We start from the raw sequence: 63,413 nt of genomic DNA on the forward strand, positions 1-63,413 counted from the left end.
TCTCCACCCCCACCCTACCTTCTTCATTAAAAAAACAATTTTTTCCTTGCTACCATCAGTTCCACAGAAGAGTCACTGACCCCAAAATGTTATCTCTGATTTCTATCCACAGATGCTACCATACCTGCTGAGCCTTTTGAACAATTTTTGTTTTTGTTGGGAGAAATGCAGCATCACTGTGAGCTCACTTTAACAGCAGAAGTATTGCTGATTTATATTGCTGCAGATAACGCAGGAGCAAATAGGGAAGGAAAACGTGGACATTTCGTGAAAATAATCCCTCTCAGTTGCTAATATAAAAAGTGGTCAGCATGGTGTCACCTGCAATAAGGGTGTTTTGGATTTCATCGCGTTCTTGTCAAAATTCTCATTTTTCTGAATTGTTTGTTTTTCTCATTTTCTACTGAAAATTTTAACGTTGCAATATCGCAAAGTTTCTTACCTGTGATATTTACATTTGTGTTTTAACCTTGCAAAATAAAAGACATTATGTGTGGAGATTGAACAGATGGCATATTTCATTGCACTTTAGTGAGCAAAGCTGATAGTTTACCATGTTTACTTTCATGCCAGAGTGACCATAGAATTCTGAACAATATTTTCCACTTGAAGAATACTCTGCACCTATTGCTGAGACTAAAAATATTTAATGGTGAAGAAGAAAGTATTTTCATTTTTATAAAATTATAGAAGAAAACTTTACTTTGCTCTTTTTAAGCGTGAGTGGATATTTTGGAAAGAGTTTTGACTCTTAAAGGGCAGAAGTTAACATTCTTAAGCATCTGGTGAAAAGAATCAGTTGAATAAAAGAGGTAATGATAAAAGCAAAGTATTCTGGCTGTCAAAAATACTCCAGCAGTATTGAAGAGAGTGACAGAGGAAGTGAATTGTCTACTTTGCTTTTAAATCTTAGGCCAGCCAGATTTAGATAAATGATCCTTTCATGGTTCTGTATTTTCAGTAACCCATCACTTCAAACTATTCCCAATTCTCCTATTGTAGCAGAAATTCTTGATAATCAAATTCTATGCCCCAAATCTTTGTCTCCAGATAATCAGAGAATAGACATAGAACTGAATATATACAACAGGAGTCTGTGATAGTTCTGACCCAGGACCTACATCAGAATTGCCTGAGAAGTTTAAAGTTGTGATAGAAAATTCTCCTGCTTTTTAGGACATGGCAAGCTCTCCAATTCTCCTAATCTTGAGTTGAAGATCTGCAACTGTCACGGGATCCATTACTTCTTCATGAAAAGACTCGATTCCTCTGTGGAATTTTACCTGATTATATTATATTGTATAAGATTAAGCTTAACAACAATGATGCTATTAACTCGTTAGTGTCATGGGATCCGTCTACTTCTTCATGAAAAGACTCGATTCTTCTGTGGAATTTTACCTGATTATATTATATTGTAGCAACAATGATGCTATTAACTCTTCATTGTATTTTAGCCTAGCAACAATTAAGTATAACTATGACTACGTGGCAGCTGCTCTTTACCAGCTACTTATCAGCTACTTATTGTTTCCTCAGCTAATTAAGTGTTTAACGCGACCTTTAAACAATGCTGACCGAGGCACAGTTTGAGATTCCAGTTCTTTAAACAAATGATGTAATTGCTTAACTTAGACTGTAAAGGATAAAAAGCAGAGCTAAAACAGACAGAACTCACTCTTGTCTTGAAACACAGACAATGAGTCACCTAACCATCTCGGCTTAACTGCAGATCCACTGAACCACCAGGCTTGCAGAAAAGACACATTTGTGCAAAATATAGACCGATCGGATGAAACATACGGACGGCTAAGAGCTTGCTGAAATACGCCTGCCTAAAAGATTCTCGGTTGAGGCACTGCATTCTAGCCTGAAAAAGATACAATCTGAACCAACTAGCTGAAACACACTAGTCTAAGAAGATCCCATTTGGGACACTCAGGTATTAAGCTCTGCTTTTATCCTAGGTATCTTTTAAGAACATTCAAAAAGGCTGTAACGATTGTGATTAACTGAAAACATCCGATTGTGAGTATTCAACTTATTATAGTGATAAATTTCTATTATATTTTACACCACACACTTCGTATTCGCCGAACCTTTATTTGATAAGATATGTTTACCTTAGTGTTGGTATGTTAAGTCTAGAACTTAGCTGAGAAGGCATTAGGATTGACTTGAAGTGAATCCCTCTCACTCCTAGGTGAAAGGATAAACTGAAGGGACCTAGAGACCTGCGATAAACCCAGCCGAGTTTGTAGCTATCAGGACCATACAGTCAATAGGGACCACTGGTAAACTTGACAGGTAACGGCCTCAGGTATATGCCCGAGGTACTGTAGTTTAATCCGGTAGTAACCCATACCTATTGAGGATATCCACCTGAATAACATAACACAACACTTAACTAGATAGTGACCCAGAAAATGGACCTATTCTAACATCTGAAACTTGTATCTCTTTTCACTCCAAAAGAGAGACTGAACCTTGCCACTTATTTCACTCACCCTGTCATCCATTCACTAGCCCTCATTCAAAGACAAGACCTTTAAACTTGTCTGAATACGGCAGCTAGTGATGCTAAAATAGGACTGTGTCTTTTCTCATTGTGCATTCTTTTCACAACTGGGATTCAAAGATTCTTGAAGGTATTTGCAATTGAGTTGAGTCAGGAGGATTTTTGCATGCAACAGCATTTGAGTAACATTGCTGCTGCTACTCAAATTATTCATGCCAATGTTTTTGTACAGAATTAAATGCAACACCTACAAAAAGTTAGTCATCTAAAGGCACAGATGTCAGCTATTTGACCTTTGGATACGAGGAGCAACTTTTGTTTTTTACAGAGTGATTTATTATTGAAATGAACTGCCAGAGAAAGTGGTGGTTGCAAGTAATAATTACAACATTTAAAACATTTGGATAAACATTTGAATCAGAAAGGTTTGGAAGAAAAAAGCCAAGAAAAGGCAGATGGGACTGGTTTAATTTGGGAACATGGTCGACATGGACTGAAGGGTCTGCTAACATGCTGCATGACTCTATGAATCTTCCAAATCTCCAAGAAGCAATCAATCAATCTCTCATTCATTGTAAACCATGCGAGTTGAATTCCTTCAAGCATGCGTTGAATTTTCACATGCAATCGTTGATCTTATTTGCCGTCCACAGAGAAGGTGGAAGTAAATCTCTAGGGCTTTCACTATGGTAATTGTTTTCATTTCTGGAATCAACGACACTCAAATATTAGTATGCTAACATTTTGAGGGGTATTTAAGTAAAAGTGGAGAATAAAAGGGTGAGTTTATTTTTTGAACTAGTTTATGCAGAACTCTACCTTTTTTAAAGACATGAATATTTATTTATGGAATTCCTGAACAACTCTAGTAATTTTACATGACAAATTGTCTTTTATAAATGATGTAGATCAGTACAAGAAGACAATTGAAAATATGTACAGAGTGTAAGTTAGTAGCAGAGAGCATGAAATAAGTTAGCATCTTCATAGATCTTTCGTTTAATTTGGAGTCAAATATTCCCTGAAATTACTTGTCACTGTGGTAATTGGATAAGTAAGAATAACAGCTACTTGCTTAAATTCATTAAGGTAGAGGTTGTGACTTTGATGCAAGTGTGGCATAATTGTGGGATAAAGTTTGAATTGGCATCTTCAAACTGTTGAAATTGAGATGATTATTATTGACCAACTGGCAATGCATTGAAGCCTATCATGTGAGGTAAGATGTCATACACTTTGGTAGAAAGAACACCGAAAGACAGTACATAATAGAGTCTACAATTCTAAAGGGGGTGGAGGAGCTGAGGGACCTACATAATTGTGCCTACATCATTGAAGATAGCAAGACAGGTGGAAAAAGTAATAAATAAAGCATAGTGTTTTCAGCTTTATTAATATAGTACAAGAACACTGAGGTCATGTTGAACATATACAAGGCACTGTGTACAATTGCGAGTGCTACGTTATAGGAAATATGAAAATACATTGAAGAGAGTACAGAAACAATTTATTAGAATGATTCCAGGAATGAGAAATTTAAGTTATGAGGATAGGATCAATAAGTTTGTACTGTTCTCCCTTGAGAAAAGAAGGCCAAGAGGCGATACAGAGGTTTTCAAAATCACAAGCACACCGAACAGAGTAGATTAGATGAAGGTTTCTGCTTTTAGAAGAAGCAAGAACAAGAGAACATAGATTTTAAGTGATGTGAAAACAAAGCAACGTAATGAGAGAACTTTTTCACACAGCAAGTTGCAACACAACCGTCTGATCCTGCACGGACTCCAGACTACATTCAGGCCTGAATAGGACAACTACAATCTACAGTAAATCCAAAGCCTCGAGAAATGGTTCTCCCTCTGGATCCTTCACTCCATATTCATAGCCATGCACCGCATCCTACTGTCCCTGCAGTCAGCCCTGCCCCAGCCACACTCTCCCAGATCTGCAAAGGAATTCTGCTGTTCTTCACCCTGAGAAGAATCCGCACCCTCAACAAGCACTTTTCTTCAGCTTACATCGAGGAATACAAGTACACTAAACTCTCATGTATTTACCTCCAAACTCAGGATTCCTCAATCATTCTAAAACTTTCTCCTGGCTTCTGGAACCGTATGGACACCATTAGCCATGCGGCTGCTGCAGCCACCACCACTACCACGGCAAACAATGACGTTGCTTCCATCACCCCCTCCCCCCACCCCCGTCGCTCCACAAACATCAGCCACAGCCAACTATACCACCACTGCAATCGCCACCAGGACCACCACCTCTGCGATAGTTGCCAAAACAACTGCCTCTGCGATTGCTACCAGAACCACCACTGCCGAAACCACCGTGAACATTACTCATCATGTCACTTCTGTCCTGCTAGGTGCTGCCACCTCAGCCACTTCTGCCCCCACCGATATCACTCACCAGAACACCACTGACAAACACGCAGCCACTCCTGAAGGCATCGCCAATGTCACATGGAACGTCACTTCTGCCCACGCAAATGCCACCGAATGCACTGCATCCGCTCCCACAGACCCCAAGTTGTGCATCACTTCCTTTGGTGATATCACACACAATATCATGATCACATGCAGTCCAGAGACGGACTCCACCCCCACTCCCAACTCCAGCCCCTTACCAGGACCTAGCCCCCACCCCGTTTTGTGTTTACCATCTTCCCAACCTCCTGCTCACTTAAGATGAATGATCAGTCCTCCATAAAGGCCTCAGCTTCATTCCACTGTGCTCCCAGATCAACGAATTTGACACACGTTGTGACATCAATTTTTTTCTTCCACCAACTCCACCTCTATGCATACTTTTTTCCATCAGGACTCCCTCCCACCCTCCGAAGACCCCTTCTCCCGGCTCCAACATACTCCATCTACTTGAACTCGCCGTGCTGGTCTGTTACCCACCCTTGATCTCTTCATCTCCAAATGCCATCGTGGCATTGCCTGCCTCAAACTCTCACCCTCACAAGACACAGCCCTCCACTCCCTCCACTCCAACTCCAACCTCACCATCAAATCAGTGGATAAGAGGGGTGCAGTGATAGTCTGGTGCACTGACCTGCACACCACTGAAGCTAGGCACCAACTCACAGATATCTCCTCTTACTCCCCCCTCGAGCACGCCCTCATCTCCCAGACCATCCACAACCTCATCACTGTAAGGTTCTCCTCTTGGGATTCTTACACGCTTGATGCAATTGCAACACACCAACTTCTGTGAAAAGCTGCAATTTATTTCAGCAAGTACAAGCTTTTGAAGGATCACTTAACACTCTTCACAATGCTTGTGAAGCGTGTCAAGCGAGGCTCTCTGAACAAGGGATCGTCCTCCTTTTATACAAGATTTTACATCACAGTCAGTCATGCACGCAAGACACAACCTGCCATTCCCCCATAGTCACATGCGACCCAAAAACAATGTATGATTAGGATATTCCTTAAAACAGTGCGTGATTAGGTTATTCCTTAAATTAGTGTATGATTATGTTATTCCTTAAACTACAGCCTTTACAGAGTACGTTTAGGTTGTCACATCTTCCCTGCAAGATATAAAGACACACACATACCCACGGATATCCAATATCTTATATGACAGCAGAACAAATTAACCCTTTAACATCTCATTCCCTCCTTTTATCATTCCATGATAACCAACTAATGGAGTTGAAAATGGTGCTACCAGCATTTGATAAGGTTCCCCACAGTAGGCTATTATACAAAATGCGGAGGAATGGGATTGTGGGAGATATAGCAGTTTGGATCAGTAATTGGCTTGCTGAAAGAAAACAGAGGGTTGTAGTTGACGGAACATGTTCATCTTGGTGCCAAGTTACTAGCGGCATACCGCAAGGTTCGGTGTTGGGTCCACTGCTGTTTGTCATTTTTATAAATGACCTGGACGAGGACTTAGAAGGGTGGGTTAGTAAATTTGCGGACGACACTAAGGTTGGTGGAGTTGTGGATAGTGACGAAGGATGTAGCAGGTTGCAGAGAGACATAGATGGGATGCAGAGCTGGGCTGAGAGGTGGCAAATGGAGTTTAATGTGGCCAAGTGTGAGGTGATACACTTTGGATGGAGTAATCGGAATGGAAAGTATTGGGCTAATGATAAGATTCTTGGGAGTGCAGATGAGCAGATAGATCTCGGTGTCCATGTACACAGATCCTTTAAAGTTGCCACCAAGATTGACAGGATTGTTAAGAGGGCATACAGTGTTTTGGCCTTTATTAATAGAGGGATTGAGGTTATGCTGCAGCTGTATAAAGCTCTGGAACATTTGGAGTATTGTGTACAGTTCTGGCCACCGCATTATAAGGAGGATGTGGAAGCTTTGCAAAGGGTGCAGAGGACATTTACTAGGATGTTGCCTGGTACTGAAGGAATGTCTTATGAGGAAAGGCTGAGGGCCTTGAGGCTGTTCTCGTTAGAGAGAAGAAGGTTGAGAGGTGACTTAATAGAGACATACATGATAATCAGAGGGTTAGATAGAGTGGACAGGGAGAGCCTTTTACCAAGTATGGGGATGGCAAACACGAGGGGACACAACTTTAAAGTGAGGGGAGATAGGTATAAGACAGAAGTCAGAGGTAGTTTCTTTACTCAGAGAGTAGTAAGGGTATGGAATGCTTTGCCTGCAATAGTAGTAGATTGCCAAGTTTAAGTGCATTTAAGTTGCCATTAGACAAGCATATGGACGTACATGGAATAGTGTAGGTGGGATGGGCTTCAGATTAGTATGACAGGGTGGCACAACATCTAGGGCCGAAGGGCCTGTACTGTGCTGTAATGTTCTATGTTCTATGTCCTAATCTGACAGCCAGTATTTAAGCAAGTATTCACACACAACATACAATGCTTATAACAACAAGAATGACTAGTCCATGCAGAATAGAATCCAGAGCGTTATCAATTCTAGAAGGAGTGAAAGTAGACAAGTGCTTGGGCCGGATGAGATTTATCCGAGAATTCTCTGGGAAGCTAGGGAGAAGATAGTGGAGCCTTTGGCTTTGATATTTGAGTCATCATTGACTACAGGTTTAGTACCAGAGGACTGGAGGATTGCAAATGTTGTGCCCTTGTTCAAGAATGGCAATAGAAATGACCCAGTGAGCCTTGCGTCTATTGTAGGAAAAGTTTTGGAAACGATTATAAGAGGTAGGATTCATAATCATCTAGCAAGCAACAACTTGATTTCAGTTAGTCAACATGGTTTCGTCAAGGGCAGGTCATGTCTCACAAACCTCATTGAGTTTTTTGAGAAGGTGACCAAGCATGTAGATGAGGGTGGGACAATTGACATGGTGTACATGGACTTCAGTAAAACCTTTGATAAGGTTTCACATGGTAGGCTGTTGGAGAAAATGCAGAGGTATGGGATTGAGGGTGATTTAGCAGTTAGGATTGGAAACTGGCTTTCTGGAAGAAGGCAGCGAATGGTGGTCGATGCAAAATATTCAGCCCAGAGTCTGGTTACTAGTGGTGTGCCACAAGGATCTGTTTTAGGACTATTGCTGTTTGTCATGTTTATAAATGACTTAGTCGCAGGCATAGGTGGATGGATTAGTAAATTTGCATATGACACTAAAGTCGGTGGAGTAGTGGACAGTGTGGAAGAATGTTGCAGGTTGCAGGGGGACTTGGATAAACTGCAGAATTAGGCTGAGAGGTGGCAAATGGAGTTCAATGTAGCTAAATGTGAGGTGATTCACTTTGGGACGAATAACAGGAAGGCAGAATACTGGGACAATGGAAAGATTCTTGGTAATGTGGAGGTGCAGAGGGATCTTGGAGTCCATGTACACAGATCCCTGAAAGTTGCCACGCAAGTTGATAGTTGAAAAAGTGTGGTGCTGGAAAAAAAAAGCAGGCCAGGCAGCATCCGAGGAGCAGGAGAATCGTCGTTTCGGGCATAAGATCTTCCTGATTCCTAAAGAAGGGCTTATGCCCGAAACGTCGATTCTCCTGCTCCTCGGATGCTGCCTGGCCTGCTATGTTTTCCAGCACCACACTTTTTCAACTCTGGTCTCCACAATCTGCAGTCCTCACTTTCTCCATGCAGGTTGATAGTGTTGTTAAGGAGGCATACGGTGTATTAGGTTTTATTGGTAGAGGAATTGAGTTCCAGAGCCATAGTGTCATGCTGCAACTATACAAAAACACAATCCAGTCTGTCCTTACGCATCACTCCAGGGAGAAATCTGAATTCATGGGCAAGGACAGTTAAATACTTAACAAAACTGACAAGACTTCCATTATTGCAGAGATGTTTCAGATGGAGGATACCAGGGCATTTGTGCATAAAGTGCTGCAGCTGCAGCAGTAGGGTAGGTGAACAGGAGTCAGTTCAGTTGTGTACAGTGGAAGGGCAGGCCAGGCCTCTAAGAGATGCAGGGAACAGTGCTATTCCTGCAAGGTCATTGGGGTACAGTGCAATGAAATGTGATCCCAAGGCAGAGTGTATATATGTGGGGTTAGGTGTAGCCATCAGTTTGCTTTTCGCCATCTTCGTATTCTCCTTTGCAAATTCTAACTGGAGAGTCTGAGGATTTTCGGGATCAAATTGAATGCCATTTAATGCATCCTTTGCTGCTTCTGCCTCTGCTGTAAAATGTAACAAAGCCAACTGGCTGTTTTGATGATAGCTTGATCAGTGAATCTTCAATCCCTTACATGGTCAAAAGAGAATGTAAAGCTCATTTGGTTTAATATCCAGAAGAAGGCTACTGACAAAAAGCATACGGACCTCCTCCTCACTGTTGTTAGCTTTTCAGCTCCCCAGTCATGAGCACGAACAGTGATGGAATCTGTTGTGACCCCCTACTCTGGGCAGGCGGTGCTGGTGCTGGGAGACTAGAATGGATGCGATATGTTCCGGGGTCAATTGTCTAACAGAAGCGCTGGGCAAGGTTCCCAGAAATGTGACCTGGCATGCTTACACAATGGGTAACATTTCCAGGGGGCAGGGTAAGTGGAGTGGGACTTGGATCAGGTTATGGAGGGATGGGCGGTGGTCCAAAGGCATGCTTTACCTGTGAATGGAGAAAGTTTAGAGACAATTTTAGCTGCTGAAAGTATCTTTGCATTTCCTCTCTTTCCCTCCTTGCCAAGGTGGGTATCAGTATGAAGACAGTCAATAAGTATTGGTAACAAAGCATCAGGTATACACACTTGGCAAACTGGAGTAATCCAGAGGCCTTTTGATGCAGAGTGCGAACACACATGCACCTTCCATACTTGTTTTTCTGGGTCAGGAACATCCTCTTGTGAACGCTACACCATGACAATGTCTGGTATGCTCGTTGTTTTCAAGGCAGATGATTGAATCAGCAGGTGCTAAATCATCGAGGACACAATAAAATTGCGAGTGGTTTCCGCACCTTTGTAACCTCGATCAGCTCTGGCATTGCCAGTGCTAATGTCTGAATTGTCCATTACATGGGAGACACATTTGATTCTGGCCAATTGCTTGGGGAGGAGGATGGAATTGAGGAGATTTTGGACATATAGTGAGCTCTGAATAGGTGTCCCTGAGGAGGTCAGATATCCACATTGTGACCACAGCTGGTCATCGCTGTCATCATTTTGAAACATTATTGGCAGACCAGACATGTCAGGAGGTACCTCGCTTTTATTCCCATTTGATAGTGTGGCTTGGTGTTTCAAATCTGATTCCTTATTTTGCCTTTCCTATCTCAATCTTTCCTGTTCTTCTCTGCTCATTTTATAATTTCCACACTGACTCTTCAGCACCTCTCAAGACTTAGGATTTCCCTCATGATCACACACTCTAATCCTTTTTTGACCTATGTTATTCTCCCAGCTGGCCTGTTTAGATTTATTCATTATTTCCACAGCAGTCTTTCTCCACATGGATATTAAAGTTTTCCATTTAGTCCCCGTATTACATTTCCAAATTGCTTCCTCTGCTTTTAAACAGATCTATATCCCACCATCATTTTTGTGGGTCATCCCAGCATAACCGACGCAAAGGGGTTCTGATACCCGACATATCCAATGTCTGTCCTTTTTTTAAAAAATGTCTCAACTTCCTAACTTCTCTCTATACACTAGTTCAGTCTCCACACCCACTTCAGGATCCAAACCTTTGCATGGGACATTTCCCCTCTTAACAACTGGTCTAAGGCAGGGGGTTCGAGACAGACACAGTAGTTATCCTTTATCTTATATACTATGTTCCAGAGCCTCAAATCCCACTATTAGAGGACTCTAACCTCCCAATTCCAGGGGAACTCTAACCTCCCTTTCCGATAATTTATAGTTCTGAGGCCTCTACCCATCAAATTCCAGGTGGACTCTAAACTCCCTTTCAAAGAACTTATAGTTCTGAGAACTCTAACCTGTGAATGCCATAGGAACTCTAACTTCCCCGGGATGATTTTGTCAGCGTACAAGTGCATAAGTTATCTCAGAGATTCCATCATTTCAGAGTACTGGTGATGAGGGTCAACTGAGTGATAAGTTAGTGAGAGAAATCAAGGTAAATATTACTTAGTGGGCCCATCCATCTCATATTACTGGCACGCAGGTAATCACTTACACAGTCCACCTAGAAGCTCTGTATATGTTGACATCCCACTCCCATTACCAAATGTTAGGCTCCTAATTGCGATTCTTGCATGCTTGATGCAATTGCAACATGCCAACTTCTGTGAACAGTCACGGTTTATTTCAGCAAGTGTAAGCTTTTGGAGGATCACTTAACACACTTGGTGATGCTTCCAGAGCGTGTCAAGCTGAACAACTGATCCATCCTCCCTTAATACAGGGTTTTACATCACAGTCACAAGACACAACCCCCTGCCACTCCCTCATAGTCACTTGTCACCCAAGAACAATGTAAAATGATTGTTTCTGGAAAGAACCTAATGTGTGATTAAGGTATCCTTTAAAACAGTGTTCGATAAGGTTTTTCTTAAACTACAGCCTTTGCAGCGTATGATTAAATTGTCACATCATGCCTGCAAGACTGAAAAACACCCCCACGCCCCCAGACATCCAATTTCTCATATGTCAGCAGAACAAATTAACCCTTTAACATCGCAATCACCTCCAGGGATCTCCCATCCACAGCCTCTGACCTCACAGTCTGGGAACCCTGCACTGCCCAGTTCTACATCTTACCCAAAAGTCACAAACCTGACTGTTCTGGTTGACCCATCTCTACCCCATTAACCTCCGGAAACAATGCAACTTCCCCTACCATTTCTGCCAGCTACAGTCAGATCCCACCACAAAGAGATATATTTCCCTCCCCACCCCTTTCAGCATTCCACAGGGACGATTCCCTCCTCGATTCCCTCATTAGGTCCACTTTCCCTCACCAACCTACCTTCCACTCCTGGCACTTGCCTTTCCATCGCAAGAGGTATAAAATCTGCACCCATACTTCCCCTCTCACCTCCATTCAAGGCCCCAAAGGATCCTTCCACATCCGGCAGAGATTTTCCTGCAAACCCAAACACCTCATCAACTGTGTCCATTACTCTCGATGTTGTCTCCTCTACATTGGGGAGACAGGACACCAACTTGCAGAAAATTTCAGAAAACATCTCTGGTACACATGCTTTAAACAGCTCCACCTCCTTGTGGCCTTCAATGCCCCCTCCCGCCAAGGACATGCAATCCTGGGCCTCCTCCATTGCCAAACTCTAGCTACCCGATAACTGGAAGAGGAACACCTCATCTTCTGCTTTGAGACCCTCCAAATGTCAATTTCATCATGTTGATTTCATCATGTTCCTCTCCTCTCCTCTCCTCCATCTACCACCTTCATCTACCTATTGCAATTCTAGCTACTTTTCCCCCCAGCCCCACCCCCTCCCATTTAACTCTCAGCCTACTTGGGCCCCACCCTGGACATCCACTCAAATCATTGACTCTCCTGCTCCTCGGCTGCTGCCTGACCAGCTGTGCTTTTTCAGTGCCACATTGGTTGACTCTGATCTTCGGCAACTGCTGTCATCACTATGTCCTACTAGAGTATGGAATGTACAACCCAGAAATGTGGTGGAGGTGTGTTCAATTGATAATGATGTGCAGGTATATGGGGAAAAAGCAAATAAATAATAGTGTTGGATAAGATAATCAAACAGTTGCAGGTATGATGAGCCAATTGGTGCCTCTTTGCATTCTAATGATTCTGTGAAAACCAGCAATTACATTATGTCCTGGATTTCATTCAATTAGTCATTTTACAATCTGATTGAATGGAATTTGAGTAATTAAAATTTCTGAACTAATATTTTGTGTGGGGTAAAGATGTTGATATTGATTGTACCTATTTGTCTCTTCAATATTGTTTCTCTCTCCTTTAATCTGATATCATTCTTCTCCTCTGAGGTCACTTCCTCCCAGGGTGACTGTACAAAATCAAGAATGTTTCTGATTCCTGCTAACAACCTTTGGGAGAGTGTAATGATGCAGAAGTTATGTTGCAGCTTACAATGCCCTGGTTAGACCTCACTTGGAGTATGAGAGTAGATCAAGGCACCAAACCTAGGAAGGGTACAAAAAGAAAAATTGTTGGTAAAACTCAGCAGGTGTAACAGCAGTATGAAGGGTTGCTGGATTTGAAATGTGAACTCTGCTTTCTTCTCACAGATGCTACCAGACCTGCTGAGTGCCAGCAATTTCTATTTTTGTTTCAGAACTCCAACATATACAGTTGTTTTCTTTATCTTAGAAAGGATATATTGGCCCTGGATGAATACAATACAGGTTTAGAAGAATTTAGAAGGATTTTAGACATTAGTTTATGATGAGAGGTTATACAAATTAGGCCTGTTTTCTCTAGATTTTAGATGGTTAAGGCATGACCTGATTGAAGTATTCAACATTAGATTAAATTCCCTACAGTACGAAAGCAGGCCCTTTGGCCCAACCGACCACACCGACCCTCCGAAGAGTAACCCACCCACATCCAATCCCCTATTCATGCACCTATCAGTATGGCCAATTCACCTGACCTGCACATCTTTGGATTGTGGGAGGAAACCGGAGCACCTGTAGGAAACCCACGCAGACACAGGGAGAATGTGCAAACTGCACGCAGATAGTCGCCCAAGGCTGGAATTGAACCCGTGTCCCTGGTGCTGCGAAGCAGCAGTGCTAACTACTGAGCCACAGAAAAAGACTAGATGGACAATGATAAACTATATAATTGGAGTTCTATAACTCGGAGGCACAGCCCAAAAATTAGGAACAGACCATTCAGAAGAGAGAGAGAGCCTAAAGAGAGAGCTCAGAAGAGCCAAGAGGCCTAAAGAGAGAGCTCAGAAGAGCCAGAAGGCGACATGAGAAGTTGTTGGTGGATAGGATCAGGATGAACTTTAAGGCTTTCTATAGGTAAATAAGGAATAAAAGAATGACAAGAGTAAGATTAGGGCCAATCAAGGATAGTAGGGGGAAGTCAGAGGAGATAGGGGAAGCACTAAATTAATATTTTCCAACAATATTCACTCTAGAAAATGACAATGTTGTCGAGGAGATTACTGAGATACAGGCCACTAGACTAGGTGTGATTGAGGTTCACAAGGAAGAGGTATTAGAAATCCTGCAGAGTTTGAAAATAGATAAGGCCCCTGCGTCGGATGGGATTTATCCTAGGATACACGGGAAGCCAGGGAGGAGATTTCTGAGCCTTTGGCATTGATCTTTAAATCGTCATTGTCTACAGGAATAGTGCCAGAAGACTGGAGGATAGCAAATGTGGTTCCCCTGTTCAAGAAGGGGACTAGAGACAATCCTGGTAATTATAGACTAGTGAGCCTTACTTCAGTTGTTGGTAAAGTGTTGGAAAAGATTATAAGAGATAGGTTTTATAAACATCTAGAAAAGAATAATTTGATTATGGATAGTCTGCACAATTTTGTGAAGGGTTGGTCGTGCCTCACAAACCTTATTGAGTTCTTTGAGAAGGTGACCAAATAGGTAGATGAGTGTAAACAGGTTGATGTGGTGCATATGGATTTCAGCAAGGCGTTCAATAAGGTTCCCCACAGTAGGCTATTGTACAAAATGCGGAGGATTGGGATTGTGGGAGATATAGCAGTTTGGGTCAGTAATTGGTGGTTGATGGGAAATGTTCATCCTGGAGTTCAGTTCCCAGTGATGTACCGCAAGGGTTGGTGTTGGGTCCATTGTTGTTTGTCATTTTCATAAATGACCTGGATGAGGGCGTAGAAGGTTAGTAAATTTGCAGACGACACTAAGGTCAGTGGAGTTGTGGATAGTGACGAAGGATGTTGTAGGTTACAGAGAGACCTAGATAAGCTGCAGAGCTGGGCTGAAAGGTGGCAAATGGAGTTTAATGCAGCCAAGTGTGAGATGATTCACTTTGGTCAGAGTAACCGGAATGCAAAGTACTGGGCTAATGGTAAGATTCTTGGTACTGTAGATGAGCAGAGAAATCTTGGTGTCCAGGTACACAGATCCTTGAGAGTTGCCACTCAGGTTGACAGGGTTGTTAAGAAGGTATACAGTGTTTTAGCTTTTATTAATAGAGGGATTGAGTTCTGGAACCATGAGGTTATGCTACAGCTGTACAAAACTCTGGTATGGCCACACTTGGAGTATTGTGTACAGTTCTGGCATATTAAGAAGGATGTGGAAGCTTTGGAAAGAGTGCAGAGGAGATTTACTAGGATATTGCCTGGTATGGAGGGAAGGTCTTATGAAGAAAGGCTGAGGGCCTTGAGGCTGTTTTTGTTAAAGAGAAGAAGGTTGAGAGATGACTTAATAGAGACATATAAGATAATCAGAGGGTTAGATCGGGTGGACAGGGAGAGTCTTTTTCCAAGTATGGGGATGACAAACACGTGGGACACAACTTTAAAGTGAGGGGAGATAGGTATAAGACAGAAGTCAGAGGTAGTTTCTTTACTCAGAGAATAGTAAGGGTATGGAATGCTTTGGACAAGCATTTGGACGTACATGGAATAGTGGAGGTTAGATGGGCTTCAGATTGGTATGACAGATCGGCGCAACATTGAGGGCCGAACAGCCTGTACTGTGCTGTAATGTTCTATGTTCTAAGAACTGCTAGGAAGTACTTCTACAGACATAGGGGTGGTAGAGGTTTGGAACTCTCTTCCACAAATTGCTGTTGATGCTAAATCTGAGATTGATAATTTATTGTTAAGCAAGGATATGGGACAAAGGCAGGTATATGTAGTTCGGCCACAGATCACCATTCTCATTGAATGGTGGAACATGCTTGAAAGGTTTTAGATTAGATTACTTACAGCATGGAAGCAGGCCCTTAGGCCCAACAAGTCCATACCAACCTGCTGAAGCACAACCCACCCAGACCCATTCCCCTACATTTACTCCTTCACCTAACACTACAGGCAATTTAGCTTGGCCAGTTCACCTAACCCGCACATTTTTGGACTGTGAGAGGAAACCGGAGCACCTGGAGGAAACACACAGATACAGAGAGAATGTGCAAACTCCACACAGCGTGTCGACTGAGGCGGGAATTAACCCGGGTCTCTGGCGCTGTAAGGCAACAGTGCTAAACACAGTGGCACCGTGCCACCCACAGGTTGAATAGCCTATACCCATTCCTATGTTCACATATTATCCTTGTGTAGAAAAATTGTTTCCTATGATGCAAAAGGCCATAAGAAATATGAGCAAAAGTTAGTCAATCAGCTCATTAGTCTGCTCTGCCACTCATTGAGATCATGGCTGATCTGAAAATCCTCAATTCCATTTTCCTATCTCCATAAACCTAGATTTCCTGAATAAGTAGAAATCTGTCCATTTAAGCCTTAAATATACTTAACAACCCAGCCTTGACAGTCATCTGAGGTAAAAGAATACCAGAGATTCATTAACCTCTGAGAAAAGCCATCCTCACTGTTGTCTTAAGTGGGTAACTTCTCAGTCTGAAATTATGCCACCTGGCTCTAGTCACTCCAATAAGGGGATACAACCTTTCTGCATCTACGCTTTTAAGCCCCCTAAGAATCTTGTACTTCAATTATGTTACCTCTCATTCTTCTAAACTCCAATGAGTAGAAACCCAACCTGATTGATCTTCCCTCATAAGATCCATCCACAATTGTGATCAACTTTGTGAACTTTCTTTGGACTGCCGCCAATGGCAGTACATCTTTCCTAAGATAAGGGGACTAAAACTGTTCATGATATCCCAGCTGTGGTCTGAATCATGCCTATATAAATTTAGCATACTCTATACCTTTATATCTTTATGTTCCAGTCATTTTGAAATAAGCATTCCATTTGCCTTCCTTATTACCTGCTGAACTTGGATCCATGCACCAGCACCCCCAATCCCTCTTTGCTGCAACTTTCTACAGTCTTACTCCATTAATTAATATTTAGCTCTTAAATTATTCTACCAATGCACATAACCTCATGTCATATTCCATCTGCCAAGTTTTTGCCCTTTCACTTGTCTATATCTGTATTGTTGGGATGAAAGTACCAGATGTGTTATTTAACAATTGATCAAAATTAATACAAGAAGACACAAGCACTTTAATGTGAGGCAAATTTATTAGCTTAATCTGCTTACCATATATTAGAGACATATGCAAACTCATGAGTGAATCTATTAGCTTAAACTATATAAGTGACAAGTGAGTCACAATCTGCCTTCTACTTGTTGGGGACTTTGGCAATAGTGACATCTGGATCTCTACTTCAGATTCCATGACACCAGTCTCGCGAACCCCAGCTTGATGGTTGAAAAGTTTAATGAGTGAGGCAAAGTCCCTGATAGTAATATTATTGTGAATCTCAGAACACTTGCTGAACCGTCATTTTGTAATACTTTCAGTACTTTTTCAGATATTCTGTTGTGCAAAAAAAAACAGATTTTCTGGTGGCTCAATGTTAGTTGCATAAAATAATAATTCTCACTGATTATTGAGCCAATGCAGTTACTTTCCAGACACAATAGGCAATTTTTTACATCAGCCTATTTTTCCACTTTGCGCATTGCCATTAATCCTTAATGATTAACTCTTAATGATCTAGTTTGAAGATATAACTTTTGAGCCCAATATCTCATAGCAGACGTTGTGTTATCCTCACCACTTGCCTTCCCATCTGTTTTCATGTGATCCAGTTCGTATATTACCCATCATCGCCATGGCCTCTCATTAAGATGTCTGATGTACAGTAGCTCAACTTTTAAAAAGTACAAATGTATTACATCAAGTTGTTCCTGATCCTGCTTGTTACTTCTTCAAAGAATTGTGACAAATTTGTCAGGTACCTTTGCTCCTTCATGAGCCAAGATGACAGTGATGTTGTTATGATTTTCTAAATACTCTGTTTTTACATCAATTGTAATAGACTTCAACATTTCCCCATTTTTATTGTCTCCCTCCCTAACTGAATAAATATTGGCAGAGTTTGAGCAAAACTCTTGTTTTGTAAGCCTATATTTCCTGCTGTTGAAATCTTCCTCACCATCCTAATTAGTTTAAAGCCCACTCTAGTCCCGGACACCAATTCCCGATTAACTGAAGTGAGATCCAACCCGCCGATACAGCTCCCTTCTACCCAGTATGTTGCTAGTGCCTCATGAACTGAAATACATTCCGCCCACACTAATCTTTAAGCCACACATTTAACGCCTTGTTGATTCCTTGCTAATTTGCCTGTTGCTCAAATGATAAACCAAATTTATCGTCTTGAAGGTTTGACATTTAGTTTAGCTTCTAACTGTTCAAACTCTTTCAGCAGAACCTTTTTTCCACTCTATCAATGTCATTAATTCCAACATGCACGACAATAATTAGATCCCTCCTCTCCCACTCTAAGTTCCTCTTCAGTCCCGAGAAGATATTATATTACATGAATATGTGTCTGACATTGACTACAATTGAAAATTATGTACACTTTCACCTTTCATAGATTGGCAGGAGATTTTATGGTCAGGAACGGAACTCCTGGAAGGTTTGTTGCCTCTCTAATGCCAGGGTCTAGGATGTTGCTGATCGGGTTTACAGGATTCTGAAGGGGGAGGATCAGCAGCCAGAAATCATGGTACATATTGGCGCCAATGATATATCCAGGAAAGAGACTGAGGATCTGAGAAGTGACTACAGAGAGATAGGTTTGAAGCTGAAGAGCAGGACGAGTAGAGTAGTGATCTCAGGTTTGCTAATGGTGCCACAAGGTGAGGAACAGTCAGCGAATGCGGCTGCGAGGCTGGTGCAGGAGGGAGGACTTCAGATGCTTAGAACATTGGGATGTCTTCTGGGGAAGGTGTAATCTGTGCATGAAGGATGGGTTGCACCCGAACTGAAGGGGCATAAATGTCCTGGGTGGGAGATTTGCTTCTGTGGTTCGGGAGGGTTTAAGTTTGGCAAGGGGGTGGGAATCAGAGCTACATATCTGAGAGGGGGACAGTTGTAGATGGGGCAGTGACAGGATGTAGTGAATCTATTGGGAAGGTTTCTCACGTGATGAAGCAAATGGATTAGTTAAAATGTGTCTGCTTTAATGCAAGGAGTGTCAGAAATAAGAGTGATGAACTGACAGCATGGATCAGTACTTGGGGCTATGATGTTGTGGCCATAACGGAGATGTGGGCTTCACAGGGGCAGGAATGGTTGCTAGATGTTCCAGGGTTTAGAACATTTAAAGAGAACAGGGAGGGTGGAAAAAGAGGATGGAGTGTAGCATTGCTAATCAGAGTGCATCACAGCTACAGAAGCACAGATTGTTGAGGATGGTTTATCTGGTGAATCAGTATGAGTGGAAGTTAGGAACAGCAAGGGAACAGCCACCTCACTGGGGGTTTTCTACAGACCCCCTAACAGCAGTAGAGAGATTGAAAAACTCATAGGCTGGTAGATTTTGGAAAAATGCAGATGTAGCAAGGTTGTGGTTATGGATAATTTCAACTTTCCCAATATCGACTGGAACCTCCTTAATGCAGATGGTTTGGATGGAGCCGTTTTTTGTCAGGTGTTCAGGAGGGCTTCTTTACTCAGTATGTAGACAGGTCGACGTGGGGAGAAGTCATTTAGAATTTGGTGTTCAGCAACATGTGTCAGACCTCGCGGTGGGAGGACACTTTGGTGACAGTGACCTTACATTTACCATAGCTTTGGAGAGGGAATGGAGCAGCTACCAAGGGAAGATATTTAATTCAGGAAAAGGAAATTATGGCGTGATCACACAGGACTTGGGAAGTACAGACTGGGAGCAATTGTTCCACAGAAATGGCACAGTAAACATGTGGAAACTGTTTAAGGAGCAGTTATTGCGAGTGATGCACAAATTTGTTCCTCTCAGACAGATAAGGGGTAAGATTAAGGAAACTTGGATGACAAGAACAGAAGGAAGAAGGCAGCTTATGTAAGGTGGAGGTAGCAAGGATCTAGCACAGCTTTAGAGGATTACAGGCTTGCTAGAAAGGAGCTCAGAAATGGACTGAGGCAAGCCAGGAGGGGGCACAAAAAAGGCTTGGCTAGAAGGATTAGGGAGAATCTAAAGGCATTTTACTCATACATGAGGAATAAGAGAATGATCAGGGAGAAGGTAGGACCGATGAGGGATAGCCTAAGGAATTTGTGCATGGAGTCTGAGTAGATAGGGGAAGCCTGGCCAAGGGACCTTGCTGTGAATGAGAACTTAGAGGAGCTGGGATATAGGCTTGAACAGATCAAGATTGATGAAGTTGATGTGCTGAAAACTTTGGCAAACATTAAGATTGATAAGTCCCCAGATTTATCCTAGGCAGCTCCAGTAAATGAGAAAGGAGGTTGCTAAGATGCAGGCAAAGATCTTTGCTTCCTCACTCTCCACGGGAGTCGTACCGGAGGATTGGAAGGAGGTTCATCCTCTTTTCATGAAAGGATATCCCTGGCAATTATAGACCAGTCAGTCTTACGTCTGTGGTTAGTAAGGTTTTAGAAAGAAGTCTGAGGGATAGGATTTATGACTATTTGGAAAAGCATTGCGTGATTAAAAACAGTCAGCATGGCTTTGTGAGGGGCAGGGGCTCCTCACAATCTTACTGAGTTCTTTGAGGAGGTGACAAGACAGGTTGAGGAATGTCAAGCAGTCGATGTGGTGTATTTGGACTTCAGAAAGGCATTTGACAAGGTTCCCCATAGTAGACTCATTCATAGGAGGTATGGGATACAGGGAGATTTGGCTATCTGGATTCAGAATTGGTTAGCTGCAGAAGGCAGAGAGTGATTGTAGGTAGAAAGCATTCTGCCTGGAGGTCAGTGTTGAGCGGTGTTCCGCAGGGCTCTGTTCTTGGGCCTCCACTCTTTGTAGTTTTTATAAATGACATGGATGAGGAAGTTGAGGGGTGGGTTAGTAAATTTGCAGATGACACAAAGGTTGGAGGTGCTTTTGATAGTATCAAGGGCTATTGCAGGCTGCAGAGCAACATTGACAGGATGATGAGCTGGGTTGAGAAATGGCAGATGGAGTTCAACTTGGATAAATATGAAGCGATACATTTCGGAAGATCGAACTTGAATGATGCATTTAGGATTAAAGACAGGATTCTTGGCAGTGTGGAGGAATAGAGGAATCTTGATGTTCAAGTACATAGATCCCTCAAAGTTGCCACCCAAGTGGATAGAGTTGTTAAAAAAGCATATGGTATTTTGGCTTTCATTAACAGAGGGGATCGAGTTTAAGAGCAGCGAGGTTTTGCTACAGCTGGTGAGACTACACTTGGAATATTGTGTCCAGTTCTGGTCTCCCAACTATAGGAAAGGTACAGAGGCTTTGGAGGCAAAGAAGGATTACCAGGATGCTGCCTGGACTGGAGGGCTTGCCTTATGAAGAGTGGTTGCATAAGCGCGGACTTTTCTCTCTGGAGAGAAAGAGGAAGAGATCAAGGTATACAAGGTATTGAGAAGCATGTAAAGCCAGAGACTTTTCCCTAGGGCAGGATTGACTGGCATGAAGGGTCATAGTTTTAAGATATTAGGAGAAAGGTATAGAAGGGACATCAGAGAAAGATGCTTTATGCAGAGAGTTGTGAATGCATGGAATGCATTACCAGTGGTAGTGATAAAAGCAGAGTCATTAGGGACATTTAAGCAACTGCTGGACATGCACATGGATAGCAGTGCATTGAGGCATGCATAGATAAGTTATTGTATTTTATATTAGGATTAATCCTCGGCACAACATTGTGGGCCAAAGGGCCTGTTCTGTGCTGTACTTTTCAATGTTCTATGTTCTTAACTTTAAATGAAACTTGTTAATTTTGTAGAAATCAAAATCAAATGCACAACTGGTTTCTGCTTCATTTAGTAGGAATCTTTTACTGTTTGGTATGTGACATTTTCCCACTATCATGAAAATTAAAATGATCATTGGTTAGCTAAGTATAGAAACAATTGCTCAGACTAATTAACCTTTTTATTTGTTTCATACTGTAACTGTTCTTTTGAAAATGTTCCTCTTCTAGCCATCATTAATCTTATTGCATCAACAGATGTAGCAGATCTGATGAATTTACAGCAATTCAAAACTGGTTGGTTAATAGCAATTTCATTAGATTATGACCCAATATGCAGGATATGGCTAGAGTGAATTGGTATAAATCTGAAACTAAGAAATGTTTACAATATACTTTATGACTTATTAGCAGAATACTGAATGGCCTGGACACAGTGGACTTTGGGCTTCCATTGGCAAGAGAGATGAGGACCAAGGGCACAGCCTTAGAGTAAAGGGCAGTCCCTTGAGAATGGAGATGAGGAGAAACCTCTATAGCCAGAGAGTTGTGCATCTATGGAATTCATTGTCACAGAAGGCTGTGGAGGTCATGTCACTGAGCATATTTAAAACAGAGATAGATAAGTTCTAGATTACCACGTGGATCAAATGTTATGATTAGATTCCCTACAGTGTGGAAACAGGCCCTTCGGCCCAACAGGTCCACACCAACCCTCCGAAGAGTAACCCACCCAAACTCCTTTTCCCTCTGACTAATGCACCTAATTGACAATTTAAGCATGGCCAATTCACCTAACCTGCATATCTTTGTGATTGTGGGAAGAAACCAGAGCACCTGGAGGAAACCCACACAGACATGGGGAGAGTGTGCAAACTCCACACACACGGTTGGAATCGAACCTGGGACCCTGGTGCTGTGAGGGAACAGTGCTAACCACTGAGCCACTGTGCCATGGGGAGAAAATGGGAAAATGGGGTTGAAAAACTAATCAGCCATGATTGAATGGTAGAGCAAATGGCCTAATTTCTGCTTCTATGTCTGATGGTCTTATCTACTGTCTAACAATTCTGGAACTAAACCAGATTAATGACATTTTCTTTTCTAAATTTGAGTTTGAAGGAATCGTGGTTCTTATTAGCACTTGAGTAATTTATTTGTACTTTCATTCTTGTCTGAGTTTTGGCAAAGAAACTAATTCCATGAAAAATCAATGGGTTAACATCAGCTTTGAAATAATACAGCAAATTCCATACAAGAGAATTGGGCAGAATCTTTCAGATGATGGAGTTACCCACCCTGTCACCCAAAGAGTGATCAGGGAACAGGACACAGCTAAGCATGGCCATTTAAGCCTTGGAACATTATATGACTGGGAAAGGGACTTCTCTCTGTTCAAGCAGTGCCAATAGTGGCCAAGGCTGGGACTACAAGCAGTCCCCATGTTTTTAAAACCTGAACTTCAGGACCAGGCAAAATGATTGGGATCTCACAGCAAGGAGGCGAGATGAAATCCATTGAGAGATGTCTTATTGGAAAGGAAAATGAGAAGCAACATCCACAGAGGGCAGTATTTGCTTGGAGGATTGGAAGATGTGCCCACCCTTGCCCAAGGCCAGTGCAGAATGACTTAGAGAGGTTCCTGCTGCTTAACTCCTCCTGCTAGTTTCACAATTGAGGTCAAAGTGGGACATGACCTTTAATTGGCCAGAATAGGAACATTCCTGAAGAAGGGCTTATGCCAGAAACGTCGAATCTCCTGTTCCTTGGATGCTGCCTGGCCTGCTGCGCTTTTCCAGCAACACATTTTCAGCTCTGATCTCCAGCATCTGCAGACCTCACTTTCTCCCAGAATAGGAACAAATCTGGGACAGTCACAACTGGGCTACAGGTTTTGATTATGAAGCACTGGGGGTAGGCATGAGGGTGACATGAAGGTTACCAAGGGTATTTTACAGAGACACTGCAAGTTGTTGTGACAGGTATTGAAAACAGATACATGGTGTGTTGATGCTGTCACTTTAAAAAGGTTATTTTGTCCTAGGTTTTTTGAAGAGGGGTTGTAAAGGCAGAGGTGCCAAACTGGCTACTGGGGACAGCCTAAGTCAATAATTTAGGAGGCTTTTTGGTTTTTATTTTAAAATAATTGGAACAGTGGAAGCAGCTTGAATGGGAGTGGCCAGTTCTCACAGAGCAGACTTTCTAGTTTTTTTTAGTTTTCGCAGTCAGAAGCTGATTGGGATCTAAGAAGAGTTGAAAGTTTCACTGAATGTTTCTTAGCTGCTCCTTTTTCTGAAATCGCTCTTGATGTTGTTTCCTCCTGGATTGGAAAACTGCATGTAAGAATCTGTGTTTGAATTTAACTTTTTGCCAAGGGGTCTGTTTACAGGATGTTACTATATTGGAACAGTTAATTAGTGATAGGCACTGAATCTACTATTTGGTTAAATTTCCCAACAGTTTTTCTGAATTCCTCTTTCTTTTGTTTGTACTTTAACTATAGTATTTAAATAAATTGTGTTTTGCTTAATTTTGAGTAGTTTAACCAGTCGCATCACATCTTGAACATGCACTTCCCATCTACCTTTAAAATAAAGAAAATTAGGGTCTGGATTACCTTCTTAGAATATTTTGAAGGGTCTGGTCTGGTTCATAACACATGGTTTTGCTGGCATCTCCCCTGGGTAGATATGCTGTCACCAATCCCTTCCTTAAATCTAATGTTGGGGTTTACTAGTGTTAAATCATGAAGAATTAAACAGTAATTCATCTTTAACAGAAAGACACATAGTGTAACAGAGTCATAAAAACGTACAGCACGGAAACAAACTCTCGGTCTGACCCGTCCATGCCAACCAGATATCCCAACCCAACCTAGTCCCTCCTGCCAGCACCCTGCCCATATAACTCCAAACCCTTCCTATTCATATACCCATCCAAATGCCTTTTAAATGTTGCAATTTTACTAGCCTCCACCACTTCTCAGCTCATTCCATACACGTACCACCCTCGCATGAAAACATTGCTCCTTAGATGTCTTTTATATCTTTTCCCTCTCACCCTAAATCTATTCCCTCTAGTTCTGGACTTCCCCATCCCAGGCAGAAAATTTGTCAATTTATCCTATCCATGCCCCTCATGATTTTGTAAACCTGTATAAGGTCACCCCTCAGCCTTCGACATTGGCGACATCCTTGTAAATCTTTTCTGAACCCTTTCAAATTTCACACCATCTTTTTCCGATATGAAGGAGACCAGAATTGCACGCAATATTCCAACAGTAGCCTAACCAATGTTCTGTACAGCCGCAGCATGACCTCCAAACTCCTGTACTCAATACTCTGACCAATAAAGGAAAGCATACCAAATGCCTTCTTCACTATCATATCTACTTGTGACTCCACTTTCAAGGAGGTATGAACCTCCACTCCAAGGTCTCCTTGTTTGGCAACACTCCCTAGGACCTTACCATTAAGTGTAAAGCTCCTGCTAAGATTTGCTTTCCCAAAATGCAGCAACTCACATTTATCTAAATTAAACTCCATCTGCCACTTCTCAGCCCATTGGCCCATCTGATCAAGATCCCATTGCAATCTGAGGTAACCTTCTTTGCTGGCCACTACACCTCCAATTTTGCAGTCATTTGCAAACTTACTAACTATGCCTTTTATGCTCACATCCAAATCATTTACATAAATGACGAAAAGAAGTGGACCCAGCACCGATCCTTGTGACACTCCACTGGTCACAGGCCTCCAGTCTGAAAATCAATGCTCCACCAACACCTTTGAGATAGTCCTGTATCCAAATGGCTAGTTCTCCATGTATTCCTTGCTACTCAGTCTTCCATAGGGAACCTTGTCGAAAACCTTACTGAAGACCATTTAGATCACATCATGTGCTCTGCCGTCATCAATCCTCTTTGTTGCTTCTTCAAAAAAAACGATCAAGTTTGTGAGACATGATTTCCCATGCACAATGCCATGTTGACTATCCCTAATCAGTCCTTGCCTTTCCAAATACATGTACATCCTGTCCCTCAGAATTCCCTCCAACAACTTTCCCACCTCTAATGTCAGGCTCATTTGTCTATAGTTCCCTGGCTTGTCCTTACCACTGTCTTAAACAGTGGCACCACATTTGCCAACCTCCAGTCCTCCGGCACCTCACCTGTGACTATCAGTGATACAAATATTTCAGGAAGAGGCCCAGCAATCACTTCCCCAGCTAAGGTACACCTGATCAGGTCTTGAAGATTTACCCACTTTTATGTGTTTCAAGATATCCAGCACTTCCTCCTCTCTAATGTGAACATTTTTCAAGATATCACCATCTATTTCCCTATATTTTATATCTTCCATATCCTTTTCCACAATAAATACTGATGCAAAATACTCTTTTAATATCTCCCCTACCTCCTGCGGCTCTGCACCAAAGCCGCCTTGCTAATCTTTGAGGGGCCCTATTCTGTCCCTAGTTACCCTTTTGTCCTTAATGTATTTGTAAAAACCCTTTGGATACTCCTTAATTCTATTTGCCAAAGCTATCTCATGTCCCCTTTTTGCCCTCCTGATTTCCCTCTTAAATGTACCCCTACTGCCTTTATACTCTTCTAAAGATTCACTCAATCTAGCCTGTCTATAGCTGACATATGCTTCCTTCTTTACAAGAAGTAATTTATTACATACTAAGAAAGCAGGCTACAAGTAGTTAACTATATTATACACCTCCTAAGAACTATCAAGCTAACCTAAGTTACATGCATGTTAACACTACAGGTGAGCCTAACAGCTAAAACAACCACATTAAATAATTAGAACTGATCAGCTCCCTCCAAAAGACTTGTATGTATGCCAATGGATGGAACATACAAAGGCTTCAAAGTTCATTCTTTGTGATATAATGAATGATTTATAATTTTCATGTAATATCAATTAATTTGGATTTTAAATTAGGGGAATGTGTATTCTGGTTGATGAATGTGAGGGACTTTAATAGTTTTCTCAATATCATCTCAAAATTCACTTTAGTAGTTAACTTGTTAATTTTTCTGAATCCATGATTTTGAAACATAAAGGTAGAGAAATCCCTGGGACCTGATCAAGTGTATCTTAGAACTTTGTGGGAAGCTCAGGAAGAAGCCTCTTGCTGAGATATCTGCATCATTGATAACCAGGGCTAAGGTGCCGGAAGACTGCAGGTTGGGCTAATGTGGTGCCATTATTTACAAAATGGGGTAAGGAAGAGCCAGGGGACTACAGACCAGTGAGTCTGATGTCAGTGCTGGGTACGTTTTTTGGAGGGGAGTCCGAGGGAAAGGATTTACAAACATTTGGAAAGGTAGCGACTGATTAAGGATGGTCAACATTGCTTTGGGCTACATATTTCCCATCTCTAAGATGCTGGTTGTTGCTGTTAGCTGATACTGTTGTAGGAGTTGATTGCATTAATGGTCCTTTTTAAATGGTGCTGAATTCTTAGAGGTACAGTACTACTTTTTTATCAACATTACTTCTTGTCCCTTCTCTATAGACAGCTGTGGATTCTTGCAATGTTCATGATTTCTTCAATTGACGTGTAGATCACACTGTTTGCCATCCTGTTGCAAAAATGTCTGTACATCATTCTGCTAGGGTTGCTTTTCTAATAAATATGCTCTCATCAATTCTTATAATACTAGACTATTGTGCTTACTACTATTAAATAGTGAAGGATTAATCACTAATAATTCTTCAGCAAAAGAGCAGTTGCTGCATAGTTTACGTAGTTTACTGCATATTAACTAAAATGACTGGTTATATGAGCTCAAGGCTGATTAACCATATTGTTAAGGGATACCTGGTTAACCTAAGTTGTTAACAGTAAGAGAAACAGACTAGAACAAAATAGAATAGAGAAGCAGTACTAAGTATCTGATCTTGGAGACAGTCCATGTATCGCAGTGGATGCAGCTAAACTTAGATTTCAAAGCTAACTCTTTGAGTTTATCTGGCTTGTACGCCACCTGTTGGAGTCTGCAAAATTCTGCCCATTAACTGTTAATTTGCTATTATCCCCACAGTAGTTTCAACATTGGTGTTTCAAGAATTATTTGCTGGCTTGAATGCTTTGAACAAGTTCCAGATCTTGCCTCTTGAGTCGTCAGATGAAGTGTAGAGAGACAGGCAGCAGATGGACAACCTGCCCTTGGAGGAGGCATTTAGAAATTGTGTAATGGCTGTGGGCAATTGTTGGGAGGTCTGGCGCCTAGGAAAATATGAAAAGATTGCAAACTAAATGCTCTTACTTATGATAATTTGTTTCTAGAGCTAGGATTTGTCAATCCTGATTGATGCATTGTTTTGTTACTTAATACAGGCATTTAAAGTTCAGGCATTATATGGACCAACCAATGAATAAAGTTCATTTAATTCTGCTCCAGAGTTTACAAACAGTCTGCTTATATATCATAAACAGCAAAAGAGAACTTGAAGTGTGAACTTGAATCATGGTTATGTTAAAGAACAGCATGCTACTATTGTCCATGTATGACTATGTAATCAAATTATTATACACTGTTTATTACTGAAGTCTCAGCATGTCAGCTTTTTCTCTCTTCTATTAAAACATCTGTGTTTCAGACTATTAACTATTTACGTGAAGTATGTCAAGGCATTAAGCTAAATTACAAGAATTATATTGCAATTGATTTACTGTATTTTGTATCAATATAGTACCAATACAACTGTGTCTAGTCTATTTCTTTGAACACGTGTTTTTTGATTAACAAAGTATAATACTGTTGGTTTTATTCTTCAAAAATTACAACACACTTTCAGGTTTATTAGAAGGTTTAAAACATTTAAAATGTTTTTAAAACATTTTGCAGTTAACTGGTTAAAATGAAAATTAATCTGAGGTGGTACCCAGGCAAATAATAAATAACTAGCCAACTAAAACTGGAAAAGATTGAATTTAAGCCTTTTTGATTTACTGGTTTTTAACAACTGCTCCATCATATCATCTGCCCTAATATGTTGTTCATCTGCCTGTATTTGGTAACATGAACACAGGGTCAAAATTCCTCTGAACAAATAAAGAGTGAATACAAAAATATATTTTGAATCATCAATGAGATATCACATGAAGACAGGATGAGGTCAAAAGGATGATTGAAAAAATATTTCAATTCAGGACACTCTAAATGTGTGACAAAGAAAAAAATCAATTTTGACAAAACATCGTTTAGATTATTTGTCCACAGGAGTTCAAAAAATGGAGACAGGAGCACAGAATAGCTGAATATGATCAACAAATAAGCATAGAGGGGCATCATAATCATTATATTTCTGTCTGCATAATAAATCCATCACAAAATATTAGTTTATTGGTCATGATTAATCATGAAAGCATACTTGCCCTCAAATCTGAATTCTACTATTTTCAATAACTGTGCAGTCAAAAATAAACATAGCTGTACTGGCATAATCCTGACAAAGCAGAAAATTTCACTGCTGAATTGTGGGTCAACTCAGTCCAAGACTCAACGTTTACATTGGAACACAACTGCTGTGTAACATGGAATAGATCATGGAGTGAGCAAAGAATTGTTGCTTCTGGATTTAAAAGCACATAGTAACTCAAAATTGAGAGTCATTTCCTCAGTGTATAGGTCTATTATCACTTTTAGGAAGATACCTTACCAAAAGCACAGTCTGCTGTTCTGAAGACCATAGGAAACACAGCTGAGAGGAAACTGAGAGATATCAACATTTCTCAGAAATTGCAGAAGCTGGTGGAACCATAGATGTTATATGAAGGATTTTGTGAAACTTGTAAGGGTTCAGAAAAGATTTACAAGGATGTTTGCTAGGGTTGGAGGGTTTGAGCTATAGGGAGAGGCTAAATAGACTGGGGCTGTTTTCCCTGGAGTGTTGGAGGCTGAGTGTTGACCTTATAGAGAGAGATGTGGATTGGGTGAATAGACAAAGTATTTTGGGTGTGCTCGAAACCAGTGGGCATAGGTTTAAGGTGAGAGGGGGAAGATTTAAAAGGGACCTAAGAGGCAACTTTATCAAGCAGAAGGTTGTGTGTGTATGGAATGAGCTGCCAGAGGAAGTGGCAGGTACATTTACAACATTTAAAAGGCATCAGGGTGGGCAGGTGAATTGATGAGTTTGTCTGAAGGGTCTGTTTCTGTACTGTACATCTCTATGACTCTCTTGGAACATTGTGTGCAGTTCTGGTCCCCTCCTATTGGGAGGATGTTGTGAAACTTGAAAGGGTTCAGAAAAGATTTACAAGGATGTTGACAGAGTTGGAGGGTTTGAGCCAAAGGGAGAGATTGAATAGGCTGGGGCTATTTTCTCGGAGCGTTGAGGGTTGAGGAGTGACCTTATAGAGGTTGAGTCCAGAACTAGAGGACATAGGTTTAGGGGAGAGGGAAAACATTTAAAAGGGACCTAAGGGGCATTTTTTTCACACAGAGGGTGTTGCATGTACAGAATGAGCTGCAAAAGGAAGTGGCCGAGGCTTCCATAATTACAACATTTAAAAGGCATCTGGATGAATATATGAATAGGAAGAGTTTAGAGGGATATGGGCCAAGTGCTGGCAATAGGGACTAGATTAGTTTAGGTTATCGGGTCGGCATGGATGTGTTGGACCAAAGGGTCTGTTTCCATGCTGTATGTGGGCGGCACGGTGGCACAGTGGTTAGCACTGCTGCCTCACAGCACCTGTAGACCCGGGTTCAATTCCCGACTCAGGTGACTGACTGTGTGGAGTTTGCACGTTCTCCCCGTGTCTGCGTGGGTTTCCTCCGGGTGCTCCGGTTTCCTCCCACAGTCCAAAGATGTGCAGGTCAGGTGAATTGGCCAAGCTAAATTGCCCGTAGTGTTAGGTAAGGGGTAAATGTAGGGGTATGGGTGGGTTGTGCTTCGGCGGGTCGGTGTGGACTTGTTGGGCCGAAGGGCCTGTTTCCACACTGTAAGTCTAATCTAATCTCTGTAACCCTATGACCTGCTATGTTTTGCTTCTTTCTAACAATGTTTACTATTTGTGGCCAACCAAGCAATGTGAATTAAGTACCATTTGCAAAGTTGGGATAAACTGGCATATTGCTGCTGCATTTCTACATAAAATCATTTACCAGTTGACTCAGAGAATATATAAAAACATTGAATCTTATAGCACAGGACTGTGAGTGCACATAACAGACTGCCCAAGACAACATTTCAAGCCAAAACATTGTATTCAGCTATAAAAAAATGAAGGGTCTCATTATTGCTAACACTGTTCTGTATAGTGCAGCAGCTGATTACTGTTGATGACACCAGTCCTCAGGCGCCATCTAGATGCAGATGCAGCTGAAATCGGCCAGGGAAAAGGTGGATCTTATGAATTAAAAGCAGATCTAAAAAGGTAATAGTCTTCAGATTACACCTACCTAAGCCATGAGCCAATTGACACAAGGTCAATAAGATAAAAAAGGATAATGTGTGGCTCAAAGATTGGTGCAGAAAAAATGGTTTTGAATTCATTGGACATTGGCACTAGTAGTAGGGCAAGTTAGATTAGATTACTTACAGTGTGGAAACAGGCCCTTCGGCCCAACAAGTCCACACCGACCCGCCGAAGCGCAACCCACCCATACCCCTACATTTACCCCTTACCTAACACTACGGACAATTTAGCATGGCCAATTCACCTGACCTGCACATCTTTGGACTGTGGGAGGAAACCGGAGCACCCGGAGGAAACCCACGCAGACACAGGGAGAACGTGCAAACTCTACACAGTCAGTCGCCTCAGTTGGAAATTGAACCCGGGTTTCAGGCGCTGTGAGACAGCAGTGCTAACCACTGTGCCACCGTGCCACCCACAAATCAGACTACATCAGGTTATTCTCCAATAGGTTTATTTGGAAGCACTAGCTTTTGGAGCACTGCTAGTGCTTCCAAATAAAACTGTTGGACTATAACCTGGTGTTGTGTGATTTCTAACCTTACCTACCCCAGTCAAACACCGGCTCCTCCACATCATGGGGAAAGAGTGCGCTCTTCCCACAGGAGGGGGTCCATCTGAATCATGCTGGGACCAGAATCTTCACAAATCCCATAACTAGGGCTATAAATAGGACTTTATACTAAATAGTGGAATTGTGGAATGGTATTCAATCTAGTTGCATTGAAACTTAGGAAATCAAAGTTTAAGGATAAGGTTGGAATATAGATTAGTGATGAAACTGTTTGCCATCAGCCAATTAAAGGAATGAATATAATGTGTGAATGTCATACCAAAAAATTGTACGAAAACAGGGAAATTTGATAATAGAATAATCTTAAAGGTTTTGCCTTTGAATACCCAAAGCATTTTGATTAAAATTGATGAGTTAATGATGTTAGTAGAGACAAGTTACACTGCTTTGGCAGTGATTACCAAGATATTGCAGACAGACCAGGTTTGGGAATTGAACATCTGGGTTTACTGTGGAATTGACAACCCCCAAGTGTGATGGATGCTGAGACATTGAGTTAACTTAAAGAGGCAATGGACAGATTTTTAATTAATAGAGTTGAAGAGTTATGAACAGTGGCAGAAAGGTGGAATTGAGGCCGAGATGAGATCAGATATGATCATGTGGAATGGCGAAGCAGTGTTGAGGGGTTGAATTGACTAATTCTTCATTCTGATAGAAGAACTTAGCATTCTTTCTTTCTTCCATTTTCCATCAGGAAAGTTTCCTCTGATATGTTCCAAGAATTGTTCTTTGGGAAGGTCCATTTTCTTCAAGAATTTTAGCAATGTTTTTCAATGTTGAGATGTAATGAATGCCTTTACTAACTTCAATTGAATATTCCTGTCTTTCCATTTGTACAATTGCTACAGATTAGGAATAAAAAGAGGGCAAGTATTGTGTTCATTAAAGTTTAAAGAATTATACATGAGATACTGCTTGAGATGCATTATTAAGCTGCATGGTATTTATGGTTATAGGCTAGAAATGTCCTCTTGTAGGACTGTCAGTTGAAAGGAGTTGGTGCATACAATTTGAGTGGATGTGTGTTGACAGAAGATTGAAGGCTACCATTCTCCAATTTGTTCTGTGCGACAGCTTCTATGCTCTAACCTTCACAATTTTATTGATTGCTGCAAGTGGTTAAAAAGAGATATAAAGTTTTTGATGGAATTATAAATAAAATGTTTATTTTTATAAGGAATTACATATTTTAAAAAATTAAATGCATTGAATGAGCTGTTATCAATGTCATCACTATTTTAATATTGTGAAATTAGTAATTAATTCTTCATATATGTAATTTAATTTTATGTGACCTCAACATAGCTCTTCAGATCTGTTCATGTTGGATATTGGATAAACAGGCATGGAGTGTAAGGGGAAAGGGTGGAATGGGGTGGTGGATGGTTAGACAATGGGTTGGCATGAGATAGTGTTAATTGGAATAGGAGCTATGAATGGGAGGCCATACATTGGTCTGAGTTGTGCTAAGCTATGGAGGGTATGAGCAGCTGTGAGGACTGGACAGAGGGCTATTGTCATGGATAGTCATGGATAGTGAAGGAACATGGGTAGGTGTGGAGAATGAGGTGGCTTGAATTGACACAGATGAGGCCTGAGAAGCCTGTGGTGGAGACTGTAAGGCTGTGAGGGACTAGTGTGCCTCACTGTTTTTATTAGAATTGGAAGGAACTATGACCTAGGTATCTTGTAACTAAGATGGCACCACATGGGACAAAATTGGAAACATTTCACTGTACTCCTGTACTTCTGTACTTGAGTACATGTGACAATCAAGGATATTTTATTTCCAGCCTCTTTAGGTTAATGATCTAAAAGGCCTGCTTGATCTAGTACGATAGAGGAAAACCACTCACAAGCCCTCTTGTATTGAAAAAGAAGTTAGAAACCACTTACAGATATATTAGACATTTATACAGAAACTATGAGGAGGACCTGGATGTTAGGTCTTTCACCATAGAGATCTGGAAATATTCTGCTCACAATTCATATTGCATCATCTTTGTCGGTTATGCTTAAGGCACTCCCTTTTCAGATCCTCACACAATTGTACAAATACAAAATGAAAAATTTCAATAAAATACACTTTTTGTTACAGCAGTTCTCAAGTTCTGTACTACTATGTTCTCCCACACTTTGTTCTCATATCCAAAGACAGGTGCTGGAGCTTATGCATTTCCCTACATCTAAATATAACTCATTCACAGCTCTGGCATTCCCTCCCCAAATCTCTTTGTCTCTTCACTCGCTCTTCTTTTAAGGTGCTGTAAATCTTCTGTGTCTCTGCATTTCATCATTCCATTTTTTCTTGAGTTTGTTTAATTGTATTTAGGAATTTCATGTCACTTGCTAATTTGCAATTAGCCCTGTGTATCTCAATGCTGCTTAGTGTTACAAATCAAAAAGACGAGTAGTCCTGACAGCAACCAACTCAGCTGCTTCATTAAAGTCTGAAATATAATTGTTCACCATAATTATTCTCTAATTTCTGTCCGTTAGCCAATTTAATATCCATGCAGCCATTGCTCCTTTAAATTTTTCAACAATGTGAAATACTACTTGAAAGATGAAAAGGTGATCCCGAGGATCAACTGCAAAAACTTCATCAAAAAACTTAATCCTTTATGAAAGCCTGTCTTATTATCTTTAAAAGTTTCCCATCATCAAGTTAAGCTAAGTCTCTCATTCCTGGGTTTAGCCCTCTCTCCTTTTCTTTAATATATGTAATATTTACAATCCAACAATCCTCTTCATACAGTTATCATAATTACCTAAAACGGTAAGCAGGGCCTCGATTTAACATCTTATTTGAAAGAGAGAACTTCTGGCAACGTAACACTGTTGGAAAAACATGGGAATGCCAGCCTTTATTTTGTGATTAAGTCCTGAAATTGTATTTAGACATATTGATCTTTTAACTCAGAGGCAGAGTGCTCACAAACGAGCTGACAATTAAGATGAACATAAGGCAGAACCTTATGGGAAATAGTGATTCCAAACTGTAAGACTCTGATAAGGAACTACATTACTGTGTTGGGATGATCTTCGTTTGAACAATTTAGAAGCAGGATCCTACAGAAACGATAAATAGGCTGGTCAAAAGAACTTTATACTAGTATATCAGGGGAGTGATGGAAATGATGGTCTCATTAATATTTTGAAAATGAACATTGGGCGGCACGGTGGCACAGTGGTTAGCACTGCTGCCTCACAGCGCCTGTAGACCCGGGTTCAATTCCCGACTCAGGCGACTGACTGTGTGGAGTTTGCACGTTCTCCCCGTGTCTGCGTGGGTTTCCTCCGGGTGCTCCGGTTTCCTCCCACAGTCCAAAGATGTGCGGGTCAGGTGAATTGGCCAAGCTAAATTGCCCGTAGTGTTAGGTAAGGGGTAATGTAGGGGTATGGGTGGGTTACGCTTCGGCGGGTCGGTGTGGACTTGTTGGGCCGAAGGGCCTGTTTCCACACTGTAAATCTAATCTAAAAAATCTAAAACATGAAGGGAGAGAGCAGAATCATTCTCAGAAATTGTGCTTTAACCTTTACAGATAAAGGGAAAACTAAAATTGTGAAGGCAAATTGTGGCCAGAGCTTCTATAATTTTTTAACATACTTCCTTCAACAATTTAGATTACATCAGGTAACTTTCCCACTTTGAGTTCTCCCAAGTTTTAAGTATCTCCACTATTCTATTTTCATCCTATCTAACTTCTCTACCACCTTTTGAATTCTGTGACATTGGCAGTACCACCTGTTTAGTAAATGGAATTTACTCATTTAGTACTCAACTATACTCCAACTTTTTTTATTGTCCCACATCAGCCCCACTGTTCCTTTGATTACCCAATTATTATCTTTGTGTTATCTTGTGTGCCGGCAAAATGGCAGCAGTGTAGGACTCTCCACCACTCTGTCTGTTCTTTTTCCTTTTTTTGTCTCATTTTAGCAGTCCTGGAGCAGCATGACCGTGAAAGGACGGGCGTCCTGGAACAGCATGAGGGAAAGTGTGACTTGAAACAGCACAAGGGGAAAAGAGTCCTGGAGATTCGTGAGAAGAAAAGCGAATCCTAGCGCAGCACAACTTATCTTGGTTCAGCTGAGTGTCTGGTGGAGTGGACTGGAGGCTTGGAATGGGGCAGGGTTGTTGTTGGAATGGGGCCTCCGTGGGCGGTCAGACAACATGCTGGTTGAGCTGTTGAAATGTAATATTGATCCGAAATTCTTTACCTGACTATATTGTCAATCCTTTAACTATGTTATAATTATCTCACTTCTAACTTATTTTTTAGACACTGTAAGTAATGCTACTACTTTTCTTTTTGTAGCCAAAATTTGTACCTGGGTACTTGTACCTAAGCTGGCTCCATTAGAGGCAGAGCTGAAAATGTGTTGCTGGAAAAGCGTAGCAGGTCAGGCAGCATCCAAGGAACAGGAGATTCGACGTTTCGGGCATAAGCCCTTCTTCAGGAATGATTATGCCCGAAACGTCGAATCTCCTGTTCCTTGGATGCTGCCTGACCTGCTGCGCTTTTCCAGCAACATATTTTCAGCTCTGATCACCAGCATCTGTAGTCCTCACTTTCTCCATTAGAGGTAGCCATTGTAATTCCTTTTATTGTACTCCTGTATTTCTGCATTGGAGTACACATGAAAATGGATGTTCTAGTCTATTTTATTTCATTTCATCTATATGTAAACTCACTTGCCCTTCTTGTTTATCTTTCAGCTTCTTTTATTTAAAGTTTTCAGTTTACTTCTCTCCTGCAATATTTATTTATTATAAGCTGCCTCTATCTGTTCAGCAATAGAGGGAATGCAAACTTTAGATGCACACATATTTCTCCTGTGAAAATGTGAGATGTGTGATGCCAAACTATCTCTTCTTTGAAAACCTCCAAATACACATTTTTACCTTGACTCCAATCTAGCACAGCCAGATCTCTTCGCAACTCCTTGTGCAATTGAGTATTTCCATTTTCCATATCTTTCTATAACTATTCTGAACCTAAAGATATTGTGACCACTGCTTTCTAAGTGTCCCTCCACTGAAACGCGCTGCAATCAACACACTTCATTCTCCAGAACTAGATCCTGCCATACATAACCAAACACTAAGACTGGAAATCTAAAATAAGAGCAGAAAATACTGCAAATACACTGTGGGCGAGCTTTCTCAGAGAGAGAGATTTCCTGCCTATCCACCTGAAGTTGGATAGAGAATACATCCCCACTGATCACAGCTGTCCACAGTTGTTTAACACTCTGTTAATTAGCAGAAGATGGGACTTCAACCCTCTCTCAGTGGAAACCTGACAATTGCTGCTGGCCAATGTGGTCTGCTTTATAGCAGTATCATGGTTGTGTAATCTCAGAGTTTGTTACAAATGTCAATGGAGACTGCAGCCAGTAGTCCATCTCTTAGTGACGGTATGAGTACAAATGGCATAATCAAGCATATCCACCAGTGAATGAAGATGTCTTCATTCAGATTTTCACATGCAGTCATAGAGTCATACAGCATAGAAACAGACCTTTCAGTCCAACTAGTTCATGCCGAACATAATGCCAAACTAAATTAGTTCCCCATGCCTGTTCCCAGCCCATATCCCTTCAATCTCTTCCTATTTATGTACTTTTTCAAATGTATTTCAAACATTGTAATTGTGCCCACATCCACCACTTCCTCAAGTTCATTCCACGTGAACCACAATTTGCGCCTCGTCTTTTTTTAAATCTCTCTTCTCTCACCTTAAAAATGTGCCCCTAGTCTTGAAATCCCCCATCCCAGGAAAAAGGCATCCACTCTTAACCCTAGCTACACCCCTCATAATTTTATAAACTTCTATAAAGTCATCTCTCAACCTGATTTGCTCCAGTGGAAAGTCCCGACCTATCTGACCTTTCCTTATAACTCAAACCTTGCATCTTGAATCATTCTGGTAAATCTCCACTAAACCCTCTCCAGCTTAATAATAATCTTCTCATAGCTGGGCAACCAGAACTAGACACAGTACTCCAGAAGAGGCCTCACCAAGGTCCTGTACAACCTCAATATTGACTTCCCAATTCCTGTGCTCAAGGACTGAGCATTGAAGGCAAGCGTACTAAGTGCCTTTTTAACCAACCTCTATAGATGTGATGCAAACTTCTAAAAATTGTGTACCTGAACCACTAGGTTCCTTTGTTCTACAACATTACACAGGACCCTATCATTTACTGTACAAGTCCTACCCTTGTTTGTTGTACCAAAATGCAATACCTCACATTTCTCCAGACTAAATTCCATCTTTTTTTTAGCCCATTGACCCATTTGATCAAGATCCCTCTGTAATCTTAGAAAGCTTCCTTCACTGTCTACCATGCCACCAGTTTTGGTGTCATCTGCAAACTTACTAACTAAGACTCCTATATTCTCATTCAAATCATTTATATAAATGCTTAGATTATCAACTTTCTGTCTAGGAGAGAATATGGGACTGCAGTCCCAGAATTTGGTGAGGTCAGATGAAATCACCTGCTGCACTTCTTCTGATGACCAAAATATGAAATTGTCCCTTGGGGTTAGAGTAGGAGTGAGAGGGAGAGGGAGAGAAAATGGTATCTGCTTGGTGCAGGGGTGGTGGTTGCTTTGGGGTTTCTGTGTAGTCATGATGTGGAAACTCAACCTTGAGCTCCTGGGCTTCTTTTGAACGCCTGTCCAAGAACAGAGAACCACCACTTAATTAATACCTTTCAACAGCACTGTTTTTATTCAAGACTGTCAGTATGTGAATATACAAACAAGGCTTGGGAGAAAAGCCACCTTAGACCACGCCGGGTACTAAAGAGTGGATTCTCTCACTCTCGATAGGGAAAGTTGTTACATTTATACATAACGTCTCACGCAATACAGAGTCCCGTGTCATTAGGCTATTGAAAAGTATATTAATCAAAGTATACTTAATTGTAAGCTTACACATCAAAAAATGTTCTAAATCTAACACACAGACACCAGCAGCCATCTCGTTAAGATATTAACACTATCTTTAAAGTCAGACATTAGCCCTCATTATTCTTCTCCTGCTCTTCAAGGTAACAGTCAGATCTCAGAGATGCTCTTAAATGTAAACATTCAAACCTCATTACTGTGTTACAGCTAGACCGTGAGGCACCAGTACTCCTCTGATGGCTGCCCTTTGACCTAGTGCTATGTACTATATCATTCTCGGATCTGTGAGGAGGATTGTTTATACAACTAGGCTGGCTTCTTACAAATTGCTATGTTAGCAATTAGTTTCGCTTAGCCTGTCGCTTAGGATGCTGGGAAATACAGCCAATATGCCGGGGCCATTTTAGTTAACATTTCTGAGCTCCATTTTCTATATGGTCACTATATCTATTTCTAACTTATCATTCCTCCCTTTTTATCATTTTATGATAACCCTCAGATATTAATACGTTGAAGTCGAGCAAACTCTTTTCCTGATGTATGTCAACAGGAGAATCTGATGTATGTCAACAGGAGAATCAGCAAACGTTGAATCTTGTTACCACAAGGATAGTGGGTCCCTGCTAGTGAAGATGCGCATGCTCCTGTGTCAACCAAAAAGCGTTCACGGGTACCTTCAATTAACAGGGTCACAATGGGCTCTGGAATGGCGTTGTGAGAAAAGACAGGCAGCATCTCATCACTGTTGTGGGGGTGGTGGGGGTGGTAGTATATTACTAAACGGATTTTGGCCGCCATAGCCACCTCTGGGGGTGCCTTGAGCACCCCGGCCCCTTCCTCCTCTGCTACCTCGACCTCGTGGCTGTTTAGGGCAATCTTGTTTCCAATGGCTAGGATTTCCACAGTTAAAGCAACCCTTCCTCTTTTTTGGTTTTAAATCAATGATTTTTGCTAAGTCAACCGGTTTTCTGAGGACCTGCCGCATTGCTTCTTTAATTTCCTGCTCCTGTTGTTGTTGATTCGGGTGTTGTGCTGTAAAGGCAGTCCAACTGTTGGCACCAGGGGGCATATTTAATATTTCCAAAAATTTTGTCCACTTAGAGCCAATAAACACAACCCTCAAAAAATTCCAGATATCTTCTCCCACTGCCCCGTAAGCCTGCCAAATGCTTTCAACTGATTCACACCATTTTTGTGGATCCTTATCTTTGTCAGGGAAATTCATAGTCAGTGCCAAAATTTCCTGCGGTTTCCATGGCGTAAAAATGTCTAGGGTAGGAGGGTGAAGAATCGCAGCGACAGGAGGGACAGCGTTCGGCTGTGCGGGGACTCTTACCCGTCCCGCTTGAGGGTTAGGAACAGTACACATAGGGAACATGTGACCTGAGGGTTCTTCTATCTCTGAACTGTCATCGTCAGCCTCCTCTGTCCAAGGGTAGGGCAATTGCCGTTCGGGTTCACACTGTGGTGGAGGCCGATATCCTTTTTTACCTGTGCTTGGGGTAAAACTCCTTTCACTACGTGCCTCCTGGGGTATTGTACCCGATGGAGGGGGTTGGGGAGGGGATTCCACATTCCTGGAACTAATTCCCTTATCTTCCCATCCTGCACCCAGCCTCAGGTCTGACAATGCCGTCTCCACCGCTTGGTTGGCCAACCGTTTGTTCTTATTAATATTTTCATCAAAATTTGCACATGCAACCTTGAGCTCATGGAGGGTCAAAGGAATCCTTAGTGACACTTAGCCCCCTTTTTGTAGCATTATGTAACCAACTGTTGTAAACCTTCTGCTCGTGTTGTTGTTTAGCTTCCTCTTTCTTTTTTAAGCATGCATTTCTTAGTTTAGCCATAATTTTCTTACCCTTCTTTCCTCCTATTCCCTTTTTCCATACTAACTCCGTAGCTCTTTTTACAATCTCCAATTTCCACGTACCCCCTGCAGGCCATTCATCAGGTCCCAATTTTTCTGTTAGCCATCCTGACAATTTCCTAAGTGACTGTGCATCCTCAGGATATTCTGCGCAGACTGTTACAATTAATGATCCCGGATCCTCACATTTATCCATGAACTGTCCCATAATGTTCCCTAAACTTTCCCTAACCTTTTGTGAGTGTTGCTTTTATGAGATCCTGCTCAAGGGACTTTATACCTTCTCACACATACGTACCTTGGTGCTTTTATGAGGACTCTAACCCCATGGGACTTTAAACCCGTACGTATCTAAACAACTACTTGTGAGCGGTGCTTTTATGAGATCCTGCTCAAGGGACTTTAAACCCTCTCACACATACGTACCTCGGTGCTTTTATGAGGACTCTAACCCCATGGGACTTTAAACCCTTACGTATCTAACTATTCTTATTTCTCCCCGCGCTCCCAGTGCCCTTTTTTTAAAAATTGTCCTACCTTCTATAGCACTCCCAGCGCTTTTGTGGTGGTCCCTTTAAAAAGCTGTTCACTGGTTCATTCTGGATCCCGTCCGGTAGCAGCTCCTGCTGCGGTGAGTTGGATCCAGGTCCGCCCCTGACTTGGGGAGACACTAGTCGTGAGTCCCAAACGGTATACTCACGTCCTAGTTGGGCCCGTGTCCACCTTGCCACAGCAAGACCGTGTCCTGTTCAACCGTCGCCAGGAGCCGCCTTCCGTTGGGATCCCACCGCTGCCACCAAAATGTGGAAACTCAACCTTGAGCTCCTGGGCTTCTTTTGAACACCTGTCCAAGAACAGAGAACCACCACTTAATTAATACCTTTCAACAGCCCTGTTTTTATTCAAGACTGTCAGTATACGAATATACAAACAAGGCTTGGGAGAAAAGCCACCTTAGACCACGCCGGGTACTAAAGAGTGGATTCTCTCACTCACGATAGGGAAAGTTGTTACATTTATACATAACTTCTCACGCAATACAGAGTCCCGCGTCATTAGGCTATCGAAAAGTATATTAATCAAAGTATACTTAATTGTAAGCTTACACATCAAAAAATGTTCTAAATCTAACACACAGACACCAGCAGCCATCTGGTTAAGATATTAACACTATCTTTAAAGTCAGACATTAGCCCTCATTATTCTTCTCCTGCTCTTCAAGGTAACAGTCAGATCTCAGAGATGCTCTTAAATGTAAACATTCAAACCTCATTACTGTGTTACAGCTAGACCGTGAGGCACCAGTACTCCTCTGATGGCTGCCCTTTGACCTAGTGCTATGTACTATATCATTCTCGGATCTGTGAGGAGGATTGTTTATACAACTAGGCTGGCTTCTTACAAATTGCTATGTTAGCAATTAGTTTCACTTAGCCTGTTGCTTAGGATGCTGGGAAATACAGCCAATATGCCGGGGCCATTTTAGTTAACATTTCTGAGCTCCATTTTCTGTATGGTCACTATATCTATTTCCAACTTATCAATGATGGTGAAATCCAGTTCATCGTAGGAGCTGCATTTACTTGTCTGACTGATATTGAGAACTTTCATTTCTCTTTAGACAGGATCCTGTAATCAGAGCTTTAGGTGTTGGTGTCTTAACCTAAGTTACCTCCCTGTACAGCATATCCTTGTGATATGGCCATTGTCCATTCTGTGAACCTGCCCAAACTACAGAAGATTTCTTTGCTTAATTAGCACTAGCACGTTTGACATATTTGCCCTGAAAAGGATGACCTGGTGACTATGTGATAGCAAGCATATGTCATAGATACTAAAATTGTAATTAATGAGCTTTTTGTCTTGACAGGTAAACAGGTTTCACTGTCACAGCAACCTACTTGTGAGACAAGCTTTATAAATAAGCATTCCTTAAGAAGGGCTCATGCCCAAAACGTCGACTCTCCTGCTCCTTGGATGCTGCCTGACCTGCTGCGCTTTTCCAGCAACACATTTTCAGCTCTTCATAAATAGGCAGCTTGGCCTTGTGATTAAGTTTGTTGTTTTTTTCTGTGCTTGTCTTATTAATCAGCCAAAGTTAGTAGCTGTCTTTCCAATGTGTATATTGAGGGACAATTTGTCTACTACCATAGATACAAGTTACAGGATTTGCTGACTACCTTCAGTTGAATTTGATCAAAGCAATATTTTGTCCCAGTTTAGTTTTCAGGACGATTATGATGAGGGAGCAAATGGTTTAGGGCATGGGAAAAATGATCCATTTGTCACTGTCCATTTTTATTCATCTTGACCATTCCATGTAAACCAAGGCATGAAAGGCTGATCTAATTCTTGGGTTAAAGACCCCCAAGAGAACTAATTATAGAACATAGAACATAGAACATTGAAAAATACAGCGCAGTACAGGCCCTTCGGCCCTCGATGTTGCGCCGACCAAAGTCTACCTAACCTACACTAGCCCAATAACCTCCATATGCTTATCCAATGCCCGCTTGAATGACCATAAAGAGGGAGAGTTCACCACTGCTACTGGCAGGGCATTCCACGAACTCACAACCCGCTGAGTAAAGAATCTACCCCTAACATCTGTCCTATACCTACCACCCCTTAATTTAAAGCTGTGTCCCCTAGTAACAGCTGACTCCATTAACAGAAAAAGGTTCTCAGTGTCTACCTTATCTAAACCCCTAATCATCTTGTACATCTCTATCAAATCTCCCCTAAACCTTCTTTTCTCCAATGAGAACAGCCCCAAGTGCCTCAGCCTTTCCTCATACGATCTTCCAACCATGCCAGGCAACATCCTGGTAAACCTCCTCTGCACTCGTTCCAATGCCTCCACATCCTTCCTATAGTATGACGACCAAAACTGCACACAATACTCCAGATGAGGCCGCACCAGAGTCTTATACAACTGCAACATGACCTCAGGACTCCGGAACTCAATTCCTCTACCAATAAAGACCAGTACACCATATGCCTTCTTCACAGCACTATTTACCTGGGTGGCAACTTTCAGAGATCTGTGTACATGGACACCAAGATCCCTCTGCTCATCCACACTACCAAGTAGCCTACCATTAGCCCAGTAATCCATCTTCTTGTTACTCCTACCAAAGTGAATGACTTCACACTTAGCTACATTGAACTCCATTTGCCACCTTTCTGCCCAGCTCTGCAACTTATCTATATCCCACTGTAACCTGCCACATCCTTCTTCGCTGTCCACAACTCCACCGACTTTCGTGTCATCCGCAAACTTGCTCACCCAGCTTTCAAGCCCCTCCTCTAGATCATTTATAAAAATGACAAACAGCAATGGTCCCAAAACAGACCCTTGTGGAACACCGCTAGTAACTGCGCTCCAAGATGAACCTATTCCATCAACTACTACCCTCTGTCTCCTTCCAGCCAGCCAATTCCTAATCCAAACCTCTAATGCACCCTCAATGCTATACCTCCGTAGTTTTTGCATTAGCCTACCATGGTGTACCTTATCGAACGCCTTGCTAAAATCCATATACACCACATCTACTGCTTTACCCTCGTCCACCTCCTTAGTCACCTTCTCAAAGAACTCAATAAGGTTTGTGAGGCACGACCTGCCCTTCACAAAACCATGCTGACTATCCTTGATCACATTATTCCTATCCAGATGTTCATAAATCCTATCCCTTTCAATTCTCTCTAAGACTTTGCCCACAACAGAAGTGAGACTCACTGGCCTATAGTTACTCGGGCTATCCCTACTCCCCTTCTTGAACAAAGGGACCACATTCGCTATCCTCCAGTCTTCTGGCACTATTCCCGTAGACAATGACGACATAAAAATCAAGGCCAATGGCTCTGCTATCTCCTCCCTAGCTTCCCAGAGGATCCTAGGATAAATGCCATCAGGCCCAGGGGACTTATCTATTTTCATCCTTTCCAGTATTCCCCAGACCTCTTCCCTACATACCTCAAGGCCATCCATTCTAATCACTTGTGACTCAATATTCACATCAGCAATAGTGTCCTGTTCCTGAGTGAATACTGACGAAAAGTATTGATTTAGTGTCTCTCCAATCTCTCCGCCTCCACGCACAACTTCCCACTACTATCCTTGACTGGACCGATACCTACCCTAGTCATCCTTTTATTCCTGACATACCTATAGAAAGCCTTTGGGTTTTCCCTAATCCTACCAACTAAGGACTTTTCATGTCCCCTTCTCGCTGCTCTTAGCTTGCTCTTTAGATCTTTCCCGGCTACCTTATAACTCTCAATCACCCCAACTGAACCTTCACGCCTCATCTTTACATAGGCCGCCCTCTTCCCTTTCACAAGGGATTCCAATTCCTTATTAAACCACGGCTCCCTCACAAGACCCTTTACTCCCTGCCTGACTGGTACATACTTATCAAGGACACCCAATAGCTGTTCCTTGAACAATCTCTACATATCATTTGTGTTCTTCCCTTGAAGTCTATTTTTCCAATCCACGCATCCTAAGTCATGCCTCACCGCATCATAATTTCCCTGCCCCCAGCTATAACTCTTGCTCTTGCCCCCACACTTATCCCTCTCCATCACTAAAGTAAAAGTCACCGAGTTGTGGTCACTGTCCCCGAAGTGCTCACCTATGTCCAAGTCTAACACCTGGCCTGGTTCATTACCTAGAACCAAATCCAGTATAGCCTCACCTCTTGTTGGCCTGTCTACATATCGTGTCAGGAAACCCTCCTGCACACATTGGACAAACACCGACCCATCTAATGAACTCGAGCTATAGCTTTCCCAGTCAATATCTGGGAAGTTAAAGGGCCCCATAACAACCACCCTGCTACTTTCACTTTTCTCCTGAATCATCCTCGCAATACTTTCCTCTACTTCTCTCGGACTATTGGGAGGCCTGTAGAAAACTCCTAACAGGGTGACCTCACCTTTCTTATTTCTAACCTCAGCCCAAACTACCTCACATGGCAAGTCTTCCGCCATCGTCCTTTCCACCGCTGTAATACTATCCTTGACAAGCAATGCCACACCACCCCCTCTTTTACCCCCATCTCTGACCCTGCTAAAACATTTAAACCCTGGAACCTGCCCCTGTTCTACCCACATCTCTGTAATGGCCACAACATCGAAGTCCCAGGTACCAACCCACGCTGCAAGTTCACCTACCTTATTTCTTATACTTCTGGCATTGAAGTATACACACTTCAAGCCACCTTTCTGTTTACAGGCACCCTCCTTCGAGATCGATGCCTTGTTCCTAACCTCCCTACACTCAAGGTCCTGTACCATAAAGCTACAGTCCAGGTTCCCATGCCCCTGCAGAGTTAGTTTAAACCCTCCCAAAGAGCACTAGCAAACCTCCCCCCAAGGATACTGGTGCCCCTCAGATTCAGGTGTAGACCATCCTGTTTATAGAGATCCCACATTCCCCAGAAAGAACCCCAGTTGTCCAGAAACCGGAATCCCTTCCTCTTGCACCATCCCTGTAGCCACGCATTTAACTGTTCTCTCTCCCTATTCCTCGACTCTCTATCACGTGGCACGGGTAACAAACCAGAGACAACAACTCTGTTCGTTCTAGCTCTGAGCTTCCAACCTAGCTCCCTGAAAGCCTGCCTGACATCCTCACCCCTCTTCCTACCTATGTCGTTGGTGCCAACGTGGACCACGATCTGGGGCTGCTCCCCCTCCCCCTTAAGGACCTGGAAAACACGATCAGAGACATCACGTACCCTTGCACCTGGGAGGCAACATACCAATCGTGAGTCTCTGTCGCCCCCGCAAAACCACCTATCTGTGCCCCTCACTATTGAGTCCCCAAGAACTATCGCCCTACCTTTCTCCACCCTTCCCTTCTGAGCAACAGGGCCAGGCTCCGTGACAGAGGCCTGAACCTCGTTGCTTACCCCTGGTAAGTCATTCCCCCCCACAAGTATCCAAAACGGTATACTTATTCTTGAGGGGAATGACCGCAGGGGGTTCCTGCACTGGCTGCTTCCTCTCACTCCCCCTCACTGTCACCCATCTCTCTATAACTTTCGGAGTAACTACTTCCCTAAAGCTCTGATCTATAATTGTTCTCCATATAACAAATATTCCAGAATATCACCTGAGAATCACAGATATGAACTTTGCCTTCAGCAGTGGCATCTAAGTTTGGCACATAATGATGCATAGTTAATTTATTAATTGTTGTCTCTGTATATTCCCTCCTACTGAATTCTGACCTTCTTTAACTCCATGTTACTATATCAGCAATGTAGAACTTCAAATGCTTACTACCCATATAAATTTCTTGGCTTCAAAGGTCCTATTTCTTCTCTCCAGCACACCAGAAAGATGTGAATGGTCACTATCTACATTTGTGACGGATGTTCACTTATCGATTACCTTGCTCAATACATTCTCAAACAGAAATTGTTACTAATTCTTAATTACTAGCACTTAGACACAAATGATTTAACTACTGAATCAAATGAATTTAAAGACCTTACAACTCTTATTCCTTAAGCTGCATCCTGCTTCCAAATTGTGGATATTTATTATTCCTATTAATTGTCCCATGTTCTCAAAGCAAAGCATATTTATTGCTTCTATCTTCTCATGAATCTTAGAAATCATCCTTATTTATTCTTCACAACAGAGATCAAACAATGCTATTTGATTACAGTTCTAACATCTTTTAACATGATTACCCTTCACATGTTTAGACATTTCAAAATTCTATATGCAAATAAATCAACTGGTCCCTTTTATAATCTACATTTTGTATATTTTATTTCTGCTATTTTTCTCTAGCTAATCTCTAACAGCCGTGGCACTTTACAGGAATGATGAATAAATGAAGCAGTCTCATTTTGCTCCATGATTCATTTATTTCATCTTTTGACCTTTTCTAACCACGTGGCTTTGGCATCACTGCTCCACTAGTGGCTCCTGAGGAATTTGACCACTCTGCATGATCGTTTGGATTTTCTCAGTGAATGCTTTTCTGCTTGCCAAGCGTAGTTCTGCCTCTTCACCCATCGTCTCTGGTCCTGAGTCTTCCTCCAGATTTTTGGATCTCGTCCACATCTGTCCAGTATTCCAGACAGCTAAACCCTCTAGTTTAACCACTTGTAGTAAATTAAAACATACTCAACCAAATGCAGTGTCAGGATCATGGATATAACATGACTTCCTGAGAAGATGTCAAACTGTTGCAGGGGTTTAACTTAACAAATTGACAGAGGGCACAAAGAGGATGGGAAAGCTTCATTTATACTCATATGGAGAGATGCATTAAAGCAGAAGGTCAAAGCTCACTCTGCTGAGTTACAGAAAACCTTCAAGCTTTAAACAAATTACAACATGCACATTACAAAATGCCTCACATCAATATCCACGCATCGCTTTGTTTGCCCCAGTCATTGTAGGTGTTATCTATTCCTCACTCAAAGTCTTTAACAGCATGGCTTTTGGCTACTAAGTTTGACTATGATAGAGTCATAGAGCTTTTGCAGCTCAAAAAGAAGCTATTCAGTCCATCATGCTCACACCAACCATCAAACATTCACCTATTCTAAAACAAAAGCAGAAATTGCAGTAAAAACTCAGGAGGTCTGACAGCAGCTGTGAAGACAAAGCAGAGTTAACATTTCAGGTCTAATTACTCTTCTTCAGATATCTAATGAGAGAGTAGCCCCATGGTCCAGTAGGACTATGATGATTTTACCTTTACAAATAGCTCTTAAATGTCTTGAGGGGTCCTGCCTATATCACCCTTTTATACAGTGAATTCCATTTTCCTTAAATCCCCTCTAAATCTCCTGCTTGTTACTTTTGTTATGAAACTGAAGGCGTGCGTTGTACTTTGAGAGAGAGTGAATGCTGTGCTGAACTGAGAGCTTATAAGCACCTGCATATATGACTAGATGGCAGTCCCAGAGTGTACTGGAAAATTGAAAATATGTAACATTTGGCTGAAAAATGGATACCTAAGTTTTGGTTGCTGGCTTGACAACAACTTGAGTTGTTGTTTAACAACATCCAGTCAGTTTAAATTATGCCCCATGATACTAAAACACATTTATTGTTTTGCCAACATTGAACCAACGAAACAATCCAATGTTTTGGAGGTGGAACGTATAAAATGTAGGCATTTTTATAATTGATCAGAGAGCAACTGTCATCAAGATAGAAATGCATAGACAGCTAACATCTTCTCCGAGAAATTAGGAAACACTCTCGATCAAAAGTACCTTTTCATATGAAACATGCTCACAGTAAAAAGAAAGATGACGACCTAGAGATCCTCAGCCAGAAGAAGAAAGACACAGAGGATGATAGTGGCTGTGTAGTTTTTACATTAATTTGATGTAATTTTGGTAAATATCTGATTGGAACAGCATATTGTTATCGAGTTGGAGGCAGATAATAAGCAGTTAAGAGAAAGGAGGGTTTAGAATTGTGAATAGTTGCTTAATGTTCATTTTTAGAGTTAAAAAAAACATGTTATCTTCTTTAAAAAGTGGAATTTGTGAGTTCTCTGTCAGTCATACTTTAACAGATTACGAGGCCAGGCAAGCTTTTCTGTGTGTTTGGTTTAATTAACAAAAGGATTCACCTCCATGTAGTAACATTTTGAAACTATGTCTCCTGATATTTGACCCCTCCACTAAAGGGAAAGGTTTCTCCCTATCCACCCTGTCTATGCCCCTCAAAACTTTGAACATCTCACTCAGATCCCCTCTCAGTATTTGCTGCTTTATGTAAAACAAACTTAGCCTATCTAAACCATGGTGAATCTCTTCTGCACCTTTTCTAGTGCAATTACATCCTTCCTATAGTGTGGTAAACAGAACTGCACATGGTTAGGCTATAACTGGAGTACTAATGTGATATAAAGCTTCTTCATAATGCCCTCCTCCTGCATTCGAGGCCTTGAATAATAAAGTCAAGTATCCTATATGCCTTCTTAACCACCTTATCAACCTGTCACAGAGAGGAGTGGCAGATGGAATTTAATTCAGATAAATGCGAGATGCCACATTTTAGGAAAGCAAATCTTAGCAGGATTTATACACTTACTGGTAAGGTCCTAGGGAGTGTTACTGAACAAAGAGACCTTGGAGTGCAGGTTCATAGCTCCTTGAAAGTGGAGTCGCAGGTAGATAGGATAGTGAAGAAGGCATTTGGTATGCTTTCCTTTATTGGTCAGAGTATTGAGTACAGGAGTTGGGAGCTGAAAATGTGTTGCTGGTTAAAGCGCAGCAGGTCAGGCAGCATCCAAGGAACAGGAAATTCGATGTTTCGGGCATAAGCCCTTCATCAGGAATGAGAAAAGTGTGTCCAGCAAGCTAAGATAAAAGGTAGGGAGGAGGGACTTGGGGGAGGGGCGATGGAGATGTGATAGGTGGAAGGAGGTCAAGGTGAGGGTGATAGGCTGGAGTGGGGGGGGGGGAGAGGTCAGGAAGAAGATTGCAGGTTAGAAGGGCGGTGCTGAGTTCGAGGGAATCGACTGAGACAAGGTGGGGGGAGGGGAAATGAGGAAACTGGAGAAATCTGTCTCCCCATATTCCCAATTCCTTCGTCACCGCCGCATCTGCTCCCAGGAGGACCAGTTCCAATACCATACATCCCAGATGGCCTCCTTCTTGTTCATGTCACATTACAGGTGATCACCATTGCACCACACACACACACACACACACACACACACACAGATATTCCTACACATGCACACTCTCACATACACACGGACACTGGTACACACAGATGCGCACACAGACACCCACACATACCCACACTCACACATACACCCCCTCGCAGACTTAAGACACTCTGCACCCACTACACACACACACACAGACTTTCTCACACTCACAACCCCTACCCCAGACAGACAGGCACACACAGACAGACAAAGACCCACATGCACACATATATTTTGTGGGGTGAAGTTGTATTGCAAAGTTACATTGCACTTTGCTCAAAAACTGCATACATTCATGTAGAACTCTGAACTCAAAAACTGCAGGAATTTATGTAAAACACTGAAGTCTCACTTATTACATTAGAATCAATCTAAACATCAGGTCATAGACAGAGAACACAGGGGGCTAACACCTTCAACATATTGCCTAGCTATCACCATTGTTAGCAGCTAACCCTAGAATGCAATTTTAAAAAGAAGGGTTTTGTGATTTACACATGAAAGAAGTGAAACTATCACTGTATTCTAACAGATGAAAGGCTTAACAGACAATCAATTTTTTAATGTATAATTTCAGTTACACCACACTGCAAATTTTTGCTATAAATTCTGTGTTACGATCGAGCCCTTCACAATCACCTGATGAAGGAGCATTGCTCCGAAAACTAATGTGCTTCCAATTAAACCTGTTGGACTATAAATAGACAAAGTCTTTTCCCTGGGGTCAGGGAGTCCAGAACTAGAGGGCGTAGGTTTAGGGTGAGAGGTGAAAGATATAAAAGAGACTAAAAGGGCAACTTTTTCAAGCAGAGGGTGGTACGTGTATGGAATGAGCTGCCAGAGGATGTGGTGGAGGCTGGTACAATTGCAACATTTAAGAGGCATTTGGATGGGTATATGAATAGGAAGGGTTTGGAGGGATATGGGCTGGGCGCTGGCAGGTGGGACTAGATTGGGTTGGGACATCTGGTCGGTATGGACGGGTTGGACCGAAGGTTCTGTTTCCATGCTGTACATCTCTATGACTCTATACAGCATGGAAACAGATACTTCAGTCCAACTCGTCCATGCTGACCAGACCTGTCCCTTCAATGATTTATAGACATACATACCAGAGTTCCTCTGGTCCTCTACACTTTCTAGGGTCCTACCATTGAAACCGTACTCCCTTGACTTGTTAGTCCTTCCAAAATGCATCACTTGACAATTTTCAGGATTAAATTCTATTTTCCACTTTTCAGCCCATCTGACCAAACTGTCCATATTGTTCAGTCTTTTAAGACCTGCCTCTTCAATATTTAGCATTTCACCATTTTTTGTGTCATGTATAAACTTACCGATCATACATCCTATATTCACATCTATATCATTAACATCAAGAAAATGGATAGCATGACCAGCACTGAACCCTGTCAAATGCCACTGGACACAAGCTTCCAACCACAAAAACACCCTTCAATCATCATCCTTTACTTTGTGCCACGAAGCCAATTTTGTATCCAATTTACCAAATCCACCTGGATATCAAAAACTTAAGCTTCTTAACTAAAATGCCATTGCAATGTAGACAACATCAACTGCACTATCCTTATCTGCACACCTAACTACATGCTTGAACGATCTAATCAAATTTGTTAGATATAATTTCTCCCTTACAATGTCATGTTGACTACCTGTGACAAATCCCTGCCTCATCAAGTGGACATCAATTACAACAATTTTGTAATATTTGCAATAATTTCCTTTCCACAGATGTTAGACTCACTGGCCTGTAGTTTACTGGTTTATCCCTATTAGCCTTCTTGAATAATGGTACCACATTAGCACCACAGAGGACGTGAAATTTAATGTCAGAGTTCCTGAAATTTCCTCATTTGCTTTCCACAGCAATCTTGGATATTTCTCATCTGGCCTTGAGGGCTTTATTCACTTTCAAGACTGCTAAAACCACTAATACCTGCTAATTTGTTGAAGCACATTACAGTACTTTCCTAATTTTTAGACTCACACTACCCTTTTCTATTGTGAATAGATGCAAGGTGCTCATTTAAAAATGTTGGCTGTGTCTTCCAGCTCCACACACAGATTGCAACTTTGGGTCCTAATAGGTCCTATGCTTTCCAGTTTATTTTCTTGCTCTAGGTATTTATAGAAAGCCTTTCGATTTTTCTTAATGTTCCCCTCAAGAGTGTTTTCAAAACCACTGTTTGATTTCCTAATTTCATTTTTAAGCAACCCTCTGCCCTTTACATTTTCATTTAGTTAATTTGTTCTGAGGTATTCTTGCACAACTCTGGGGAAGGTGAGACATAAATCTGGGCTACCTGTCTCAGAAGTGTGACATTACCAATAGACCACAAGAGCCCCACACCCCCACATTTTATGTTCTACTTCAGGGCATCTGCTTTTTGCCAAGCCTGGATGCCTTATTTATTAGTTCCCAAGTGATTTACTAGCTTCACTTAATACTGACTGTATGGCTAAAGCTTTGGTCATGAACTAACCTAACTGCTTCATGGTAACAAAACCCTCATCAGATTGAATTTATGTAGTTCACACAAATTGATGCCTACGTTATTGACTATAGATCCTCATACATGCCAAGGACATGCCAACTTCTAAGCTAGAGAATCCTCACTTTTTGTTTCTTAACTTCTGCTGGAAAGAGATCTTAAAGAGGAATTCAGCAGCACAAATTGGTCTTTACTTGGAGCTAATGAAGGGCTTATGCCAGTTTCCTGATGAAGGGCTTATGCCCGAAACGTCGAATTTCCTATTCCTTGGATGCTGCCTGACCTGCTGTGCTTTAACCAGCAACGCATTTTCAACTTTACTTGGAGCTCCTTACTAATGCAGGCGGCGGGTATGTTACTGGATGGGTTTGGGGACAGGCAGGGGGCAGTGTTGGATGTGTCTGGGGGCGACTGGTGGGTGGTGTTGGGGACGAGTGGGGGGCAATGCTGGAAGAGTTTGGGGTGCGACCAGTGGGCAGTGTTGGAGGCGGGTGGGGGCAGTGTTGGAGGTGGGGCGGGGGGTGGTGTTGGATAGGCTTGGGGGTGGGCGGGGGATGATGTTGAGGGGTGGGCAGTGTTGAACAGATTGGAGTTGGGCGGGGGGCAATGTTGGGGGTCAGGCAGTGGGCGGTGTTGGGATGGGCGGGGGGATCAATGCTGGGGGCAGGCAGTCTTGGGGGCAGGCCGGGGTGGGGTTGTGGGTGGTGTTGGACAGGTTTGGGGGGGCCGGCGGGTGGCAGTATTGGGGGCGGCCAGGCGGCCATGTTAGATGGGGTTGGGGGGGTTGATTGGGGTGTGGTTTTGGGGGTGGTGTTGGTGGTGGGCGAGCGGTGATGTTGGAGATGGGCGGGGTCGATATTGGATGTGTTTGGGTGAACGGGTGGGGGGAGTTTTTGGGGGCCAGGCGGGGGGGCGGGGCTCACACATGATTTGCTCCTGAACAGGGAGCAGATCTTACTGAAAACTCCGAGCCACAGAGGAGATGCATTGAATTGATTAAGCGAATAATCAATTATCAATTATCTGAACGAAATAGTGTCCGCCCATCTCATTCGGATAATCTATGTTCCTCTGTATAATGTCACTCTGTTATCAGGTCTCCCTGCTGTCAGGAACATTCCAGCAATCATATGATTCTCCTCTGCTACCAGGAAGGAAGTTTCTTTACAGTTACTTGCTAAGAAATTCAGTTAAATTACTTAACATTAGCTTGTTAGTTGTATTTATAATTTCAGTGTACCCATATGTATACAATGTAATGGCAATTACCTAAAAAGTCATTGATTATAGTAAGATCAACTTTTCTTTTTGATATTTATTAAATAACAAACTTTAAGCAAGCTTGCTGGAAGATTTCCATCCAAGCTTCCCACATCAGGAATGTCTGATGTTGCTCTTTCTCTTTAAAATTCCCATGAGACATTTTCTGACTGTGTTTGGCTTGCAATTCTTTGAAGAAGTTCTCTGCCTCCCTCAGTCCTGAAAGAGGGTTACACATGAAATGTCGACTTCTTCACCTGCTGCTGTTGCCTGGCTTGTTGGGTCCTTCCAACTTCCTGCTTGTTTACCCTGCAACTCTCTTCAGTCATCTTACACCTACTAAAAGCCACAAGCATCCATTTTAACCTTCATCCATGGGTAACTCCAACATTTATCATCTGCTTGACAGATTAGCATTCCTAATCCCAGTTCAGTACCTTTTGGCTGGAAGTTACTGAGCTATGACAGATGGTGACTAAACAAGGGAATACAATAATCCTTCTCACCATTGGGGGCAACTTTAGACCTTGCCCTTACACTGGTGAGCTGGTGCTGCAACCGATAAACTGTGTTCTTTGATTCTGGAAATAGTAAGGACAAAGCTCCTCTCCATTTGTTATCAGGGATGTCCTCATTGTTTCTTTTTTAGGTATGGCCTGTACAAGATTTGGAGACACAAACTTGACCAGTATCTTTCTCTCCTGCTTGTCTCGGGCATCGGGTAGTGAGGGAGCGGCAGTGAGGCCCAGAACCTGCATGTCCATGGCAGAATGGGAGGAGGAGTTGAAATGTTGGGCCACGGGGCGGTGGGGTTGATTGGTGCGGGTGTCCCAGAGATTATCCCTGAAGCGCTCTACGAGGAGACATCCAGTCTCCCCAATGTAGAGGAGACCGCATCGGGAGCAACGGATACAATAAATGACATTGGTGGATGTGCAGGTGAACAGATTGTTGGTGATCATCATTCCCAGGAACTTGACACTCTTGATATCTCCACCTCAGCACCACTGATGCAGACAGGGACATGTTCTTTTCCCCAACTTCCTGAAGTCAATGACCAGGTTCTTCATTATGCTGGCGTTGACGAAGAAATTGTTGTCCTTACATCATGCAACTAAGCATTCAATCTCTTTCCTACATTTTGTCTCATCGTTGTTTGAGATCCACCCTACAAAGGTGGTGTTGTCAGAAAACCTGTAAATGGAGTTGGGCCAGAATTTGACTACACAGCTGTGAGTGAATAAGGAGGTGTGGAGGTGGGGTTGAGTGTGCAGCGATGCCTTGTTGAGGATTATGGTGGAGGAAGTCTTGTTGCCTATTCTTACTGATTGCGGGCTATGGGTTAAGAAATCGAGGATCCAGTGAGAGAAAGGAGATTTGAGGCATAGGACTTGAAGCTTAGCGATAACGTTGTTTGGAATTATGGTATTGGAGCCTGAGATAGGTATCCTTGTTATCCAGATGTTTCAGGGATGAGTGTAGGGCCAGGGAGATGATATCTATTGTGGACCTGTTGTGCTAATAACATAGAAACATAGAAAATAGGTGCAAGAGTTGGACATTTGGCCTTTGAGCCTGCACAATCATTCAATACAATCATAGCTGATCATGCATTCCATTCCCACCGTTTCTTTAGGCACGCGTGCCACATACAGTTTCCTCTTGAATATATCTAATGAACTAGCCCCAACAGTTTCCTGTGAGAGAGAATTCAACAGTGCACAACTCTCTGAGTGAAGAAATTCTTTCTCATTTCAGTCCTGAATGGCTTACCCTTTACTCTTAGACTGTGATCCCTAGTTCTGTACTTTCCCAACATTGGGACCATTCTCCCTGCATTCAGCCTGCCCAGTCCCATCATAAGATCCTCCTCGTTCTTCTAAGTTCCAGCAAATTCAAGAACAGTCGATCCAGTCCTTCCTCATATGTCAATCGTGCCATCCCAGGAATCAGTTTGGTGAACCTTTGTGTGTTCCCTCAATAGCAAGGATGTCCTCCCTCAGACTACGAGACCAAAATTGTACACAATACTGATCAAGGCCCTGCAGCAAGATAGCTTTACTACAATACTCAAGTCCTCTCATTATGAAGGCCACCATGGTATTAGCTTTCCTCACCACTTTCAGTGGTGGTGACCTTCAGTGCTAACCTTCAGTGACTGTTTCACCGTGACACCCAGGCCTCATTACACCTCACCTTTTCCCAAACTGCCACCATTCAGATAATAGTCTGCCTGTTTTTGCGATCAAAGTGGATAACCTCACATTTATCTACATTATGTTGCTTTTGCCCACTCAGCCAGTCTGTCCAAGTCACCCTACAGTCTCTAAGCATCTTCACCACAACACATACTACCACGCAGCTTAGTGCAAACTTGAAGATATTACATTCTATTCCTTCATCCAAATTGTTAATGTATATTGTGAACAGCTGAGGTCCAACACTGAACCCTGCATTACCCAACTTGTCACTGCCTGTCATGCTGAAAAGGACTCATTTATTCCACCTCTCTGCTTTCTGTCTGTTAAACAGTTCTGTATCCACATCAATAAATTACTTTCAATACCAAGAGCTTTAATTTTCCTTACTAATCGCTTTTGTGGAACTTGTCAAAAGTGTTTTTGAAAGTCCAGATACACAACATCTACAGATTCACCCTTGTCCACTCTACTGCTCACACTCTCAAAAAAGTCCATAAGATTTGTCAAGCATGACCCTTTAGTAAATCCATGCTGACTAAGACCGATTCTGTTACTGCTTTCCAAAAATTCAGTTATAACATCCTTAATGAACAACTCAAGTATTTTCTCCATCGCTGATGTCAGGCTAACCGGCCTATAGATCCTCATTTTCTCTCTCCCTCCTATTTTAAAGAGTAGAGTTACATTAGCTACACTTCAGTCCATTGGAATTCTTACTGAGTCTACAGAATCCTGAAAAAGGATCACCAATGCATCCGTTATTTCTAGGGCTATTTCCTTAAGTACTCTGGGGACTTATCCAGTTTTAATCTCATCAATTTCTCCACACCATTTCCTGACTAATAAAGATTTCCTTCAGTTTCTCCTTCACTCTTGACCCTCTGTCACCCAGCATTTCCGAAAGTTTATTTGTGTCCTTCTTAGTGAAGACAGATCCAAATTACTGGTTCAACTGGTGTGCCATTCTCCTTGTTGTCTGTTATGAATTCAGCTGATTGTAACTACAAGAGACCGACATTTGTCTTCACAAGTCAGTTTCTCTTCACAAATGTATAGAAGCCTTTGCAGTCAGTTTTTATGCTTTCAGCAAACTTACTTTCATATTCTTTTTTGGCTTTCCAAGTTAAACCCTTTGTCTTCATTTGCTGAATTTTAAATTTCTCCCACTTCTCGGGTTTGCTGCTTTTTATGGCTAATTTATATGCCTCCTCTTTGGCTTTAATACTATCTCTTGTTAGCCATGGTTGAGTCACCTTCCCTGTTGTACTCTTATGCCAGACAGGGATGTACAATTGTTGACATTCATCCACATGTTCTTTAAACATCTGCCATTGCTTATCCACTGTCAACCCCTTAAGTACGCTTGGTCAGCTTATCCTAGCCATGCATGTTTCATACCATCAAAGTTAACTTTCTTTAAGTTCAGGACGCTAGTTTCAAGCTTAATTGTGTCACTCTCAATTTTAATGAAGAATTCTACCATTTTCTGGTAACTTTCCTGCAAAGGATCTCATACCGCAATGTTGCTAATTAATCCTTTTTCCTTACACAATACCCAGTCTAATACGGCTTGCTCTTGAGTTGGTTCCTCAACATACTAGTCGAGGAAACCAGCTCTCATAAATTCCACGAAATTCTCCCCTATCATATTGCTACCAGTCTGGTTAGTCCGATCAATGTGTAGATTGAAGTCACCCATAAAAACTGCTGTGCCCTTATAGCATGCATCTCTAATTTCCTGTTCGATACAGTCCCCAATATCACAACTACTGTTTGGTGATCTGTACACAACTCCTACTAACATATTTTTACCTTTGGTAGTCCACAGCTCCACCCAAACTGATTCCACATCATTCAGGCTAATGTCCTCCCTTACTACTGGGTTAATCTCCTCCTTAACCAGCAACACTACTCTGCCATCCTTTCTTTTCCATCTTTCCTGAAAATTGAGTTCCCATCCTTGACCACCCTGGAACCAGGTCTCTTAGACCCGACTACATATTATCCATTATTAACTGTTTGTGCAGTTAATTCATCCACCTTATTACAAATTCTCCTCGCATTGAGACACAGAGCCTTCGAGCTCATTTAGATTAGATTAGATTAGATTACTTACAGTGTGGAAACAGGCCTTTCGGCCCTACAAGCCCACACCGACCCGCCGAAGCGCAACCCACCCATATCCCTACATTTACCCCTTACCTAACACTACAGGCAATTTAGCATGGCCAATTCTTTGACATTTATTGCTATTTAATATCATTGTGAAATGTGGCCCTTTTTGATTTTTGTCTTTGGTTTCTCTGCCTTCCACTTCCACTTTTAGAGTCACTTTGGATGTACAGCATGGAAACAGACCCTTCGGTCCAACTCATCCATGCCGACATCCATCAAGACAAAAGGTGGAAAATTATAGGCCAATTAGCCTAATCTCGGTTGTCGGTAAAATTCTAGAATCTATCATTAAGGATGAGGTTTCTAAATTCTTGGAAGAGCAGAGTCTGATTAGAATAAGTCAACATGGATTTAGCAAGGGGAGGTCATGCCTGACAAACCTGTTGGAATTCTTTGAAGAGGTAACAAGTAGGTTAGACCAGGGAAACCCAGTGGATGTGGTCTATCTAGACTTCCAAAAGGCCTTTGATAAGGTGCCACACGGGACGCTGCTGAGCAAGGTGAGGTCCCATGGTGTTCGAGGTGAGCTACTGGGATGGATTGCGGATTGGCTGTCTGACAGAAGGCAGAGAGTTGGGATAAAAGGTTCCTTTTCAGAATGGCAGCCGGTGACAAGCGGTGTCCCACAGGGTCCAGTGTTGGGGCCACAGCTGTTCGCATTATATATTAATGATCTGGATGAAGGGACTGGGGGCATTCTAGTGAAGTTTGCAGATGATACGAAGTCAGGTGGACAGGCAGGTAGTACTGAGGAAGTGGGGAGGCTACAGAAGGATCTAGACAGTTTGGGAGAGTGATCCAGAAAATGGCTGATGGAATTCAACGTGAGCAAATGCGAGGTCTTGCACTTTGGCAAAAGGAATAAAAGCATAGACTACTTTCTAAACGGTGAGAAAATTCGTAAAGCCAAAGTTCAAAGGGATCTGGGAGTGCTAGTCGAGGATTCTCTAAAGGTAAACATGCAGGTTGAGTCTGTGATTAAGAAAGTGAATGCAATGTTGTCACTTATCTCAAGAGGGTTGTAATACAAGAGCACTGTTGTGCTACTGAGACTTTATAAAGCTCTGGTTAGGCCCCATTTGGAGTACTGTGTCCAGTTTTGGTCCCCACACCTCAGGAAGGACATACTGGCACTGGAACGTGTCCAGCGGAGATTCACACGGATGATCCCTGGAATGGTTGGTCTAACATATGAAGAACGGCTGAGGATCCTGGGATTGTATTCATTGGAGTTTAGAAGATTAAGGGGAGACTTAATAGAAACTTACAAGATAATACATGGCTTGGAAAGGGTGGATGCTAGGAAATTTTTTCCGTTAGGCGAGGAGACGAGGACTCGTGGATGCAGCCTTAAAATTAGAGGGGGTCAATTCAGAACAGAAATGCGGAGACATTTCTTCAGCCAGAGAGTGGTGGGCCTGTGGAATTCATTGCCGCAGAGTGCAGTGGACGCCGGGATGCTAAATGTCTTCAAAGCAGAGATTGATAGATTCTTGATGTCACAAGGAATTAAGGGCTATGGGGAGAATGCAGGTAAGTGGAGTTGAAATGCCCATCAGCCATGATTGAATGGCGGAGTGGACTCGATGGGCTGAATGGCCTTACTTCCACTCCTATGTCTTATGGTATTATGGCCTTATTGTCAGATATCCCACCCCAATCTAGTCCCACCTGTCCATATCCCTCCAAACATTTCCTATTCATATACCCATCCAAATGCCTTTTAAATGATGCAATTGTACTAGCCTCCACCACTTCCTGTGGTAGCTCATTCCATACAGAAGCTACCCCCTGTGTGAAAAGGTTGTCCCTTAGGTCACTTTTAAATCTTTCCCCTCACCCTAGACTTATGCTCTCTAGTTCTGGAACTTCCCACCCTAGGGAAAAGACTTTGTGTATTTATCCTATCCATGCCCCTCATGATTTTATAAACCTCTATAAGGTCACCCCTCAGCCACCGGTGCTTCAGGGAAAGCAGCGCCAGCCTGTTCAGCCTCTCCCTATAGCTCAAATCCTCCAACCCTGGCAACATCCTTGTAAATCTTTTCTGAACCCTTTCAAGTTTCACCAACATCTTTCTGATAGGAAGGAGACCAGAATTGCACACAATATTCCAACAGCGGCCTAACCAATTTCCTACAGGACCTGTACTCAATACTCTGACCAATAAAGGAAAGCATACAAAATGCCTTCTTCACTATCGTATCTACCTTCAACTTCACTTTCAAGGAGATATGAACCTGCACTCCAAGGTCTCTTTGTTCAGCAACACTCCCTAGGATCTTACCATTAAGTGTATAAGTCCTGCTAAGATTAGTTTTCCCAAATTTATCTAAATTAACTCCATCTGCCATTCCTCAGCCCACTGGCCCATCTAATAAAGATTCCATTGTATTCTGAGGTAACCTTCTTCATTGTCCACTGCACCTCCAATTTTGGTGTCATCAGCAAACTTACTAATGCTTACACTCCAAATCATTTATATAAATGATGAAAAGTAGTGGACCCAGCACCCATCCTTGTGGCACTCCGCTGCTCACAGGCCTCCAAACAGTCAGGCCAGGCAGGGACAAAGGACAAGGTAGGACTGGTAAATTAAGCTGCATCATTTCAATGCAAGAGGCCGAACAGGGAAGACAGATGAACTCAGGGCATGGTTAGGACTGGGATATCATTGCAACTACAGCAATGGTTCAGGGATGGACAGGTCTGGCAGTTTAATGTTCCAAGATACAAATGCTACAGGAAGGACAGAAAGGGAGGCAAGCGAGGAGGGGAGTGGCGTTTTTGATAAGGGATAGCATTAAAGCTGTACTCAGGGAGGATATTCCTGGAAATAGATCCAGGGAGGTTATTTGGGTGGAACTGAGAAGTAAGAAAGGGATGATCACCTTATTGGGATTGTATTATAGGCCCCCTAATAGTCAGACGGAAATTGAGAAAAAAAATTGTAAGGAGATCTCAGTTATCTGTAAGAATAATAGGTGGTTATGGTAGGGGCTTTTAAATTTCCAAATATAGACTGGGACTATGTTAAGGGTTTAGATGGTGAGGAATTTGTTAAGTGTGTACAAGAATTTTTTCTGATTCAGTATGTCAATGTACCTACGAGAGAAGGTGCAAAACTTGACCTACTCTTGGGAAATAAGGCAGGGCAGGTGACTGACGTGTCAGTGGAGGAGCACTTTGGGGCTAGCGACCATAATTCTATTAGTTTTAAAACAGTGATGGAAAAGGATAGACCAGGTCTAAAAGTTGAAGTTCTAAATTGGAGGAAGGCCACTTTTGATGGTATTAAGCAAGAACTTTCAGAAGCTGATTGGGCACAGATGTTCGCAAGTAAACGGATGGCTGGAAAATGGTAAGCCTACAGAAATGAGATAACAAGAGTCCATTTCTGTTAGGGTGAAAGGAAAGGCTGGTAGGTATAGGGAATGCTGGATGACTAAAGAAATTGAGGGTTTGCTTAAGAAAAAGAAGGAAGCATATGTCAGGTACAGACAGGAAAAATCGAATGAATCCTTAGAAGAGTATAAAGGCAGTAGGAGTATACTTAAGAGAGAAATCAGGAGGTTAAAAAGGGGACATGAGATAGCTTTGGCAAATAACAATAAGGAGAATCCAAAGAGTTTTTCCAAAGACATTAAGGACAAAAGGGTAACTAGAGAGAGAATAGGGCCCCTCAAAGATCAGCAAGGCACCCTGTGTGTGGAGCCGCAGGAGATGGGCAGATACTAAATGAGTTTTTTGCATAAGTATTTACTGTGGAAAAGGACATAGAAGATATGGAATGCAGAGATATAGATTGTGATATCTTGAAAAATGTCCATATTACAGAGGAGGAAGGTCTGGATGTCTTGAAACGCATAAAAGTGGATAAATCATCAGGACCTGATCAGGTGTACCCCAGAACTCTGTGGGTAGTTAGGGAAGTGATTGCTGAGCCTCCTGCTGAGATATTTGTGTCATTAATAGTCACAAGTGAGGTGCTGGAAGACTGGAGGTTGGCTAACATGGTGCCACTGTTTAAGAAAGCTGGTAAGGACAAGCCAGGGAACTATAGACCAGTGAGCCTGACATCGGTGGTGGGCAAGTTGCTGAAGGGAATCCTGAGGGACAGGATGTACGTGTATTTGGAAAGGCAAGGACTGATTAGGGATAGTCAACATGGCTTTATGCATGGGAAATCATGTCTTACAAACTTGAGTTTTCTGAAGAAGTACAAAGAGGATTGATGAGGGCAGTGTGATAGATGTGATCTACATGGACTTCAGTAAAGGCATTCAACAAGGCTCCCCATGGGAAACTGGTGAGCAAGGTTAGATCTCATGGAATACGGGGAGTTTTTGTCCTTACTTTACTTCCCTCCAACTTATAGTCATAGAATATACAGCATGGAAACATGCCCTTTAGCCCAAACTGGTCCTTGCTGACCATGGTTCCCACTCAGCTAGTTCCAATTACCTGCATTTATTGAGTCATTTATCCTGCATTGGTTCCCATCCCCCTACCATATTAGTTTAAACTCTCAAAACAGCACTAGCAAACACTCCCTCTCTTGAATCCCTCCAAGTCATGTATTTATCTTAACTATCCTGCCATCTGACTAGCATGTGGCACTGGTAGCAATCCCGAGATTATTATCTTTGAGGTCCTACGTTTTTGTTTAACTCCTAACTCTCTAAATTCAGCTTGTAGAACCTCATCACATCTTTTTACCTATACTGTTAGTGCCTATATGCACCACGACAGCTGACTGTTCACTCTCTCCCTCCAGGATGTCCTGCAGCCACTCTGAGACATCCTTGACCCTTGCACCAGGAAGGCAACATACCATCCTGGACTTCTATTTGTTGCTAGCGAAATGTCTATCTATTTCCCTTACAATTGAACCACCCCCTCCATCACTACAGCTCTGCCACTCTTTTTCGTGTGCTCTTATGGAGCAGATGATGCAATGAATCTGGCTGTTGCTGCATTTCCCTGGTGAGC

At 42.1% G+C, this 63,413-nt stretch overlaps 1 pseudogene; it reads right to left on the bottom strand.

The window, feature by feature from the left end:
* Positions 1–8,758: 8,758 nt before the first annotated feature.
* Positions 8,759–51,620, bottom strand: LOC132816923 (RNA-binding protein with multiple splicing 2-like; annotated as a pseudogene).
* Between the last annotated feature and the right edge of the window lie 11,793 nt (positions 51,621–63,413).

Source organism: Hemiscyllium ocellatum, chromosome 6 (assembly GCF_020745735.1).
Source record: "Hemiscyllium ocellatum isolate sHemOce1 chromosome 6, sHemOce1.pat.X.cur, whole genome shotgun sequence".
Classification (NCBI taxonomy): Eukaryota; Metazoa; Chordata; class Chondrichthyes; order Orectolobiformes; family Hemiscylliidae; genus Hemiscyllium; species Hemiscyllium ocellatum.